At 62.8% G+C, this 69,418-nt stretch overlaps 2 protein-coding genes across 2 annotated transcripts in view; both read right to left on the reverse strand.

Moving 5' to 3' along the window:
• Nucleotides 1-1,772: 1,772 nt before the first annotated feature.
• Nucleotides 1,773-54,345, reverse strand: KCNQ2 (potassium voltage-gated channel subfamily Q member 2). The gene is given in 20 exon segments (XM_047744193.1): nt 1,773-7,538; nt 7,958-8,081; nt 10,636-10,743; nt 12,884-13,015; nt 13,323-13,431; nt 14,025-14,248; nt 17,610-17,663; nt 21,496-21,525; nt 24,431-24,499; nt 27,728-27,757; nt 29,027-29,102; nt 29,105-29,120; nt 32,284-32,379; nt 33,063-33,140; nt 33,143-33,178; nt 36,590-36,715; nt 37,419-37,594; nt 37,948-38,074; nt 38,861-38,951; nt 53,916-54,345. Coding segments are annotated over 20 exon segments (2,691 nt in total). The 5' UTR covers nt 54,212-54,345; the 3' UTR covers nt 1,773-6,845.
• An 11,987-nt stretch (nt 54,346-66,332) lies between these two features.
• The window catches only part of EEF1A2 (eukaryotic translation elongation factor 1 alpha 2), a 7,567-nt gene continuing 4,481 nt past the window's right edge, over nt 66,333-69,418 (reverse strand). Inside the window, exons 5-7 of the mRNA XM_047744185.1 lie at nt 68,146-68,402; nt 67,286-67,520; nt 66,333-66,732 (exon numbers count right to left, since the gene is read on the reverse strand). Coding sequence (XP_047600141.1) covers nt 66,605-66,732; nt 67,286-67,520; nt 68,146-68,402 — 620 coding nt within the window. The 3' untranslated portion in view covers nt 66,333-66,604. The remainder of the gene's footprint in view (nt 66,733-67,285; nt 67,521-68,145; nt 68,403-69,418) is intronic.

Below are 69,418 nucleotides of genomic sequence, written 5' to 3' on the forward strand. Positions count from 1 at the left end.
TCTGCTCATCCTGTGGTCTGGCAGCAGGGCCGGGAGCCCAGCTGGGAGCAGAACATGGGCTGGACGGGTTGCTGGGCACAGGCTGCTGGACGGCCCCTGTACAGATCCCTGGTGTGGCCAGGCACGTGGCATGAAGACTGCATTTTCCCATCTTCCATACAGACTGTGACTGGGTCTTATCCTATAGAAGGAGGCAGAAGCCTCACGCGCGCGTGGGTGTGTGACTTCAGAGACTGGTCCCTAAAAGGACAGGGTGCCCTGGAATGAAGATGTAACAGTTGGACTCTAGCAGTCACTTTGGTCCATGAGGTGACCCTGAGGAGGAAGTCCTATAGGACAGAGAAACAAATCGGGAGGGTCCTGGGTTCCTGGCCCCATAGGTCTGCCTCCCACACTCGTCCACACAGCCTCCCTCTGGACGTGGAGGCCATCAGAAACAAAGGTGAGTCTACTCTGGGGAACCCATGCTTATGTAGGGCCTCTCTGTTAATCGCAGCCAAGACTAACCCTAATCCTAGGTAACAATTCCGGAGAAACGGAGACCAATTTCTCAGCACAGAGAAATAAGGCAGCTGCTCCAAGATCATGGAATGCAAGCAATGACCTTCTCCTGCGGCCATGGAGGGGGGATAGAGGTGGCCTGCTGCCTCGCTCTATGGCCTCTTCTACACAGAGCAGAGGGACAGTGCCAGGCCCCCTTGAGCACTCCGAGGCCTAGGTTCCTCACCAGCACCCCACCAGCTACACAAAAATCTGGGCAGGGTGGACTGTGCTGGCCCAGGCACCCCAGGTTCATGAAGCACAGGTTCCAGGTTTCCCAGGACAGCTCTAGTACCCATGGCCACTTGGTACAGCAGAGCCTGGCAGGGGACACAGCAGAACAATCAGTGCTGAGGGGAGCAGAGATGAACCCGGCAGCTGACCCTAGGCCTGCAGAGAGGAAGTCAGCTATACCTGGAGCCTGGGCCAGCTCTCCCCAAAACCTGGACACCTCAGCCCAGAACTTTCTGGAAGTCTCACAGCACAAAGACCTCTGATGGGTGGCCAGGCCCTGACAGAGGGCCAAGGGGACCGCGAGCCTTGAGCCCCACTGAGGTCAGCAAATCTGGGCGCCCACCTGGGACAGGGTGCTGCGTCTCAGCCCCTGTTCACCAATCTGCCTGCTCCACTGACCCCCGGGAAGGGCCCAGGAGCTAGAAAATCCCAGAGGGCAGGGGGCAGCCATAGCAACCCAGACCTCACTGCGGCCGGCCCTCACCCAGGACACTGCAGGGCGGGAGACAGGACAGCTGTGCCCACCCTAACCTCCAGCCCCTCTTCCCACGGGGCCTGGGCAGTGGCTGGCAGGGAGAGGACAGCAAGAGTCAAGGGCACCGGAGCCCCATGCCGAGGGCCGGCAGCACAGTCTGCCTCTGCACCGGACCCACGTGCTTGAAGCTTGCATCCAGGAACCGGGTCTGTGTCCGGGACCAGAGGGCTCACCACCCCCAGCCAGCGGCTCCCTTCCCCGGATGCCCGCTGCTCCTAGAGACAGAGAGAAGGGCAGCCGGTGGGAGCCTTGGCAGACTCGGGCCCGGGCCCGGGGCGAGTGAACGTGAGTCCCCACGGTCTGAAGCCGCCAGCACGAGGCAGTGACGGACACGGACAGAGCCACACACCTTGACCCTGGACACTGTGTGTCCCGCTTGTCCCTGCCCTGGGAGCACCCCCACCCTGAGACCCCAGCAAGGCCCTAGAGACGGCGTGCAAGACGGAAAAGGCCACACACCGTGCAGGTTGAATCACTGTGTTTTACTAAGTGCACAGGTCCCCTGGGCTTCCGAACAGGTCCAATAGAACTTCCCGGAACTTTTCACATGCGTCCCTGCTGCTGGATTCCACCCCTGAAGCCGCCGGGCAAACCCAGGCCGGGCCCCATTCTCGGGGACGAGTGTGAAGCGGACAGTGAGTTGAGAAGTTAGTGTCTCGGCTGGTCCGTACAAAACTAGAGTTCATTCCCTGGGCGTCTATCCCTAGAAGACGGACAATGCGCGAGTCGAGGGTCGAGTGTGCAGTGGTGACACATTCACGAAACAGGCCCAGCGGCTGTGGGGCAGGGGTGCATACGTGGTCGGAAGGGCACGTCAGTACTGAAGGCAAATGAAGAATTCTTTGGAGCATGAACAAAGTGCAGATGGCCAAGGCAGCAGCACGGGCGGGGGCCGCGGGGCAGCGAGTGGCAGGGGCGGGCGCGGGACGGGGTGAGGAGGGTCCCGGCGGGCACAGGGCCAGTTCCTGGTCCGTTGCCCGCTCTGCGTCCGACCATAGCGCCCGTCCCATGGACGAGGGGGCAGGGTGTGGTGCCGGGCAGACTCCGGGGGCCTGGGGCGACCTCGGTGAATTTCCGTCCACGTGCATTAAGGCAACGACATTATGAAACCCAGCCAGAGTTGGGCATACGGCATTGGGGGGCCGGGACACAGCGCCACCCCCCTGAGGGCCCCCTCCCCTTGCACCTGATCTGGGCGATCCCCAGGCTCTCCCTGGCATCCTCTGCCCGCCAGGTGTCAAGACAAGAGGCCCCCCCCCCCAATTCCTCCAACCCTAAGGGTGCCTTTGAGAGGTGGACGGAGGGTCTCACCTTCCAGGGAGCGTGTCTTCCTCGCTCTCTCTACCCTGTTTGCTGAAGCCTCTCTCCCCCCAACGTCTCCTTCTGAGGTCTGCCGTCAGCCCCCTCCCCTCACAAGATGGCCTGTCCAGCGAACTGTGACCACCGCCCATGCATGCTCCAGAGGCCACTAGTGTCCTAGCCTAGGCAGCTGGCTTTCCTGGGTTCCTTGGAGAGAAGAGAGTCACAAGCCCCCAATCCCACCATACTGCCTCTTTCAGGAAGCCCTCCCCGGCTGTCTCTCCTACTTAGGGCTTGGCAGGGGCCCAGCAGAGGACAGCTGGCCTGGGACAACACACAGCCTCTCCTGGTGCTGGAAGCAGACAGCCCATTCCTTCCGGGCCCCACCCAGGCCTCCTGCCCCTCGCCCAGCTTCGGTCCATCCAAGCAGGTGGCCTGAAGATCCGCTCCGGGGTCACAGAAGGCAGCAGAGGATGACTCAGGACAGCGTTGGTCAGGGAAGGGAGCGTCTGATTCTGAGCCATGAGCACTGGGGGGCACCAGGGGCACGGAGCCCCACCGGCTGCTCGGGACCCAGCCACACTGCTGTGGTGCCCCCAAACCCTCCATGGGCTGTCAGGCTGTCCCTCTGCACACCACGTTTATTTCAAGGGCTTGTGACATCGGAGGGTGGGACGATGTGTCTTCACTCTGGTCTTGCAGCGTCACGTCAGGGACGCCCCTGAGCCCACCGCTGTGTACATTATTTACAATTTGGGGAGAATACGAAATAGATACAAACATCAGCATTTCTACAAAGGCCTCCCAGGGGCCATCCACACCTCTGGGCTTCAAAAAGTGTCTAGAAACGTCTCAGGGCCGATTCCATCCACACCCGGCACAGGCAAGGGGCACCTGCTCTACGGAGGGCCCCTGAACGTGGGGCCAGTGGAGGAGAGGATGCCGCCCCCTTGGCTTCTGTGTTACTGTGTCGAATCGGTGACCACCGGGGGACTCCAGCCTAGTACGAGGGGAGAAGGTCAGTTAAGCCAAATCACCACGTTAAAGACGTCGACCGTGCCTGGCTGGCTCGTGTGCTCTGGGCTCAGGGAGTAGGGCTGGCCGCGGGGCAGGTCCAGACCTGCCCTAAGCCCGTAGGCTTCCACACAGCAGTCCCGGCAGGGTGAGCTCCGGGAGCGTCCAAACGGGGCTTGAGAGCAGACCCCACAGGTGGGGATGACGGTGGCCTTCCAAGGGGAGGGGACAGGTGGACAGGCCAGGGGAAGCCTCTGCCACGTAGCCAGGGCCCCTCCATCCTCCAGGGAGGACTAGCAAGGTCACGGCTCCGAGCATGTGGACAAGGGGGAGATGCGGGGCCTCAATATGCCAGGGAGAGAGGGGACAACACCCACATGGCCAAGGAGGGCAGAGGGAGGTGGCCAGGGCCCCAGGGTCACAACTGGACGCCCAGAGCTTCCCGGCCCAGTCCACACCGTGAGGTGGCATCCAACCGACCAGAGGCTCTGGACAGCTGCTGGGCAGCGGATGTGAGGCGTGTGGGACCCTGGATGGGGCCAGGGGGCCCCTCTGCCCATGCTGCCCAGGAGCCTGGGCACGGGAGCACCTGTCACTCCATGTGTCCATTCCTTGGGGCTTGAAGTGGGCAGACCCAGACAGAAAGATCAGACGAAAGGCCACGGGAGTCAGGAGCGCAGTGAATGCACGCGCACGTGTGTGTGTGCCCAGATGCGAGCTGAGTGTGAGCAGACTCCAGCCTCCCCCGGACTTCAGGAAACCCTGCCGCACCTGCCAAGGGGTGACAGCTGCCCTGAGCCCCACTCCGGTCACATGCGCCCCGCAGACGCCCCGTGACAGCACGGGCCTCTTCCTGCTCTTACCCCTCTGGAGGCGGGACCCGGGGTGCGCACGCTGCTTGGGCCTGGCTCTGCGGGTCTCAAGGAGACACCTTTACAATACCATCTCTCCTGCCTGTACCCGAAACCAGCCTCCCTTCCAAGGGGGCAGAGACTCCATGCAGGAGGCATCATACCCTCCCTGGATGTGGGACCTGCCGGCAGGCCAGCCCATCCCTCCCGCTGCAGCCTAGGGCACCCCCTGCCCCTCCGAGGCCGGCTTCCTTGGCTACCAAGGGCGCATGGCACAGGGAGTTTGGGGAACAGGCCCTGGAGCCCCCTCCTCCCAGGTCCTGGAGCCCCCGACGACCAAGACCCGGCAGCGGAGGGGTCCCCGTTGCTGGCACGGGGCCAGAGCTGGGGACGGATGTGGCTGTGCCACCCCGTGGTTCCTGCCTTGCCCAGGGGCCTGCAGCCCGAGTCCCCCGTGGCAGGAGGGTAAAGGGCGCCGAGCCCAGAGGCAGGCAGCGATGGGAGGGCCAGCCTGCAGGGCCACGACACACAGGCCACGTCAGGGGCTCACGGTATCTGCACTGGCAGGGACTTCTCACCACCGCAAGGCCCAAGGCCAGAGAAACACTGCCCTCAGGAACACAGTTCATCAGCATGAGGGAAAACCAGCAGAGCTCCAGAACGCCTCCCCTCCAGGCCGTGGGGCCACTCACCTCCACGCCTGCCCCTCCCCAAGGCTGGGGACGGGGGTGTCCTCATGCCGGGTCCCTGACACGAGCAGAGGTTCCCAACTCTGAGCCTTCGTCCTCCCGCTCTGGGCGCCACCCTTGGGCGAACACAGGCTGGCCCAACCTCTGGCTGCCCGTCAGGCAAGGAGGTGCCCAGAGCAGGATCAGGGGAAGGGGCAGCGCCCGCAGCCATGGCCCCGCCTGCTCAACAGACACGAGTCCCCAAGGAGAGCTGCAGGACCCCAGGCCCAGAGCCCGGGACCCTCAGCACCGCTTCCTGGGCACTTCCCAGAGGACAGGAGCGACTCTGTTACTGGCCACTTCCAGTCCCAGTCGCAGTGGGGCTCTCCCGAGAGGTAGGTTTCAGGGGAAGTCGCTCCACAGCGGGCTTGGCTGCGCCCAGCCCTAGTGCACACGAGGTCACCACCTCAGAGAGCGCCAGGTGACCAGACCCGTGGTCCCAACTGCCAGATGCCTGCACACACTGAGCGCTGAGTGCCCAGAAGGGAAACCCCACAGCTGCTGTCCCTGGGGCCAAGGGGCCTGCCCCAGGAGAGATGGGGGTGCCTGCTCCTTGAGGCCCAGGGTGGAGATGGGCATCCTTGACTCTTAAGAAGTCCCAGCCAAGGGACAGGTCAGTGGAGAGCAGGTGAGTGGACGGTCAGCTCCAGTGGGGACAAAAGAGGCTTCCTACAGGAGAGAGCTGCTTGAACCCTGCAGAGGGAGGGGACCCCACAACCCTCAAGAGGCTTTGAAGGGTTTTCCCAGGCCTTAGAACATCATTGTCCTGCCCCGGTCCTGTCAAGGCCCCAGGGAGGGACCAGGGAGCCAAGACCCCCAGTGAAAGACACCATGTGAATCTGGTCACCAAACCCCTGGCCCTGGGACCTGGAAACAGGAGCCCAGCCTGGCTGTGCCCCAAGCCACCCAGCTGCACACAGGTCTCCTTTCAGAGCTGGTCGTGGCCTGGTGGCTGGTGCCCAGCCTGAGCAGAGCAGACAGAACACGGGCTGCCCATCCCCAGACCTCCTGTGGCTGTGGGAGCCTCTGAGGACCCTCTTCCAGAGGCCTAGGGAGCAGCCCCGGCCCCCAGGAGCCCACGCTGGGAGGTGCTGGGGCCTCACCTCACCCCTTCCTGTCCAGGCCAGCATTCTGGACTCGGGACTGGTGCGGACCCGGGGGTGGGGGGAGGTGGTGCTGACCAGCAGCTCTCTGGAAGACCGCCCATCACCATGCCTGCCGTGCGGGGACAGTGGGGGCAGGGACCGAGGGACAAGGATAAGCCACACTCAAGGGGCTAGCCGTACCTCCTGCAGCCGCAGGCACAGGCCGTGGCTCCCTCCCCTCTAAGCCTCAAGGCCACCGACCCTCCCGCAGCAGCCACCCTCACCGGCGCCCTGTGCCTCCTCCCCACCGCCGGGGGTCTGTCCTCAGCTGTCACCCCCACTCGCACCCGCGCCAACGGGCTCACAGTGGGCACGGCCGGCCTGGCTGCCCCTCGTTAGAAAAGAAACTCTTGTCAGCCTTCGCCACGTGAGACCTGGTGCCCCCCAGTCTGCCTTCACCCCCACAGGCCCCACCCGTGTCGCTCTGAGGAAAGGGCCTGGGAGAGTCCCATCCGCACACCTGGAAGGCCGAGAGTCAGGGAGAGGCCAGCGGGCGGCCTCATTTCCGGGGCCCGGCCCAGCCCACGTCGCCGAAAGGGCCCTCCCCGGTGGCGGAGCGTGGCGGGGGACCGCACGGGGTGCAGAGGTCCGAGTCCGTGTCAGACTCGCCCTCCGCGATGTAGGGCCTGACTTTGGCGCAGGGCGCGGCGGCCGCGCCGCAGGTGTTGAGGACGTCCAGGTTCTCCTTGGACTGGGAGATGCTGAAGCCGCTGAACGAGCGCTCCAGTTCCTCGTGGTCCACCGACGGGATGGAGATGGACGTGTCGCTGTCCCGCAGGGCCCCCTCGTGCCTCAGGAACTCCGTGCTGGCCCGGGGACCCCCGCTGTAGGCCGAGAGCGACCGCTCGTGGGCGGGTGGGGGCGGGATCCGCACCAGCGAGCCAGGATCACCCACGGGGGAGGTGCCGTGGCCCTGGCGCGGGGGGCACTGCTGCTGCCACGAGGTGGAGGGCGGGCACTGGGCCGGGGGCGCCGAGAAGTTCTTCTGGCCCGTGGAACTGGCTGAGCGGATAAGCTTGACGATGCAAGCACCCCTGTCCCCGTGCTCCCGGCTGTCCTCGGGGCTGTGGTACGGCGGCGCCGGCTCCGGCTCCTTGGCCCCAAAGTAGGCCTCCGTCTCCGTCGGGGGGATGCCCATACGCTGCATGTAGATGTTCACCAGGAAATCCAGCTTCTTCTCCATGGACAGGACCTACAAGGGGAGCTGCTGGACCAGGCCTGGCACTCTCCAGGCAGGGTGGCGGGGGACCCGGGCCGCTCCTGGGAAGTGGGGGCGGGGTGCTGGGCTCTCCCTGGAAGTGGGGGGCCCAGGCTGCTCCAGGAGGTAGGGGGACCCCGGGCTGCTCCTGGGAGGTGAGAAAGCCCTGGGCTGCCCCCACCCCCCAGAGGTCCAGAAGTAGCAGGAAGCAGACACAGCAGCTTAGCCTCTGAACCCTCCCTTCAGTGTGTGGTCCCTTTGAGCAAACCCCACAGTTCCTTTCCTTGGTTCCCAGAAGCACACCCCAAGTGCTTCTTACACATGGGCCCCAAGAACCCACACCCCAGAGAGAGCTTTGACCCACCCCTGGAGCCCAAGGCCCTGCCCACAGGGCCCGTCTCTGTGCCTCCTACCTGCTTCTCCACTTTTCCCAGCCGTCCCATCATGCTGGGGTCCTCGGGCAGCTCCGCCTCGGCCGGGCCCTTGGTGCGGTCCTTGTCGGTGATCGCTGGGCCCCGCCCCACGATCTGGTCCACTCTACCGGGAAGAGACCCCAGCCCCCAGCATGAGCTCGGGTGGGTGTGGCGGGGCCCGTGGCCCTCTCCTCCTGGGCCAGGCCACAGCCTCCCAGATCTAGGCTCCGGGCTGAGCCCAGAGCCGACTGGGGGGGGCACCAGGGTGCCAGGACAGGTGGACGCGGGGCACCTGGTCTCGCCCTGCTCGCTGAACCTGAGGGGCTCCCCTGCCGATCCAGTGGGCTGGCACATTAGCAAGGAGTAAAGTGCTGGGGATTGGCGCCTCAAGCCCCCCAGGTCCCCTCTCCCGTGCCCGCCCCACCCCTGAGCTTTACTCCTCCACAATGTGCCACAGCGTCCTCAGCCCAACGGGGGTCTGGGGCGGGCAGAGTTCCACGTGTGCGGCAAGAACATAAGCAGAAATGACAAGAGCCATGGCTCCATGCACACGGGACGGGGGTTGGGGCACAGACTGACAGGAAACCGTCAACGCACAACGGAGGGGCAGACAGAGCCACTGCCAAACGGGGAGTCCGTGAGTGCTTGCGTGGGGGCGACGTGTGTGTGTGAGCGTGTGTGTGCACGCACGAGCCTGTGCGAATGCATGTGCAGAACGCAGCTGCGCTCAGCTCCAAGGAGGCCATGGGGCACGAATGGCGACAAGACACACAGGTTTTCTAGAGGGAAAGGGGACCCAGCACAGTCCCTGCGGAGCAGAAAGGGCCACCGGAGGGCTCAGAAGGGGCCACCGCTGCGGCGTGGGCTCTAACACTCGCGCCGAGACCACAGGCACGTGGGAGCTTGGAAACAGAGACCCCGGCTGTCTGCGAGCCGCAGTGCTGAACCCTGGGCACTCTCTCCCAGCTCTCCCCCGGGCTAAGGCCAGGTAGCCCCGCCTCGTCCTCGTCCCTGGCCGGGAGCCCCAAACACATTCCTTGAGCTTTGGGGCGCGGGAGGGCACGGCTCCCACACCCGGGCAGGGGGCCTTGTCTCGGCGACCTTCCACACCAACAGGCTGCCCTGTCTGCCTCTGGGGGGGAGTGGGGCTTGCGGGGGGCTTTTCCTGCCGTTGCACGAAGCGGAAAGGGGTGGGGAGCTGCGTCAGCCATGGTGCAGCGTCATGCCCCGAAGAGCCGCGCATGCTCGCCTCATGCACCAAGGACAAGGAGCGACGGGGGACAGCGGGGGCCCTCGGGCTCCAAGCAGACGCTGGTGGGGAGCAGGAGGGAGAAGCGTTCTCTGGGGTTTCTGGGCGTCCACACAGGCACCGGTGCTCAGCGCCTTCACCCCTGCCACATGACGGGCCGCCTGCCTGGCCAGTCCCACGGGGAGCCTGGAGCTGCCACGGGTGGGGGGCTGGAGAGGGGCCTCCGAGGGGCCTGGGCCATCCCTTCCCCGGCCTCAGGCAGAGGAGTGAAGTTTAACCCCCATGTGCCCACGCCATCCTTCTGGCGCCTTCTCTGGGTGACCCTGTGTGTTCTCTGGCCACAGTGGTCCAGAGGCCTGGGGGGCCCTGAGAGCCGCAGGACCTTTCTAGCTCCTGGCCTAAGGAATCAGTCGCCGCCCCCAGAGCAGCACACGAGGGTGGTCCTGGGCATCAAGGCTGCAGAACACTGTCTGCAGCTGCCCTGGGTCAGGCCTGCTCCCCCTCCCCCAGGAACTCCCTTCTCACGGGAGAGCCGCCAGGTGGAGACGACTGGCGTGCCAACCCTCAGCCTCACGGGTAGAAGTCCTGGCGCACGGGGATCGCGGGGCAAACACACAGTCCCTCCATCAGCCGGCTTGGCCAGCATCCCTGCTGGTCTCCGGGATGCCCTTGGGCCCCTCTGCCCTCCTCCCTGCCCCAGGGGCTCTGCTCTCCCCCAGGTGACCAGACCTGCTCCGGGGGCATAGGTCACAGCCGTCATCTGAACCATCCCAGGGAGGCAGAAGGCCCTGGAGCTTGAACTCCTCACTACAGAAACGACTTCTGCTAACTCGCCACCTAACCGTGCCCTTGCCTTCCTCTCTGCCCGTGAGCCAGGGCCAGCTTCGATGATGCTAATTCTGATGGTCGGAAATAAAGCTCCAAGGTCTCGGGCTTTCCCTGGGAGCCTCACCCGGTGCTGGGTGCCTGGCAGGGATGTTCCCATTTATTCTTCACGGAGTTTCAAGGCAAGAGAAGCAACAGGACCTACTCAGATCTATGGAGCAGCCCAGGTCAGCCCCACTGAGGGGAGGGCATTGAGGGAGAGCCCCAGAGGGGCTGGGAAGGACGCCACCAGCCAAGGAGCCCTGCAGCTCTGAACACATCGGATCCTCGCAGGGGCACCCCTTTGCTTCTGGCCCGGAGCGTCCCCCAGGCAGACGCCACGCGGGATATCCCTGGAAAGGAGCTCCCGTGGCAAGCTTCTCCAGAGCCTGCCAAGAGGAACAGCTCCGGGGCCCCCTGCCCTGCCCCCTCCGGGGCCCCGGGGCGCCACCTTCCCCTCGTGCCGTTCCGCGGGGGGTGCAGGACAGGCGCTGCCGTCACGTGGCCTGGGGCGAAGGGGGCTGGCCGTTCCACAGGCACAGGCGGGGAGGGCGGGCGTCCTGACCTAGGTGAGTACTGGGGCGGCCGTCTCGGAGGGGCCGCGGGTCCTTTGCTGGGGTGTTGCTTGTGCCGAGGGGTCGGAGGGGGTGGGGGGCCCACAATCATGTCTATCCTGGCGGGCGGACAAGAAAAGAGACACCAGCAAACGCATCGTGAGGCGCACAGAAGGGGGGCCGGCGGGGGACGCCCCACACGCAGCGCAGGGACCACCGCGCTCGCCCGGCGGGGGCTGCCTGATCTCCCCGAGCCCGGCTGCGCGCAGGACTGGGAAGCCGCGGCCCCACGGCCGAGCCCGGCTGTGCACAGGACTGGGAAGCCGCGGCCCCACGGCTGAGCTCGGCCCGCCCGGGGTGTGCACAGAAGCCGCTGCCGCCAGTGACGGGCCCGAGGACACCGGCTGTGGACGGCCATGCAGCTCTGCCGGCGACGGGCAGGACATCCCGGTTCCCTGGGCCCATTTGGGTCGTTTTTCCAGACAGAAAGGGAGGTGAAGGGAAGTTGAGGGCAGAAGAGCCTGGTGGACCAAATCAGCCTCCCTGAGACGTGGGAACAGCCCAGCGGCCGAGACACTGCCCTGCTCTCACACATCTCCGTGTGCACGCTCACGCGTGAGCACACACGCACACACACAGGTCTGCACCGTCCTCGCACACTCGCACGCATACTCGCTCACACACATTCCCACAGATCACACACACGCAACCGCACACACGTCTGTCCACACACACAGCACAGGTCTAGCTGGTGCTCCGGGGCGGGGATGGTAAATGATGGGCTTCCTGGCCTTAGCCCATGGGAAAAAAGGGGTCACCACCCCCCGGCTTCCCGCCCCACAGGAGCAGCTGCGGGTCCAGAGGGACCCTTGCGGGGCATCCCGCTGCAGGACTGGAGACGCCCCCCACGGCAGGCGCTCACTGACCTCCCCAGAAGGAGGACTTCCATCCTGCCGGGGGCTGGGGAGCTGGGCGGACTTAGGACCGTCGCTTGACTGGCCAGACCTTCTCCCAGCCAGGGCCCAGGATCCTGGGGCAGACAACCTACAGCAGCCCAGTTTAAGGGACCTGGGCAGGGGAGGGAACGTTGGCAGAACCGTGGGACCCACTTCGGGAGGGACCCCAACAACAGTCCCGTGGGCTCCTCCCAGAACCTGCAAACACATGTGCTCACACAGGCTTGCTTAAACGTGGCGGGGGGTGCACACCTGTGCGCTCTGTGTCATGGAGGTAGCGAGTGCATGTATGTGGGCACAAGGCTGAGAGTGACTGTGTGTGCATGTGTGTCTGTGTATCCGTGCATATACATGTATGTCGGTCCACGTGCAAGGGTATCCATACGTGTGTGCCCATGGGGCTGCACCCATGTGCGTCTGTGCCCTGTGCACACATGCATGCGCCCTGCGTGTGTCCATGTGTGTCCACGTGCATATGCATATGCTATCTGTGTGCTGACGTGCGCTTGCACACAGGAGTGGACACGCGTCCTATGCATGTGTGTCCACGCCTGTGGCCAGTGTGCAAGCAAGCCCAGAGTGAGCCAGCGGCCTCACACGCGCACAGGTGCCTGTGAGCAGAACACCGAGCGCCCCGCCATTGTCATGCCCCAGCCCTGCTTCCTGCCAGGGGAGGGGGAGCCCCCTGTGAGGCCAGGGCGTGGGCGAGTCTTTCTGCTCCCATGAGTGTCCTTGCTTCCCAACAGGGCTTGTGAACCTGCAGCCTCATCCCCAACACACACGCACACACTAGTGCACACCACACACACATGCACACATGACATGACACACACAGAGGCACATGCGCGCACACACACATGCAGGACATGTGTACGCACGCGCGTGCGCCCGGCACACACATGCACACACGTGTGCACACATGCACCCGTGCGGGTGACCACAGACGCCTGGAGACGTGCGCTCACGTGTGAGCGGTCACACGACACCCGTGCGCACGGGCGGGCGTGTGAGTGCACACACACACACACACACGCTCACCCCCCACAGCAGGGGCAGGAGGGAGAGGAGGAAGAGACGACAGAAATAGTCAAACAGACCACACGAGGACACAGCAGGACGCCCGCACAGGGCCGGCGCGGGGCTGGAGGTGGCAGCAGGCAAGGCTGACCACCGTGTGCCCCCTCTGCACCCCCACACTACACCTCACCCCCATACTGGCCCCCGAGAGACACCACCCCACTGGGGCCACGCTGGCTTTGGCCCAGACGGACCCCCGGGGCCGGGCAGGCGGGTGCTGTCTTGCCTGGACTGCAGGTTTTTGATACGGGACAGCATGTCCAGGTGGCCGGCCGAGTACTGCTCAATCACGTCCATCACGTCGTACGGCCGCAGGCTCTCTTTGAACTTGCGCTTGGACACCAGGAACCGCATCACACTGGGGGAGCACGGCCGTGAGCCCTGGGCCAACCCCTGCCCTGGGCCCTCCCAGCATCTCCCAGAACATCCACCGGTCGCATTGCCACAGTGATCCAGCCCCATGCACCTGCCACATCCACAGGCCACGCCCAGGCCCGGGGTGCAGACAGACCCTCGCCCCCGGAGTGGGCAGGGGACAGCTCAGACAGGGGCGGGTGCGCGGGAGCCAACACCAGCTCCCAAAGGACCCAAAGCCCAGGGACAGAGACCGCACCCCTCCTGGACTCCGCAGGGAGGCCCCTTGCCCTGGACGCTGGGTGCCTCACCACACGGCCCGGATGCTGACTTTGAGGCCCGGGGTCAGATCTTCCGTCACAAACTCGCAGTTGCAGCTCTTAATGTCTTCTGCAATGTCTTCCCCGGGGAGGCTTGCTTCTGGGTGGAAGGAGACACGGCCCATGAGGGGCTGAGCTTCGCCGGGGGACCAACGTTGGGGACGGCGTCAGGGAAGCCCCGAGAGCAGCACCCTGCGCTCTGGAAACCCACCCTCTGTCCCACCGAGGCCCCAAGAGAGGCCCACGTGATGGCTGAAAAGTGGACGGACGGGCAGACCCATGGCTATGGCCGCAGGAAACAACAGAGCATCAGCCCGCCAGAAACCGGCGTGAAGCCTGATGGTGGCCCGGCGTGGAAACACCTGGAAACAGGTGCACACAGCATGTGATTCCACATGTGAGAAATGTCCAGAACAGACTGGCGGTGGCCAGGGGCTGGGAGGGATTGCTAGCAGGCACGGGTCTCCTTTGGAGCATGGAAACCCCTAGAACGAGAGAGGTGATCTGGGCTGCACCGTGAATGTGCTCACAGCTGCTGAGCTGTTCGCTTGAAAGCGGCTGGTTTCATGTTACGTGACTTCACCTCGAAAAGAAGAAAGGGAAAAGGGAAGCTGCTGCTCAAAGAGGCTACAGGGCCCAGGAGGTGCCCGGCGGGGGGCCGCTGGACCGCGGGAAGCCCGCGGCCTGACCCACCTTCCGAGTTCTGTCGGGACGCAGCGCCCTTAATCCGGAAGGCCTGCCTCGCCCGGCTGCGGTCCCCAAAGCTCCAGCTCTTCGGCACCTTGCTTGGGCTGTCCTCCAGACTCTGGTCGGCGCTGGGAGACCGCCGGACGGTCTGGGCCTGAGGGGACCCCTTGCCCTTGGCAGCCACACCTCGGGGGCTGGAGAAGACACGGTCTTTCAAACTGACCTTCTGACTGCTCCCACGAGGGCCGACAGGCGAGCGGACACACACAGAAAGACAGCAAGAGAAGTCACTCCGGAAGGAACGCGCACACCCCACTGTCCGTTCACCGCTGACGCCTACACATGGAGGGGGGTGGTGGCAGGGAGACAAGGAGCGCAGGGGGTGGGCACTCCGAGGGCCACTCAGGGGCTCGGCCTGGCTGGGGAGGGGTCAGCGGACACTTAAATCACTTTCAGTGCTACGGGAAGGTGCCAGGGTCCTCTCCACACAGTCCTGTCAGGTCTCCCTCTCCAAGGTGATGTGAGGGCCTCAAATGCCGTGCAGGTACGGCTTTTCCCTGCACACCTTCTGTGGGTCCCTCCAGTGGTTCGCCCGCCCCTCCGTGCCCCATCCCTGCCCCGAGGCAGCCTCTTCCCCCTGCCACCTGCCACCTGCCCCAGGGTCCGGAGGCCAAGCCCCAGGAATCACCTGGAGGAAGGGTCTGGGCCAGGAGTGGGAGCCTGGGAATCACGGAGAGGGCAACTGTCCCCTGTTGACTCTGCAGGGCAGACCTGTCCAGCCCTCTTGCCCCCAGGGCCAACACAGGCCCCACGCCCACACACAGGAGGTGTCTGGGGACCGCAGTCCCACACTGCCAGAGAGACAGAGTAGACAGGCTCCCTCTGCCAGCCGCCTCGCAGGAACAGACCTCTGGTCTGAGGCCACAGTGGGGGCAGGGAGCAACGCTGGCCGGCCAGCCACAGCCCTGCCGGGGTCCCCAGGCTCCCACCCCTGGGCCTGTATCTCTTGGAAACTGTTAAGTCTGGGCCATAGCCAGGAGGCAGGAGGGGGTCACGATGGTCCAGGTGCTGGCCAGGCCCAGGGACCCGGCGGCCACCGGCCAGTTTCCACTGTCCACAAGCAAGGCTCTTGTGACCTGAGGACCTGCTCTCACCCAGCCACCGGCAGGAGCCACAGAACTCCTGAAATAGTCTCTGAGGCAGGCCCTGCGCTGCCCCGAGGTATGTGACAAGCTGCCTGGGGTCTCTCCTCTCACTGGGAAGCTGCCATCACGTGCTGACCCCTCAGACCTCGCCAGACCCTGCTGTGGCTCCCCCGGGTCAGCCGCCTCCAGCAACCCCAACCAGGACCCACAGCCAAGACAGGTCCTTCGGACGGCGCAGACGTGACTGGGCCATGGAGAAGTGGCCAGCGGCCTGGTCTGTCCAGTCTGGACGCTGCAGTCCTAGCCAGTCCCCCCCGGGCAGCTGAGATCATCCGTCGGCTAGACTGAAGGCCTCGTGGGATAACGAGAAAAGGAAGAAAAGAGCCCCCAAGGGCTGGCAGTCGCCTCAGGTGTGCGTCGCACTCAGGAGTGGGGCAGGCTTCTGCTTGCCCGGGTCACTGGCCCCAAGCCTGGAACAGGTGTGCCCAGCATGAGGCCAAGAATGGGCAGACCGGAGCCGAGAGAAGCCCAAATCCAGGTGCCCCAGGGCCCTCGGCACAGATGACCTTCTCCTTCCCAATGGAGACCAACATTTGGTCCGGGGAGACCATAAGAAGCAATGGCCTCACCTAGCCCCCAGCAGCCGGACCCACACAGCTGCCCCGAGGACGGAGCCACAGGAAAGCCTTGCTGTCGCAGTCCCTGGAATGCCCGGGCTAGGGAGGGGCACTTGGCCAGAGGAGGCCACCGTGCGGATGGCCTTGCCCAGCTCAGCCGGCAGGCGTCCTGCCCACTAGACCTGCCCCACACCCAGCGGCGCACACGGCGCCTGCTCCTGAGGCCTCAAGGGAGGGTTGCCTTAACCTCACAGGCCAAGGACAGAAGCAAACGAACACGAAGGATGGGGTTCTGGCCGCCTGCTCGGGGGAAAGAGCACTCAGCGAGACCACCATGTGTGTGAAAGGGCACTTTCCTGGCATCTGCCCTTTGGCGTTCACACAGGACCAAGGAGAAAGTTCGGGAGGGTCTGGGGGGAAAGCCAAGCCCCAGCCTTTCCTCCCCTGCCTGCCACCCCGTAGCGAGACTCTAAGGCCCGGGGCCAGTTGAGCAGGGATGGGGCAAGGGGAGGCCCCGCCTGCCATCTGCCACACCTGGGTCTGCACAGCCAGGGCCTGGCTCAGCAGGGAAGGGGGAGCCAGCATCCACAGGAATGGCCCTGCCCTCACCGGACCACTGGACCACGGATGCCCAGGGAAAGTGCGACGGATGCAGTGACATTCGTGGGACGGGCACACAGCAAGGCTGAGCTTGGCCTGGGCTCCTGGACTGGCTGTGGGCCCCGCCGGCCCTTCTGGTCCCCAAGCAGCGTGACCACAGCCCCCGACCCGAGGGACCAGCCGGTGGCCCCACAAGCTCTGTACAAGCAGGACAGCTTCGGCCGGGGCCCCAGATCTCCACTCCCGGGGCTGCAAGTCTTCCCCAAGCGCCTACCTCCGGGAGCACACAAGCAAGGTGGACAGGCGGGGGAAGGCAGGCCTCTGAGCCCCTGTCCGGGGGAGACTCAGGAGCATGCAGATGCGGGTGGACAAGCATGCCGCCGCCTGGGCCCCCGGGCCTGCCGACAGCCCCACCCCCGCCCACCGCTCCACCACTGCTTCCGGGGCATGCACGGGCGGGGGGGGGGCACAGCTGCCCACACGCTGCACTGCTCAGGGAGGGAGGCAGGCAGGAGGGAGACGGGCTGGGGGGACCCAGAGCAAGCAAGAGGACAGACGCTTCCACACACCCGACAGCAGACAGTGGACAGAGAGTGGAGGTGCGGACAAGGGGCCCACGGTGCAGAGGGCTGGGGTGGGGGCGGATTTTCCACCGTCCCGTGTCCAGTCCACCCTAAACCAGGCCTGTCGGGGGAAGGGGGAGCCGAGGGTCTCCGGCTCTGTGGAGTGTCCGGGGAGCCCGGCACACACGGGACGGAGCTGCCTCCCGCAGGTGGGGCGGCCAGTTCGGAGTGGCCGTCCTTGGGTGCGTAGTAGAGGTGCTAGATCGGCGATCCCCAGGGAAGGGGCGCACCGGAGAGCGATGAGGGCCCCAGAGGCCACTGGCGCCCGATCTGGGCTTCCGAGCCCCTGCTGGCCCCCCGGCCTGCTCGGAGCAGGGCATGGTTTGGCTCGGGGAGAGAAGTATGTTGGTGTGGCCGCCGCCGTCGGCGGGAGGTGGTTTGGAATCACAGGGGCGGGGGAGGGGGCCTGGCGCTCCGTGGCGGCTAGGGGCCGCGGAGGCCGCGCTGCCAATCAGAATCGTGGCCGGGGGGAGGGGGGCCAGGGCAGGGGGGCGCCGGCCTCGCCCTCGCTCATCTAGAACCTCTAGTAAGCAGAGTGTCTGGCGCGGGAGGGGGGTGAGGAGCCGTGCAGCAGGCGGTCAGTGCGCGCGGCTCGCCCCGCGGTACCTAGAGTGTCCGGGGCAGCATCCACACAGGGACTCTCTGCACGGTCTGCCTTTACTGCAAACGAGGAGAGCACAGTTAGTCCTGGCGCACGGGCGGACAGGACGCACGGGCCCACCCTGCGGCCGCGGCTCTGGGCTTGGGGTCCGCCCACCGCGCCCGCGTCCAAGCAGCGGCCGTGAGGGGGCCGCACAGAAAGTCTCCCGCCGGCCTGGAAAAGAAAACAGTGCCCTATTTTTGGAGAAAAAGAAAAAAAATCCCGTTTTTTTCCTCCAAAAATACCTTTTCCTTCCAGAGTTAGATTTTGGGGCCATATCTTTTTAAAGATGTATTATTTTTTGCTATATTCATGCCAACAAAAAAATAATACATGGGCAAGACTTTGCAAAAGGCTGGTTCTGGATGGACAGGATTCCGGAAAGCACACATTTTAGAGAGGAAGAACGTGCAGTCTGGTGTCACAAACCAGTCACCAAGGCTTCGCCAGGCCCTGCCAGCCGGAAGTGGCCTCAGTTTACCCTGGAGGGAAGCTCAGGAAAGCAGCCTTGGGGACCCTGGATCTAAGTGGACTGCCGACATTGGTCCCCTGGGGCTCGGTGCTGAAGCCCTGAGCCAGGCCGGACCTGCTGGCCGCTCTTTGGGCAAAGCCCCACCCGGGTCCACACTCCCTGCTCCCCAGAAGCCAGCCCAGAAGGCCCTAGAGCCGTCTCTGCACGAGCTCAGGCACATTTCTAAGCAAAAATGAAAACCACACACCAGGACCTTCTGCTTTCCTGGGGTCTCCCTCCCCCCATCCTTCCACCTGTCTGTCCCTCAGTCCCCCCCCCACAGCTGCTGCTCAGACGGCCGTCTCATACTGTGGGGCCAAGGAACCAGATGCACCGACCACCACTCTCAGAAACCAGCCCCGGGCCTCTGTGCCCAGCGTCCACACAAGTAAATGCTGGTGGCGCCTGCCTGTGTCCAATAGGACCTCAGGGAAAGGACACACTCTGCTAGTCCCGCAGGGTGAGCAGGTCAGGCTCCTCAGAAAACTGTGTGTGGCCCAGGGGCTGTAAGGGCCACGGTTCCCCCATAAGCCACCCTCCCCTCCGGGGGGATTGCCTCTCTACAGGGTCCTCCCAGTGAGGGACCTAGGGTCCAGCCTTATCAGCAAATGGGCTCACCTGGGGACAAGCGTCCATGTGACTCAGTACCCAGGCCCATGCTCTCCACTGCCCAGCAGCTCTGGCTGCTCACAAAAACCCCTCAAATTTGGGGCAAATGCTCTCTCCAGAGGCACACCTCACGTCAGCCACAGTCTCACCACAGCCAAAGACGGGACCCTCGTGCTCTCCCCTCCCAGGGCTCCACAGGCCAGCACACAACCCCCACCCCCAGCACCTGGAGGCTCTGTCCAGGGGAAGAGGACAACAGGGGGATGGTCTCTACCTCCAACACCTTAGAAGGGCCCCAGCTTTGACCAACACCCCAGCCAGCTTTGCTGCCCTCAAAATCCCTGCACAGACACGGGGCCTAGATGCATGACCCAGGGCGTCCCAAGGCCCGACAGCCTGGGGCCTGGCTCACCGTACTTAGTGAAAACTGAAACAGCCCCATGTGGCCAGTGGCTCCTGGGCTGCCGGAGCCCACGGCCTCCCTGAGCACGGCCCCAGCCTGGCACTGGGATTTTCCTGCCCACAGAGCCGACAGCGAGTCCCGGGAGTGGCGGGCGGGCGAGGCCGGGGGCCTGGGGACCACGTGGGAGGAAGAGGCGCCCACAGACACTCACCAAGACCAGACTGAACAGACGGGCACTCAGACACGGCACGCGGCTGCCGCCGACGAGGGGACCCACACGGACAAGGGGGCAAAGCAGCTGGAGGACAGGGTCTCCTCCAGGCACGGGGTGGGGGGGCACAGTGAGAAACAGGGTGGGGCAGAGGGCAGAGGGCAGAGGGCAGGTCACAGACACGCCCAGAGCAGCGCAGCCCGAGACCCTGCAGCCTGCCCCCCACCCCCTACCTCGACCTGATCCAGGCGGCCTCGGCCTGACACCAGCACAGCCACAGCGAGTCCTGCCGAGCCGAGGACCCCGCACGGCCGGGGCGCATACCCGTCACGACCCCGGACTGGCAGGGCGCCTTGCGGCAGCTGGGCAAGGGTCTCCATGCCCGCCCCATCCACCTGCCCAGACCGGTCAGCGCCAGTGGGATCCTGGCATGCAGGCGGCAGGCAGTGGCCCGGCCACGACCGGCCAGCACCACACACCGGAGGCAGGGGCCACACCCCCATAAGCACTTCCCAGAGCAGGGTCTCCCTGCCCCGCAGCCCTGGGACAGGCCCAGCCTCTCACGGCCCGGCCCCGGTGGCAAACAATTTCCTGCCTCCCTGCTATGCACTAGCTGCTGGCAAGGGGGTCTGCGGCTGCCCCAGGGGAGGGGACAGAAATGCCACCCTCCCTCACCCGGCTGACAAGTGTGACTCACAGGGTCTTAGCCCAGCGTCCGCCAGGAGGAGGGCCGGGCCAGGCTGGCCCTTGGGGAAGCCACTGGGTCACGGGCAGGCAGGAACACACGGACACACGGGAAGGAGACAGAGGAGCGTGTGCGGAAAGCAGGGAGGGGGGAGCCACGGAACGTGCCGGAGAGCCCGGGGGGGCTCCCGCGTGTCCTCACCTTGAGTCCTGCTTTCAGGGTCAGCCACCTCCTCCCCAAAGACAGACGGACGTGAAAGGGGCCCAAGAAGGGCAGTGACAAGATTAAAGGCACTTGGGGGGGCAGGCAAGAGTGTCCAAATTGGGGGGAGGGCAGGAGAGAGAGAGAGAGAGAGAGGCTGAGACGAGGGTAGTGGGGAGGGCCACGAGAAGCCGCATCAGGCCGGGGGGCCTCGGGTGGACGGGGCAGAGCCACGGGCCCGCCTCCCCCGGGCTCAGGGTGTGGTGCGGAAGCACCGGGGGGCCCAAGGAAGGGGGAAGGGGCAGCCCCATGGTCCCCCACACGCCAGGCCGAGCTCGGCATGCGTTTCCCCCTCCACCCTGACGGCGAGCACGGCACTCTCCATGCCGGGTAGAGCAGCCTGGGCCTGGTAGCTTTCTGAGCCGCTGTGAGGGGTTGGTCCCCATTGTTCCTCTGGCCGGTTTGGGGCCACTCCTTGCAATTCCAGACACAGGCTGTCAGTCCCCCCCCGGGGCACTCGGGGGATGGGGGAGGGCAGGGCTCAGCCTAACTCCAGCTCCACAAACTGAAGGGACAGCTGAGTCACTGACGGTCCAGAAGGGCACTGATGGAAGGCAGCGGGACTCTGGCCCGGGGTCGGGGTACTAGACTCAGGCTGCGGCCTGGGGACAGGGTGCCGGGGGGACCCCAGGCTCAGAGGACTCAGCACAGTGACACACACGCAGGCTGGGCTCCATCAGGCTTGAAAGTCATGAACTAGCCGGGAGTTTCCCTTAAACACGGGGCAATGGCAGATAGCTGTCCACCCTTCTCCACCCGCGGAGATAGCCCGGGCAGTCCCTGCGCGGCCCGGTCCCTAATCAGCTCGACAGCTAACACACCTGCAGAGGCTAGACAAGCAGCACTCACAGAACAGGGGCGTCTGTCTCCACCGGAGAGGTGGGACACGGGGCCAGAGTGGGGGTGTTCGCCGACACCCTCCTGCCTTAGGGCGCCGGGGTGGGCGGGGCGGGGGGAGCGGTCCCTCGCTGTCCACCCTGGAGCTGCAGGACAAGGGTGCTGAGCACAGGCGAAGTGATTAAAGGGCCCAGGGCAGCCGGCAGTGTCCAGACACACAGTTCCACACATGGGCACGCACAGGGCCCCTGCTGACACGCAGTGAACAGACACGGAGGGACCGGCACCGGGCACAGCAGCGAGCCCGGGGCAGCAGGGGACAAGCAGGCACTGACCTGGGAGACGGCTCCGGCTGAGGCTCCTTCCTTTAAACAGAAGCGACAAGACGGTGAAAAGTTGGCCCGCCGCCAGACCCCACTGCACAGAGGGCCCAGTGGACCTCCCGTGGCACCCACCACGGTCCACAGCCCCACCTGGCCCCCACCTGAGGCCCACCCACCCCGAGAGCCCCCAGAGGGCCCGAGAAGGCAGTCCTGCAGGAGAGAGGGAGTTCTGGAAGTGGTGACAGCCCCGGGTTTTAATGAGAACCGCCAGCGTTAGGTTTCGGAGGAAGCGAGTGGAGATGGAAACACGAGTGACATCCAGCTTCCATGGTCCCCATTCAGGACAGGCAGCTGCTCTGGTCCTCCTTCCAGTCGGAGGGCCACGGCCCTGGGCCCATGCTCTGCCCACCCTGCCCGTGGCCTGATGGTGCCTGACATTCATCAAGGACAGCAGCAGGAGGGTGGCGGCTGCGACCGTGCTCGGCGGATCCCTGGGACACCAGACTCTTCGGGGCATGTTGGAAACCTTCGCAGAGCACGTGGTGTACTGATGCTGCTGGCAGAGCCCCGTGTGACCAAGGAGGCAGGAGGGCGCGCCCAGATTTCCTGCTTGGGGCTGGGGTCCCTGAGGACTGGCCCCAACCTCCTGGGCTCCCCTTCCCATGACGTCCAGGGACATGGTATGCAAAGGCCTCCATGGGAACCCCAGCCCTGCACTGCCCCATCCCGCAGCCGCCCTCAGCCCAGCCCAGGGCATCCCTGCACATCTTCTGGGACCACACATCCAGTGGCTTCAAGCAAGGCAATTCCCCTCTCAGTCCGGAGGCCGGAAGTCAGAAATCGGGTGTTGGTCGGCAGCAACACCCTCCCTGCCCCCAGGGCTGGAGGGTTCGGTCCCTCTGCCTCTCCCAGACCCTGGGGCCTAGGGGCTCCCGAGCGGTGAGCCCGCTCCTCGCTTTGGTCTCTGCCTCCTTGTCACATGGCTTCTCTCTTGTGTCTGTCTTTTCAGGACAGGGGCCACTGGACCTAGGGCCACCCTAATCCAGGAAGACCTCGTCTCAGCGTCCTGAACTCCACCTGCAAACCTTCCCTTTCCCCAGGTTAGGTCCCATTCACGGTTCCAGTGCATGGACATATCTTCTGGGCCACCATTCAACTCACTACAGTCTGTGCCCCCTTACATCCCAATCCCCCAAAGTCTTAACCCAGGACAGCATCAGCCCTATGTCCAAATGTCAGCGAGAACTCAGCGGCTCAGAGTCCGGAATCCCAGCGTCCCAGTCATCTGACCCCCGTGTGAGTGAGACTCTGGGTGGGACCCTTCTGGGGTAAAAGTCCTCCCCAGCTGGGGACCTGTCCTCTCTAGAAGGCCAGTGATCTGCTCCCCAAACACAACAGGGCAGACATATGGTCCAAACAGGGAGGAGGTGGGAGGAATAAAGGTCACCACTACCCAAAGTCTGAGACCCAGCAGGAAACCCCACTTGGGGACAAATGTCTTAGTCACCCCCAGGGGCCCCGGGACCCAGGCCCCAGCCTCAGCATGCATGTGGTCAGAGCTGTCCTCCCCTCGCCCAAAGGGCCCCACATATTTGTGGCCCGTCAGCCTTTTTCCAGCCTGCAGGCCCCCAGACTGCCCTGCCTTCCTGCCCATGGTCGGTCTCTGTCCCTGACGGCCGGGGAATTCTGCTGGAATAACATTTCTAAGACTCCGTGGGCCATGTACATGCCCCCACATACACCCCCAGACCGACGCCCCTGTGCAGGAGGGCCTCCCACATCTCCTCTGGGTGGCCCATTCTACTCCCCTGTGCCGAGAAGGGGACCCCCCGACCACCCATGGGAGCTCTCCCACCACGGCCATCCAGCCATGCCCGTGGCCCCCTTTCCAGAGCAAGCATTCCCCCACCCCACCCGCTGTGTCCCTAACTTAGAGTCCCTGTGGCCTGGACCGGCCAAGGCATCAAGTCTTCCCGTGCTGGCTTCTCTGCTCAGTTCTTTGGATTCCCCTCCTCCGCGCGTTTTCCATAACCAGAAGGGAAACCAGACGGCATTTTCCACACCAGCTTAGAAGCCGGGCACATCCTAGGTCTGCTTTCTGGCCCACGCTGGCCCAAGGTCCCCCTCGCTGTCTGCCCCTGTCTGACAGGAGTGGCCATGTCCCCAGGAGCACTCACTTCCGCACCGCAGGACTGTCGAAGCAGCCCCCTCGGTCCCAGGAGCAAGAGATGCACCCACTGGCCAGAGACACCAGAGCAAAGGAGCTTACACGGCAGGATGCCACGCTCTGGTTCCTGCCTCCCCCAGCTGCTGGTGGCCCCAGGCATCCTGGGCTTGTGGCCACAGCACCTGCATCTCTGCCTCCCTTCATGTGGCCGTCTTTGCTGCCTCCTCTATGGACACTCATAACTGGACTTAGGGCCGGTGCTAACCCAGAAGGATCTCGTGTTGACACCCTTTCCTTAGTAACGTCCGCAAAGACTATCCAAGGAAGGTTTTGTGTCCAGCTTGCAGGGTGGACGTACCTCGGGGGGGCAAGTGGGTCCCTGCTCACCCTCCACGGCACCTCTTCAGAGGCGGCAAGCCACTGGGGCCAGCCCTTGGCATGGGGCCCCCGGCAGCCATCTCTCTGTCCACTCTCCTGCTGGGCCCCCCTCCCCCACACAGCTGGCTCTGTGCCCCCCACGCTCGAGTCCCAGAGTTCACGATCACAAGGAACCCGCAGGAGTGGGTGCGACTGGCCACTGCTCTGGGGAGATGCGAGGCTGGTTCTCCACTGCCCGTGCCCACCCCCAAACCAGCAACCCTCTGGGGATGGAAACCTCCACCGTGTTGGCAGAACCAGAAAGATACTAGGATCTCCAGACCCCAGGGCGTCTGGTAGCTGCCGGCCCCTGACCGGGGTCCCCTCGCAGGACGGCGCCCAGCGCAGAGCCCCTCTGCTGACCTGAAGGTGAGCCCGGATTTGCTCTTAAGGTTCCGCAGAAGCTCCAGCTGGTTCAGAGGCGGGATGAGTCTGCGGCGATAAGAGACACAGTGAGCTCCTGCCTGCCAGAGCCTGGGGGACCCACACCCCAGCTCTCCCCAGAGTCCACGTCACACACAGGCACCTGCGGTGGTGATGCTGGGGCCATGGGTGCGGCCTGTCCCAGGCAGGGAGAGGGGAGAGCTCCCTGGCCACCAAGCCGCTGCGGGCCATCTGCACCCTCTGGGCTGCGCCCCTCAGGCGAGCCAAGGCCCTGAGGTGGGCACACCAGCATGCACAGCCCCCGGACTGCCCATGGGGAACGTGGAAGGGGGCCAGAGTTCCCAGAAGACAGGCTGGGGGGCCCTTCTATCCTCCCCTCTCCCTCTCCAATCCCTGAACACCTCCAAGGAGCAGTACAGCACCCCTCTCTGCAAAGGAACACCCTCTGCGGAAGTCAGGGCCGGGGCCAGGGTCTGGGCTTTGGCGGGTAGCGAGAAGCCCGCTCCGGGTGTGTGGGTGAGTTGCCTGGGTGGCTGGAGGAAAAGCCCCTGCATCCTTGGCAAGCCCCGCCCGGCTCCACGCCCCTTCCCAGACCAGGCCACACCCACCCAGGACGCACCTCATGTCCAGCCACCCCGGCCTGCAGCCCCACGGTGGCCCCAGGGCAGCTCCAGTCAGAAGTCCCATGGAAGCCGAGAAGGTAATTAATTCCTCACCTTGACACCACGGCCGGGGACATGCAAACCCTGGGAGGTTCCTGGGGGACCCCCAGCTGTCCCCACCTCCAGCCACAGGACTAGGGCCCCTCAGGGGGACTCCAGCCTGCTCCCAACATCCGGGGCTAGTTCTTTCCCTCACCCAGCCTCTGTCTGACTCAGGTCTCACTACTTTCTGCCCTCCAGACACTTCTCATCTCATTTTGAACAAACACCCCTTGTCCTACAAGACCCTGGCCCTGGTCTCTCCTTCCTGATGCAGCCTCCACCCGGCTGACGTCCCATCACACTCTGTGAGCTCCCCACCCCGCTGTGACCCCCACCCTCTGGGACACCCCCACTCTGCTCTGACAACCTCACTCGGCTGTGACCCCCACCCTGCTGTGATTCCCCCACCCCGCTGTGACCCCCCACTCGGCTGTGACCCCCCACCCTGCCATGACCCCCCCACTCTGCCCTCAGCTTTGGAATTCCAAGCACTCCTTTAAAACCACGCTCAAAGACCCCCACCCAGCCGCAGCCCCTAACCCTGTCCTATCTCTCCTTGACCCTGGGGACAGCTGACCCACCCCAGCCCATTGGGCCCCCGTCCAGCATCAGTGTGTTAAGCCTCTCTGGTGTGGGAGGGGACAGCATCTCTACCCTGGGGGCTCAGCTTCACCTGCCCGCGGTGTCTACCTCCTCCTCTCTCCTTCCACAGGTCTGGCCGGACCCCACCCTGACCTCATGGGACATCATTCAGTGGCTCCCCAGTGCCCCCAGAGTCAAAGGATTGCTGGCCCCCTGAATCCATGGCACTGATGCCAGCTTCCTAGAATCTGGCTTTGCTCCAGCCCCTCCACACCCCTCCTTGCCCGGCTTCCTGACGCCAGCGCCCCCCCACCCTGCCCTGTGGGTCCTGCCCTCAATCACTGCTGTCTGGTCTAGCTCAGCTCCCTCTGGAGGAAAGCCAGGTTCCTCCTAGGGGCACCCCGTGAGCTCTCCCTCTCCTCTCCCTCCTGCTTGCCCTTCCCCTTCCCTGCCCCTCCTCCTCCAGGCCCAGCCCAGTCCTAGCAGGTCAAGAATGAGCAGGAGGTGAGGGCATCAGTTGGCTCACGTCACCAGCACAGCAGAGGCCCCAGGGCTGGACACAGGGACAAAACCAGCCTCTCCACTCCCCCTCAACCACCCACCCATGGGCCTGCAGCAGAGACCACGGACAGCACCCCCTGTTCAGCACACACACACACACACACGTACGAGTGGAGGGGCACGCAGATAGGAGGTCATGCCTTGGACACACAGCAGCAGGGGACGGAACATGGACGGGCAGGGCTACTGCAGGGGCGTGCACGCACCACACACGTGAGGGCCACACACACAGCCCCCATCACCTGGAGGGCGGTCATGGAGGACGAGGGTGCAGTGTGCCAACGGGAGTAGGGGACGTGTCGGGGGGCATCCCACAGGAGTGAGCAGGGGCTCCTAGGGACAACTCTCGTCACCCAGCAAGGTGGGGAGGGGCTGGGACTGGCTGCAGAAGATGGCCAGGGAGGCTAGGAAGAGCCTCAGCAGGGTCCCCCCCAACTGCTGGGGCAGCCTGGAGCCCGAGGAGCCCAGGCCAGCACCCCCAGGGAGGACACTGCCCCCCGCCCCCCTCCTCCTCTGCACGAAGCCTCTGGGGCAAGCGGCCAGTAAACGGCAGGTGCTAGGGAGGAAATGCACCATGGGGCTGCGCAGCACCCACTCCCATTTGAAATAGGGTGAGCAGTCTAACACAGTTCCCACGTGGGGCACCATAGGCCAGAGCTTCTGCCTGGGGACCCCAGGCTTGGTCTACGCGGGGAGATTGTGGACCCTCCTCTGCTGGCCGGTGTGCGGATGCACTCATCCCACATTGTCCGCCCCGTCCCTCAGGAAGACCTACAGAGGGGCTGGCTGTGCGTGGGAGCGATGTTCCTGTAGGAGCTCAGCACCCTCACTCTGGGCAAGTGAGCCCCTTTCCTCCCTGCGGTAGGAGTGAGACCTCTGTGTCCCCCCCACCGCCGGTGTGGACAGAGTGACCGGGGACAGCACACAAGGACCCCAGGCTCTCGGTCCTCCCAGGTCTAGAGAGGGAGTCCAAGCAGCGTCAGAGGTGAGCTGCCTGCTGGGAACGCGGTGCCCTTCCCCGGCCGGAATGGAGGAAGCCCCCGTCTCCACCAGCTCAGTGCCCTGCATGAGAGGCCTGCGGGTGAAGCTGGAGGTGTGGGGAGGGACACGGCTACTGAGACAAGGCAGGAAGCAGGACAAGGAACAGAAGACAAGGTAGGACAGACGGATCCAGGCCGAGAAAGCAGCTAACGGGGGCGGGGGAGGTCAGAGAGGGCGCCGGGCTCCAGGCAGGGGCCACGGAGGAGCAGGGCAGCGCCTGTGCCCGGCATGGGGAACACAGGCTGGGGCACAGGTGAGGGGGTGCTGGCCGGCAGCCCTGCTCTGCAGACCGGGAGACCCGGGGAGGGGGGCACCGGGGCAGCCCTGTACCAGCCCCAGACACAGAACAACCACACCACACACGCTGTCCGGCCCATGCATCTCCTACCTGGAGGCCCCGTAGGTTTGAGTTTGCGAGCTTTCAAGTGTTTTCACACACACACAAAGGGAAAGAACGGAAATTTTAAAAGAACGGGATAAGAAAAAAGAAAATGAAACCAAATGGTCAAGGAAAGTGGGGGAAACAACAGAACAAGAAAATTAGCACAAGGGTCCACCCTGCTGAGGCCCGAGGGCTGGAATGCAGTGCTGAGAAAGCAGAGCCTCCGGCACTCCCAGGAAGGTGTGTGCCCAGGGGTGAATATTCCAGAAAGTTCCCAGGGGGAATGGTGGGGTCACATGCCCTGGCCTGGTGACGCGTCTCTGTAGGGGAGAGGCAGTGGCAGGAGGGGGACAGTCCCACCCTGCCTGGCCGTCACTAACCTGGGGTCTTCAAGGGGTTGCTGCCCAGCCTAGAGCCCTACCCCACTGGCCATCAGCCCACCCTCCAGTGAGGGCCCTGGGGAGGAACCTCTAGGACAGGCAAGGGGCCTGCCTCCCCTCAGGCTGGGGAGCCCCAGGGCTCAGCTTACCCCCCCAGGCGAGGGCAGGCCAGCAGGATGGGGTATATCCCAAGGGTCCCAGGTCATTTCACCTCAGACCTTGTTCTCCGCCAGAGCCTGGCACAGATACACCCTGGGGGGGTCACGCTCTCACTCTGGGCTGCCACGTGCCCTTGAGAAAAGGTGGAAAGCTGCATGCTGGAGACCCCGGGGCCTCGGGTGCCCCTGGCTCTGCCTCCACCAACGGCTCCCAGTGAGGGCTTCCCGGCCCTCCACTCCCACCAGAGGGCACTTGCCAGTGGTCTGCGTGCTCTGTTCTGTGGGGCGGGCGGGGGTCGGGGGGTGACGGGGTCATCCCTGCTGCCCTGGGCAGGGTCCTCTTGGCCCTGGAGCCTCGATGGGGCCCTTCCTCAACACAGGCAACCCTGGTCCTCGCTGACGGGCAGAGAGTCAAAGTTACCCTTCCGCTTCCCAGGCTCTGGGGCGGCCCTGCCGGGGCTCGTGCCAGGCTGCGGACCCCAAGAAGCTCTCGGGAGGGCCGGTCTCCACAACGCCCACAACACAGTGCGACCGACAGCAAGGAGCTAAGGAAAGGGGTGGATGGAGGTGAGAATGACGAGCTACAAAACAAGAACAAAATTAATGCTGCGAAATAAATCACACACGAACTCCTTGAAAGTATACACATTGTTTAAAAAAAAAAGAAAATCATGAAAATCATGAACAACCAAAAGATGGGGTTTCAGAACAAACAAATGAACCCTAGGCGAAGCAGTGCATGGGGCGGCGGCGGCGGCGGCGGGTACCTGTACATGGGCACAGTCACCGTGCGCTCGTAATACTGCCACGTGGAGTGGAGGTCCGTGCGGGACAGGTTGGTGCGTAGAACCTCCAGGCTGACTGCAGAGGGAAAGGGGCGAGGGTCAGACACCCTCCCTGGGTGCCCAGCCCCTGCCAGCCTCAGGGGACGCTCTGTACAGCGCACCACGACCTGCGCAGAGCCTTCCGGGACCCGCTTCACCTGCCGCTGGCGGTCACTTCTGCGCTCCCAGCCCACAGGCGGACCTCACGCTGGGTGTACACATGGGTGACCCCAGAAGCCCGGGCCAGGGGCAGAGCAGGGACACGTGCTTCAATCCTCTCACCTCGCTCCTCCCCCGACCCCTCGCTCCTCCCGGGAGCCACGACCTGGGCGCTCAGTGAGGCAGAGGGGCCCGAGGGCAGCCCTGGCTGGGCCCCCAGAGTGTCCTCATCTGGCAGAGCTTCTGCTCCCCGCTGGTTTTCAGTTTCTCACCGTGGTGAAACACACATAGATGCGCCATTTCAAAGTCTGCGACTCGGGGCAACGGGTGCGCCTACACGGCCACCGCCCAAGCACCGTCACAGCTGGGCCCGGGGAGCCCCGCGCCCGCCGGCCCGGGGCGTCCACCTGCGTCCGCCTCTGCTCCCGATGTCCCCTCAGCACGACCACACCACACCCGGCCTTTGGTGACCAGCTTTTATCATTTTATCATGACGTTGGCAAGGCCCGACCGTGCTTTCCAGGTTCGAATAACGACCCTCGTTCGCAAACGCTGCAATCGGTCCTTCGCAAGAGGCGCGGGTCGTCCTACTGCAAGGAGCGCCGTGGCAAATGTCCTGGGGAAGACTTCGGTTGAACCCCGGTTTTCAGGTCTTTGGGGTATGTATGTACATGGGGGCACTGCCAGGTCCTCGGGCAGTGCGGACCCCTGAGGACCCAGGTACCCAGCTCCAGTTTCTCCACATCCACCTCTCCCTGCTTTCCCACCTCAGCGCCAGGGGGCGGGAGGACAGCTCTCGTGGGTTCTGGTTCGCGTTTCCCTGATGACAAATGATGGGGAGCATTTCTCACGTGCTTATCAGCCTTCCCTGTGTCTCCTCGGGAGAAATGTCTGCTCAAATTCATTTCCAAATTACTTTGTCTTTTTGTTCCTGAGTTGTGGAAGTTCCTTATGTTCTAGATAGTAGACTCTTCTCAGAAATACACGCAAATATTTTCTCCCATTCTGTGGGTTAACTCTTCGCTTTCTTTATAGTGTCCCTTGAAGCACAAAACTTTTCAATTTTGATAAAATCCATGTGTTTTTTTTTTTCTCTTTTGCTTGTGCTTTAGGTATCCTAAGAAACCAAAGCCCTGGAAATTCACTCCTGTTTTCTTCTAAGAATTTCATAGTTTTAGCTCTTATAATTTGGTTCTTGACCCATTTTCAAGTTAATTCAGTATAAGAGTCAAACATTATTCTTTTAAAATTGGATGTTCGGAGGTCAGTCCCAACGTCATTTGTGAAGAGACCGTTCTTTGCTGTTGGATGTTTATAATGCCAGCATTTGAGACTTGCTTTGTGGCCCCAGATATGGTCCATCCTGGGGAATGTTCCCTGTGCTCCAAGCAGGAACGCGCTGGGCTGTCCCAGGGCATCTGCAGGTCCGGCCCGCTCCTGGGCCCAGGTCTTCTGTGTCCCAGGCTCTTCCATCCAGGATAAGCTGGGGCGCCCACGTCTCCAGCTCTTAACACACAAACGACTATTTTGCTCTATAATTCTGTCCCTTTCTGCTGCATGTACTTGGGGTTCTGCGTTAGTGTGTACATGTTTGTCCCTGCTCCTTGTGGCCTTGTGGACTGATTTCTGTCAACATGTCCCGACCTTCTTTGACTCCTATCACAGGATTGGACTCAGTGTACACCCTGGCCCTCGGGAGGTCAGGGATCCCAGGGAATATCTCTCTCCTTTCTTGTACGTTCAGCCTGTCACTGTCCCCGGGCCTGGGGTGAGTCTCCAGCAGACAGCAGACAGCTGGGTAGATGTTAAATCTTTTCTGCCCACCCCCCCCCCCCCCACCGCTCTTCAACCGGGAGAGCTCAATCCATGTCCATGTAACGTGGTTACAGACGGGCCTCCTGCTGCATGAGCTTCTGGGCCCCCCACCCTGCCGTCCTTTGGGTTAGGCTGTTTTACACCATTGGTGTTTTTGTTTGTTTTTTTTTACATTTTACATCATCTGGTGTTTTACTTGGACTCCCTTTCTTGCCCTCTCCTGAAGTTTTAATAAAGCTGTTTTCTGAATGGTCACCCTGTGGATGAGGCTGGTGTCTCATGCCCACAGTCGTCTAGTCTAAATGCAGGCCCACTTTTCCGCAACAATGCACAAACCCTGCTCCCCACGCCCCTGGCCACCCCCACCCCGTGCTGTCACCGTTAGAGATCACATCTGATGCCCTGTGAGCCAGAATGCGGCTCTGTGGCTGCTGTCTCACACATTCATCTTTTAAACCACATAAAGAAACAGAAGATGAGTTCTACGTCAAACGTATGCCACTACTCCTTTGAAATTTGTCCACTGGTGACCTACCGATGTCCATGTGTCCAGGGGCCATTCCAGCCCTGAGACAATGTCCAGGTAAAGTCCTGAGCTGACCTTTCTGGTGGCCATCAGAGCCCAAAGCAAACCACCACACTTCCAGAACGAGGCACCCCTGCCCCTCCCCGACGCCAGCAGCCATACCAGGAACGTCCTGGGGCCAGGGGCAGGGGTGCTAGACAAGGGCGTTTAGACCACATGCTCCCAGCAGCTGCTTTCAGGCACACTGCCCTGGCTGACGTAAGAGTCTGATCCAGTTCCTGAGAACTGAGAGGTAAGATACCCCCAGGGCAGTCCCCATCTTTAAAAAGGAAAGACCCGGGAGGGCAAGGCCATGTCCACCGGCTCCCCGGCTTTGGAGAGGGACCCCTTGGGCAACCTGCTGCTTGGGGGTCCCACTCAGGAAGCATGGCTGGACCCAAGGGGATCTGAGCCCCCAGGAGTGGGACAGGCTGCACGGCTCGCCGAGCGGGGTCTCCGTGCAGCGTGGACGAGCCAGCACACCTGCCCCCCAGAGGCCCGCGGCCCACGCAACGACAACAGCCACCAGCCAATGTGTCACAACACAGGACTTAGGTGTCTGCACGGTCCCAACACGTGGCCCTGACTTCCACGCTCGGTGTACTCCTGCAAAGTGCTGCGGCCTGTCCGTGTGGGGGAGGCCGGGGGCGCGGGGACTCACCTGGATCAGGCCCGCTGCAGGGTTCCGCCTCTTCTCAAAGTGCTTCTGCCGATGTTGCTCTTGAACTTTCAGAGCAAAGCCAGACCCCAGAATGCCCTGTGAACCGTCAGTGTCAGACCATGTGCCTGGGGCCGAAGCACCCACTCCCGCCCCAGCCCATACACGCTGGGGGCATGCACAGTCTCGGCCTCACCACCGCCTCCATCCCTAACCACCTGGGGACCAAGCTGGGGGAGAACACTTGAATTTAGGGTAAAGGGAAACCTCTGGCTTGCATGTGCATGACGATGTGCCCCTGAAACCCACCTGGGCCTAGAGATCGTCCTCCTTCCTGACGGTGGGCCCTGACGGGAGAGCAGGCCCAGGCTCCTGGGGGAGAGCAGGGTCCCCCGCCAGCTGCCCTCTGTCCTGCCCAGCCATGGCTGACGGTTAACAGAGCCCTCGTCCCCTCTGTGAGGTCGCCTAGAGACTTGACAAGGGATCTGTGCACCACAAAGCACTGCTCTTGGTCACAGGGGCCTACTGGCCAGTCCTGTAAGGCTGAGAGGCCAAAGAGTGACAGACAGAGGCCACAGCTCGAGGACAGAGTGCTCCCACCAGCCCCCGGCCAGGGCAGCCCTGAAAGGGCGAAGGGCACCTCTTTGCACCAGACCTGCTGCCCTTGAGCTCCCGCAGTGCTGGGGACCTTGCTGGGAAGCTGTGCCCCGTCCCATGGACCCCAAGTGGACAGGAGCTGGGCCTGCACGTGGCCCCACCAAAGGCAGGAGGGGCAGCAGGACTTACCGCGGGAAGAGCGAGAAGGAGACGCCAATGAGGGTGAAGGTCGCGGCCAGGAGCCTCCCGTTCCAGGTCTGGGGGGTAGCTTGTCTCCATAACCAATGGTCGTCAGGGTGATCTGTGGAAAGGAAGGACAGTCAGTCAGCCAGGCCTGGCCGTGACCACTGTGGAGGCCATAATCCTGACCTGGACGCTCTTCCTAGCCCCCGGGAGTCTTACACAAAGGCCCGCCCTCAGGACACGCTGGACAGACACACAGGCCACCCCTCCCACATCAACCACACGAGGCCCAGTGAGGCCGGGGCCCACACTGCCGCCCTTCATCCCTGCGATAGCTGCAAACTCTCCAGATCCCTCCTCTTTCTCCACATTCTAGGTGGGCTGTGGGGTCCCCAGGAGCCTCTCTTCCCACTCCACACCTGTCAGAGCTGGAGGAGCCACCAAGCAAGGAGGCCGAGCGGCTTCCCACAGGGGTGGGGGGTGGCAGGTGGCAGCTCTGGGCTAATGGCAGGGGCGGTGGTCAGAAAGCCCAGGAAGAACCAGCAGCTGGACAGGGGTGGTGCCAAGCAGGAGCCCCAGGGGGCAGAGGACAGAGACAGGATGGGACCTTCGTGCAACGGGGCCTTTGGAAGGTGACTTAGAAGCGGAGGCCAGAAGTTTGGGAAGGGCCCCCAGAGGTGTGGGGCACGTGAGCTGCCCCAGCAGGATGGGAGGCAGGACCGGCTCCCTGGTGTGCAGCGGGGAGGGCTATACCCACGCACAAGGCCCTCAGGTACACAGGAGGCCCGCTGCCCACAGGGTGAGATCCAGGTGGCCCCCACCAGTTCTGCCAATGGGGCATCTCTCAGCACCCACCAGCAGCCCCTGGGGCTGTCCCCTGGACTCCGGGGCACGGAGCCCACCTAAAGCCCACCGTGGAGTCTGGAAAACAGCACTGGATGAATCATGGTCCCCCGGGCAGGGACTTCTGGGCCTGCGTACATACAGTGAGAAGAGGGACATCATCCCCATTCAGGCCTGTGTAGAAAGTTCTGGAAAGTAGTGGACCGGTAGTGAGAAAGGGCAGCCAGGAGTGGGCAAGGGCCATAAGGGGACCCACTCCTCACCTTTAAAACCTCCCTGGTCAAAACTTCACTAAGTGCAGGATTACCAAGGTTTTCAGTATAAATACGCATATTTTAAAGACAAAAGGCACTTCAAACCACCATTTCCCCCCAAATTCTACTGGGCAACCGCTGAGGTTGTGGAGAGGAGACACAAGGGCGGGAGCAGGACCCAGAGGATGGGGCTCGGGGCCAGGAGACAGGACGGGAGTCTGGGTGAGAGACCCCAGCAGAAGGAGATGCCTCTGGACCCCAGCCACAGCGAGCCCCTCCTCCATTCCAGGGCAGGAGTGAGGGACAGACCAGCCCGTGGATGAGCCGGAGGGGGATGGCCGGGGGGGGATGGCCGGCGGGGGATGGGCAGACATGGGGACGGGCAAGCCGGGGGTAGGCTGAAAGGGGACGGCCGGCAGGGGGACAGGCCAGCAGAGGGACAGGACCAGAGGGGGACAGGCCGGAGGGGCAGGGGCAGGCAGGGGGACAGGCTCCATGAAAAGGGCAACAGTACGGGTGAACCCAAGCATTGCAGAAAAGCCCTCAGGGGACAGAAGACCTCAAAGACATCAAGATCCTCTCACAGAGACAAGAAATCTTATCCATAAAAACAAAGTAATTTGAAATGAAGTTCACAGGGAAGCCGGCTGAGACAAACGGCAGGGCTCGTCTCCTAGGAGCCAGACAAACACACGAGGAGACTGAGAAGAACCAGACAGACACATCCCAAGGTCCTGAGGTCCGTGCAGGTATCGTCAGGCCCAGACAGAGGTGGGCAGACTGGCTCGGGAGTCCAGGTGATGAAAGCAGGTGCATAGGAGGACCCCCCACTGAGGCCCCCGGTCCAGAAGCACATGGGAGACGGTCCCCAAAGTGCCCAGAGGGAAAGGCGCTGCCCTCAGTGGCTCCCAGCAGCCGGGTGTGTGGCAGTGGGACACCCATAGACACGAGGTCTCAGAGCCACCGGCCTGCTCCTCCAGAGTGAGGGGAGACTCGAGGGGAGCGTCGGGGTGGGCTTGGGAGGGACGCAGGTGCAGGGACGCTAGCCAGGGACCCCCAGCCCTGCAGGCCTGAAGAGCAGAAGGAAGGCGGCTCTCAGATAGAGATAGGACCTCTCCCTAGGATGATGAGGACAGCTAAGGTCCTCCAAGTGGGTCACTAAGGTATGAAGCTTCCATCGGGCAAGAGCAGTGTAAGCGTGTTACTTGGGATCTGGACGTAAACCCCCGAGAAAGGCCGCGGGAGTTGCCGCCCCTGCCCCCAGGTCGGGAGGGCGGGCACACTCACGGCCGCACCCGCACGCTATCCGTGCGTCGCGCGGGCACATATGCAGACACGGCTTCGGTAAAACCCTTAAATAAGAGTTCGGGTTCTCAGAGATGGGAAGACGGGTCCAAGAATGGGGCCTGGGGCAAGATGTCTGCGCCACCAGCCACTGGCCCAGGGCCCGCGCTTCCCACACGGCTGGGTCAGAGCACACAGACTCCAGGCCTCCTGGCGATCAATAAATAATTACAGATGAATTGCATCTCCTTAAATGTGAGGAAAAGCTGCACATTCCTCTCCCCATTCGATCTGAATTATCTAGAGGCTAGATATTGGCTAGATAAATGGCTAGAGGCCACACAACCAGCATCTGTGGAAGGGGGTCTGGAGTCCTGGAGACAGCGGACCCATGCGACCCTCTATGCGCCCCCAGGCCCAGCACTCCGCTCCCTCGGGAAGAGCCCCGCGAAGGAGGGGCCCCTCCTGTGCCCTGCCAGGGACCATCTGTGGACATGGGCCGGGGGTGGGGGCCAGGCCGGTTCCAGCCAGCTAATGGGGATGAAGCCCACAGGGCACGGCCTTATCCCCACAAGGCACAGACACGGGGCCGTCCCCACCCAGGATGACCAGGAAGAAGCAGATGACAGGAGAGGACCCTCCAGGGACCTGGGAGTCGGGCGGCCGCGCCAAGGGCTTCCGGACTCCCCTGGACGGGGCAGCCTGGAAGGTGGAGCCCAGGAGAGCCACGGGCCCCAGTGTCCCCTTTCAAAGTCTCCTGTCCCTACTGCCCCCTCCTCTCCTCCAGCTGAGAGTTCTCACACACCGAGGGCCGAGAAAAAAGGAAGGTCAGTGACTGGCCAGAGCTGGGCACAGGCTCCCCGGCGGCCTGTGGAGCGATGGAGGCGATGAACACCATGATGTCTTCGGGAGACGGCGGTGGCCTCCGTCCACCTACACGCCAGCCACGCACATGCCCAGCCGCCCAGTCTGGGCACCCTTCTTTTGACTGGCCAGCAGGTGGCCCCAGAGGAGCACCTCCTGCCGAGAGTCCTCCTGTCTCCTGGAGTGGGGGCAGGGTGCAGGGGGCACCTCCCGGGGAGGGCTGCAGCCAGCAGGCGGGGGAGCACCCCCAGGGAAGGATGAGGAACCCAGCAGCCAGGACTCACCAGGCCCCACCACAGGGCATCAGCGTAAGTGTCAAAGTGATCATTCTCCCCCTTCTCCGCCAAGTAAACCAGGAAGGAGGCCAGGATGAGGCACAGAAAACCGATGTACCAAGCTGTCACCAGCTCCTAGAAGAAGGGTCCACATCACGGCTGCCCAGCCCCAGCAGGCAGTGTGGCCTGGCCCAACCCTAGCAGCATTGAGGGTCCCCCACCCTGGGCAGGCATGCTATGGGCTCGGTGACCCGCAGAGCCCCCAGCATTTGCTGGGCCATGTGGCCCTGGCCCTGGGCACAGGGCTGGGGAGCAGGGCATCCAGTTTCACAGTCCCAGGGCTGGGTGGTCCCTGGACCTGGGTGCCTCCCATGCACAGGCCAGCATGCCCCGTCCTCCAGGCTTGGGGCACTCCCCCAGCAGTCTGAGGCATTCATTCAGGCTGCAGCCCTGGGATGACCACCCTGAGCGTGGAGGAGGCTCCTGGACCAGCCGGGGAGTCCTCAGCACCTCAGCATGTCCAGGGACCGACCCTGGCCCTGGCCTGCCCACCAACCCCCCAGCTCCGGGCTCAGACAGGAAGGGCTGCCGGGCTCCTCCTGCGGGGTGGGGCTGCAGGCTCCTGACACAGCCACCTTGACCCCCTGCCTCCGGGGTCCCGTGCCTGGGCGGTACCGGCCCCATGCCCCCCCCCACAGCGCGCCACGGACCAGCCGCCCCAGACAGAACCTCCCGGGACAGCACAGCCCATGGGAAGATGCCCGGGAAGGGGATGGGACGGGTCCTGCGTGCCGGGACCCCCAGGGCCTCTGCAGCAGGGTGTGGGGGCGTGGCTCACCTTGCTGTGGGCGTAGACCACGGAGCCCAGCAGCTTCCAGGTGCCGCCACGCCGGTCCATGCGGATCATGCGCAGGATCTGCAGGAAACGCAGGCTGCGGAGCGCCGACGTGGCGAACACGTTGCCCTGGGACCCAGCGGCCAGCACAGCGATGGAGGCGATGAGCACCATGATGTCTGCGGGAGACGGCGGGGCTCGAGGCAGGGCTGGCCCCCTGCACCGCCAGTTCCGGCTGCAGGCGAGGGGGCCCCCAGGATGATGGACAGATGGACAGGAGCCACATGCAAAGGGCCAGGAAGGGGGCTGCATGACGGTCCACCCTGCCTGGCCCTGCCCTGGGCAGCAGCTGTCCCCACGGCTCTGCCTTCCTCCTGCCTCTTCACCGCGTTCACCACGGCGTGGGCACCAAGAGGCAGGTGGGAGAAACTTCTGGAAGCAGCCAGTCAGCAGTCTCAGCCTGCCTCCGGGGCCAGCACATACCCCCATCTGTCTTGGGGCTGGCAGCCCGCCTGCACCCCTCCGGTCTCACCTATCACACAGAAGGGCTTCCGGGCGAACTTGAGCCGTCCCCTCCAGCCGCGGTACCGGCAGCAGCAGCCCGCCGCCCAGATCCGCACAAAGTACTCCACACCGAACACCACGATGGTCACGATTTCCTGCAGGAGAGGCCAGGCTGAGCCACGCCCAGGCCGGGGTCAGGGCTGGGACCGAGCCGGCCGGTGTTAGTGTGGGAGGTTCCCGTCCAGCGTGAGTCAGTGTTAGTGGGGGTGACGGTGGGGGGGAGCATGGAAAGCAAAGCTGAGGAAGGGTCCCAGGTAACTGCAAGGGGGCATGGCCTCCCTGAGGCCGGTGGCCCCCAGCAGAGCGAAGGGTTGGTGGGGGAGGGCAGGCTCCTCTGAAGTTCACTCTGGACCTTGATCAGCCTCCTTCCATCACCAGCAGCAACAAAGACATTACACTACTGTTGCCATAGTGCCCGCCCCTGCCTGTCAGGGGCTGTCAGCTCCTCAGCCCCCGGTGCCCCCGCCCTGTGCCCCCGCCCTGCGCCCCCATCGTGGGGAACTCCCCACCATCCCGGGAAGGGGGCACCTGGGCCCTCAGGCTCTAGCGAGCACGTGGGAACGGGGTGGGGTGGGCTGTCAGAGGCCGTGGGGACACAGGGAGGGGCAGCAGGGTGGACTGTCTGTTAGGGGAGAAGCAGGTGGGGGCACTATGACCCCGGGGGTGGTGGGCACTGCAAGGTCGCTCACTAATGCAGAGGGGAGGCTGGACGGGCCTACGTCCACCAGGCTGGAGACCAGAGATCAGGGAACATTGCAGGGGGGGGGTCTCTGTGAAGGGGCCAGGCTCATACAGAGCAGGTCTGGAGGGATCAGAGACAAGGGGCTGGGGGACAGAGCGCCGACCCCCCTCCGCAGCTGGACGTCCCACCAGAGGCTCACCAAGATGTAGAGTGCTCCCTCCGAGCTCTTCTCGTACTCCTTGATGGTGGAGAAGACTGACAGCACGAGGCAGGAGAAGACCAGCAGGAACCTGGGGCCGAGGCAAGGGCGGTCAGCGGTGGCACAGACAGGGCACGGGGGTCAGAGCCCCGCACCCACGCCTGCAATGCCCCCCAGGGACTGCATACCACCACACCTGCCACACTCCCGAGTCAACAGCCCTGGGCTGTGGGAAGGTCCCCAGAATGCTGAGAGGGACACTGGCTGCCCCGTGGACGTCCCTCAGTCAGTCTGGGTCCCCTGCCTTGCATACGCTTGTCCCTTTCTAGGCTCACAAACAGAACACGCCCGTCTTCCAGTTAGCACGGTCCTTCACGAACACCCGCTCAGGGCCTTGGCTGCCAGATCTGGGTCCTGGCTGTGCATGGCAGGGGCAGAGAGGGCCCGCAGTTCCCAGTAAGTGGTGCCGGGAGACACCGTGCGGCTAACGCAGAGGCCAAGGCCCCGTCCAACACAGCAGCCAGGGTGTCCAGCTGAAGGGGACAGTGTGAACCTGGGGTATGAGGGAGCAGAGTGCCTGAGGCCAGGGGCCAGGGCACAAAGCACATGGTGTGGGGAGCCAGACAGGAGTCCACACACCACGCCCCTCCCGGGTGTCATCGCCACCCTGGACGCCCCAGGAATCAAGACCACCAGGCTCCCAGGTGGCAGGAGGAGGCCCCTACGCAGTCCAACCCGAGCCCAGCCGCTTGGACGCTAACCCAGCCCGCCCCCGCTGGGTCCGCCCGTGTCCTGCTGGCGCACTAATTGGGCTGCCCCAGCAGCTCTGAGCCTCAGCCCCGTCCTGGGGCACCTCGGGCAGCCCTGCCTCATGCACCCCAAAGACCCTCCCTGGGAGCGTGGCTGGGGAGGGGGTCCCGGCGCACGCCCTGCAGATAGAGAAGGCAAGGCCAGCGCCCGCCAGCCAGATAAGACACAAGCGAATAAACAGTCACATTTCAAAACCACAATTAATTTCCTTTCATTAGACAATTTATTCAATTAACTGGGCCCTGGAGAAAACGTCCAGATAGCTCATGTGCTGTAGGTATGTATTTGTAACCCTCTGCCTGCTGGTGTCTTCTCCCAAGTCAGTCAGTGGGGGGGGTCGCACCCGTGCAGGGAGGACCTGCCCGGGACAGGGGACGTGGAGGTTCCCAAGTTCTGGGTCAGGACCCTGGAGGCCTGGCTGATGACAGGGGCTGAACATATCACCCACGGCAGGAAGGGCATCCAACTCAGCTTGGCTCAGTGCAGAGGTGCAGGGAGCCCAGGGAGATGTGCAATCTGGCAGGCCTCCCTGAGGAGGTGTCCACGAAGGTGAAGAGGAATGGGCGGGGCCAAGAGGGGAGAAGGGAAGAGCAGGTGGGGTGGCCCAGAGATGGGGAAGACGGCAGGTTCCGGGACCCGGAACGTCTGACCAGATGGGAAAATGGGGCAGGGGGAGCCTGATGCCACCGTCACCCATGTGTGGGCGGGCGGCCTCCACGCACAGACCCTCGCTGTTAGAAAACGTTCCCCTGAAGTGAAGGAGAGAAAGCCCCGGTCCCAAGGCGATCAGGGCTTGTGCGCCCAGCTTCCTGTGGGCAGCTCTGACTGGCACCCTGGAACATTCCGGAACGGCCTGGCCATGCTCCGTGGACAGGCCGCCTTCCCAGCAGGCCGTGATGGGGAGCTGCAGAGTCACCCTCAGGGAAGCGTGGACTCTGGGAAGGTCCCTCTCAGCCAGGGGAGCAGAGCCAACTCTGAGCAGCGGCCGCCCTGCACCGGAGGTTCTAGAACGGACGGCCCCTGCAGGCGCCGGGGTGCGCGCTTGGGAAGAAGTGGGCCCGGCCCACCCGTGAGGGGGCTGGGGGAGGCAGGCAGCGCGTAAGGCCTCAGCAAGGACAAGCAGAGCCCCAGGGAGAGTGACTACGCGCTGGCCGAGCCACCTCTCCAGGCCAAGGACGGGGTCCCTGTTCCAGAGAGGAGGCCTCCAACGGCGATCACCTCCCCCACCCCCAATGCATGTAAGCTGAACAACAGAGGATACATTTATTTCCAGACACCTTCCTGTCTGCAGGCGCCTTGGGGATCAGGGACCCCACCAGCCCCCTGCCGTCGTCCACACTCGCACCCACCCTTGCATGGGGGAACTGAGCTCAGGAAGCTGCTCCAGGACCCGAGCACAGTGTCCTCGGCGATGCAGACACCTGAGTGGGTCCAGCCCTGGGATCCTGGGGGAGGGGCTAGCGTGGACACAGGTGCCATCCTCCTGCAGGGCAGGTGGGGTCCCCTCGCAGACCTGGGCAGATCTGGAGCTGCCCGCCGACGCTCAGGGATCTGAAGGGGGCCTGTTCTTGGCTTCCCTCCCATGGCCTCTCCCTCAGTCTCTGCTCCTGATGGCTGTGGCAAGAAAGGACCCTTCTGCCCACTCCCGGTCCTCGAGCGACATGTGGGGAGAGGAGCCCAGGGACCACCACCAGCACCCCCGTGGGTCCCTTCAGAGCACACCGTGTCCTCCAGGCCCCGGAGGACCCACACGGCTCATGAGGAGAAGTTCAGACAGACATCTTTGCTCTGCCGGCCCAGGATGGCTGGTCCGCTTCCTCCTGGTGAGGACGGGGTACAGCTCTGCGGCCCCGCGGCTGGAGCCCCTCCCGTAGCCGCTCTCTGCAGCCCTTCTCAGCCCTCCAGCCTGGGAACTGTCCAGGCTGCCGCGGAAGACAGGAGGGAGGCGGGAGGCATCCCCGGTGCCAGGACCGGGTGGTTCTCCTGCAGCCACAGCCTGAGATCCGTCTCATGGTGAAATCCCCTGGTTGCCAAGGAGACAAGTATCTCAAGCAGCCGGTCTCCAGCCCCAGATTGGGGGGGGCAGGATGGGAGGCACGGGGGGGGGGAGTGAGAAGGACCTCCGACAGAGCTCACCCCAACACGAGGAAAGGGGCCACCTGGAGAAGCAGCAGCTGGGGACAACCCCTCGTCGTCTGCCGCCTGGGGCCGGCCACCCCGCCCAGGCCCGCAGCGAGCGGGCGGTGCTCACCCTGCGGCAGGAGAGACCTCAGCCCGAGTCAGAAGGGACTTGAGCCACAGCCTGAGCGGGGAGCGGAGAGGCCGGCAGGGGCCTGACTGCTGGGATTCTGACATACGGGGCGCTGGTGCGGGGCGGGCCCAGAGCAGGCAGGTGCTGACAGAAGGGACAGGGACAGAAAGCGGTGGAGGGGCTCAGGTCCACCAACGAGCCCCCCGTGGTGGTCAGCCTGTAGCCACGCCTGCCGGTTGTGGGGGGCACCGAGCAGGCGTGCGCACGTATGAACACGGGTAAGTTCTGCCTGCCCCCGCACGCGGGGGGGCAGCCCCCACCCCCAGGGAGACACTCCTCTGCTTCATCTCCCCTGCCCACACCTCACTCCATCTGAGAGCACGGAACACATCCTTTCTGGAAAAACAGGACAGAGCCCCTGCGACATCGTTCCTGGGGTCAACAGGGAGGGGGCCAGCGCAGAGGCCAGGCCCTCACCCTGGACGCCGTCGCTGCCCCGCAAGACTGAGGCAGGAGACCGCCGAGGCTTCCAGTCTGGTTTCCGTACGTAACGAAACAGACGTTGACGGTACCCGGCAAGGACGGGAGAAGGCTTGAGCGCAGCACCGCCCCCCAGCCCTGGCTGGCTGCTCTCCGAAGGTGGGGAAGGGTCTCTGACGTCAAGCCTCCCCCCTCAGGCTAGCATGCACAGCGAGGCGACCATGTGCCGGCCACGACTGAAGGCAGGACGTGCTCTCGCCCATGTTACAGGCGTGAAAACGGAGGCTCTGGAGCCGCTCACGGTGGTCACTCAGGGCCTGAGGACCCTCTCCCCCTCGCCACGGTGTGTCTGTGCCTCCCTGGGGGCTGGTGGCCCAGAAGCCCTGCAGGCCCAGGCGGAGCGAGCATCAGCCCGCACAAGGCCACAGCGGGACCTCCTATCCAGACTTGCCACCCGGCCCCCGGGAGACTCTTGCCCGCCTTGTCCATTAGGACCTAGAATCTAATTTCGCCCCTAATAAACTGCTCTGCCTCCCGGACCCACTGCCACTTCCAATCTCCAGGAGTGACGGAGAGCCCGGACTGCTGATGGCCGCTCCAGGCATGAACCAGACGTGAACAATCACTGGGATCCCGCTGGGGCTGGAGGGAGGAGAAGGCCACGGTCCCGAGACCCTCTTCTGGAGCCAAGGCTCCCCCGTGGGTGCGGCCTCCCCCCAGAGCCCCTAGGCCAGTCAGTCCAGCCCCCGACCTGAGCCGAAGCCCATGGGGAGGTGACAGGTGAGCTCTCGGACGGTGCCTCGCACTCAACGAGTGATCGATACGAGGCCCGTGCCTGATAAGCCACAACCCAGAAAGCCCCAGCCCCATGGAAGGTCCAGCCTCTGGCTCGGCACTCGAGGCCCCGTGAGCAGCCTTGGCCTGCCCCACCCCATTCTAGCCCCTCCCACGCCCGGCCCCCAGGGCCATCCCACAGCCAGGCCTGTAACACCAATGCCCCTTCCTCTCATAACACCCAGGGCAGGAAGGTCTCTCAGGAGACCCCCTGATGCCCCCCACCGGCCAGTGACCCCCCCCCCCAGGATGGTCAGTCCCTACAAGGCCTTGGCCATGGACTCTCTCAGGACTGAGAGCTATGCCGGTCAGGATCCCTGCATCTCTCCCTAGCCATTCATCTATCAGAAGCCCCATGTTCACAGGGACACCCAACCCCCCACCGAGACCATAGGAAGCACGCCTCACTCTCCTCCTGCAGATTTCTCAGCCTTCCCAAGCCAGCTTCCTGACCCCAGGGCCTTTGCATACACCGTTCTTATGGCCTGAATCTCTTTTCTGCTTGCACATCCATCATGGGGCCGCCTCCTCCTCATCTGTGGGTTTCTGACAGGCTGCCCAGCCCTGCTATGCTAGTACCCTCCAAGAGCACCTCCCCTGCTCAGCTCAGCTGGCCCCTGACTACACAGCCAGAACCCACACACGGGGGTGGGGCAGGCTTCCTGACCCATAATGGCCAACACAGCCTTCCTGAGGTCGGACCGGCTGGAGAGTGGCTCACAACCCCACCCAGACAAGGCTCATGGTGCAAACTGCAGTGTCCGAACACCGCTGGAAAGGACAGGAGCCAGGGCTCAAGCAGGGGCCCGTCGACAGCCGGCCTGTGTCCCAGAGTGACTCAGCCGGCTTCCAAAGGCAGAGCGTGGGGGTCCTGAGACCAGGAGGGGTGTGGCACTCTCTGAGGAGCCCGGCCGCATGTGAACCCACGACAGGGCCAACGGACCTCATGGAACAGGAGGCCCTGGCCCACAAGGAACAGCAGAGGACTGGGAAGGACAGTCCGTCCACACAATCCCAGGGAAGCCTGGTACAGGAGCGGAGGCGGGGGAGGGTCCCTGGAAGCAACACGGCTGTGCTGTGAGCTCTGGGGACCAGATAAAATTAGCAGGACCTGTCATCTGCTGAGGAGACATCAGCTTTGGGGGAAAGGTGCTCAACAGAGGGGTCGGGGGACCACATCCCAGGAAACGAGCCCAGGAACACTCAGGGGCTCAGGCCCCCCTACCTGGCTGCCCCCCCAGAAGTTGATGGGACAGCTAGGCTGCAGCCCCATCAGTCTCCCCCAGACCCTCCCTGAAGACCGTCCCCCTGGCAGCTGGGCTGGCCCACCCCCCATGCTCCCGGGCTCATAGCTCTGCCATATGGTCCCCTAAAAACATGCCTAGGGAGCGTTTTCTTGGACTCCACTCCCACGCCTCCAGGGACAGAGGGCTCACCCACAGGCAGGACCTATTTTTATCACAACCCCGGTCCTGGTCTCCCTCCACCCGGGTGGCCACAAGGCATGTGCTTGGGGTCCACTCTCCAGGTCAGAGCCCACAGCCACTGTCTCCTCCCAGGTCTCAAGCCACCAAGGGCACAAAGTGAGAGGAGTCAGGGACAGGTCCCTTGTCACAGCCCCCCACCCTGCTAACTCTTCTCAGAGACAAAGCCCCACACTCGCCAAACACAGGAAAATGCCACAGTACATCGTTAACACAGGAAAGGATGATAGAAGTCTGCACCCTATCTTGTTTAAAAAATGCCTAGATGGGCACAGATGCTTGAAAATAAATCAGGGAGACAAACGTCCTTCCTGCGTTTGTCAGCATCTTCCCAACGTCCTACAATGGGTGCGTCTCATTTTTGTCAGCAGAGAAGATAACACACCACACCCAAGAGCTGCTTTCAGAAGCTCGCCCTGGGCCGCCCACAAGGAAGACCCTGATTCCGGGCCATGCCATGCTAATTGGCTTTCAGCTCATTAAACCACACATGTCAGAGAGGACCGTCTTGGATGTGCCAGCGAGAACACTAAAGGGGGAAAGCACCGCGGACCACCAGCAGCTGGAGACGGAGGCCAGCGGTCCAGGGGAGGGGTCGCCCAGCCCCTTCCCCAGCGCCAGCCAGCTGCTCGGCCTTGGGGTCCTTGAGGAGCCCAGCCTGCGGGCTCACGTTCAGAACCATGGCCAACGCCCTCTCCCACCTCCCCTTCCTGGGACCTCCCAGAGCCCGAGCTCCCAAAGGCTCCCACTTCCCTGCTCTGCCCTTCTGCGCACAAGAAACGGCCAGGTCAGGCCCTGCCCTCCCCCCACCCCCGTAGGAGGCTCACTGAAGCTCTGCTTCTGTGGTGAACATACTTCGAAACCCCCAGGCCCGTAGCTCAGAGGCTGCTCCTTCCACTCCCGCACCTGCTTCTGCTGACCCAGCTTCTCTCTCTGTGCTTCCTGAAGCCCTTCACCACCTCCCCCAGCCTTGGGTCCCAGGAGAAACTGGTCTTTTCCTCCTGTGAACCCTTCAAATATTTTTTCCAAGCCTGAATGGAAAAGCAAACTCGGGCGTTCTAAGCTCTCGAGTTCCATGAAAGGAAAAAGAAAACCAGAAGAGACCTGGTGGGGGGAGCGGGCTAGGGTGGGGTGGGGGTGGGAAGCGGCGCTCTGCACATGCCCGGGAGCCATCGAGGAGGAGGCCTCGTGGCCAGCTTCACCACGAGCTGCCAGCCTGCCACCATCACAGGTGACTGACGGATATCCAGGGACACTGTGCCCAATGGCTGCCATTGGGACTTTCTGTACAGTGACAAAATTATTCCAAGAAATCCAAAGGATTAGAAACCTAATTTTATTCAAGCCGGGTGATGGGCAGAGCCTAATGACACAGCCCTCCCTGGAGCACGTCACGCAGGCACGGTCAGACTCTGGGCTGGCCTGGAACACACCCTCCCCCACCCCCACGTCCCCCAAAGCAGCTGCCGTGGCCCCAACCCTCATGGCCTCTGCACAGAGTGGCCGGAAAAGGCAGGGCCCTGTCCCCCCCAGCATTTCCTCCCCTCGGCCAAGCCCAGAGGCTAAGCAGTGGGATGTGGGGAGGAGCCGGAGCCCTCCAAGGGCAGGTTCCCCCCCAAGAGCAGGAGTCCCCGGACCACATGTGGGGGTTGCTAGAGAAGCCACAGGCCCCGTAGCCCAGTACCAGCTCGGCCTGAATCCCGGCTGCCCCACTTGTCACCGAGTGGCCTCGTGCCCAGGACTGCTCCCCAGGGATCCTGACCTCAGCATCAGGGGGCCAACGGACAGCAGGTGTGGGAAGAACCTGAGAACAATCCTGTCCCCATCCATGCTCATTGTCTGAGACTCAAGGAAGGGTTAGAAGACCTCCTCCCCAAGACATGACCACCCCCATGACCCACCCTAACCAGGGCCCAGGAGGAAGGAGAAAACATTGGCTTCAACTCCACATGGGGTCCTGCCTCCCCACCCCAAGTGCCACCTTCCCCTCCCTCCACCAGGACAGGGTGAGGCCAGGTGCACAGCAGGGCTGACAAGTGGTTCCTCAGTCAGCACTCAGACCCGCAGACAGCGCCTGCCGGTGACCGAGCCGGGCCCTTGGTCCCACCATGTGCTCCCAGCACGGAGCTCCCAACAAGGACCCAGCCCAGCACACTGCCATGCAAACATACTCAGAGCTAATCATGCTAGAAGCACCTTATTCAGGGCGCCTGGGTGGCTCAGTCGTTAAGCATCTGCCTTCAGCTCAGGTCATGATCCCAGGGTCCTGGGAAGCCTGCTTCTCCCTCTCCCACTCCCCCAGTTTGTGTTCCCTCTCTTGCTCTGTCTCTCTCTAATAAATAAATGAAATCTTAAAAAAAAAAAAAAAAAAAGGAAGCACCTTATTCTTCTGAAAACACTGACCGTCCAGTTGCCCCTGGGAGGCTTTGGGTCTGACAGAACCTTTGGAAGGCAGGTCCCAGCTCAGCCAGAGTGCTCCCCATCCAGGGGCCCTGCCGTCCCAGGCGCATCAGCCCCGGCCCAGATGAATTAAAAGCATCATCTAGACCAGCTTCAACCAACAGAAGCCCTAGCCCCCCTCCTCCCAACTCCAGACCAGTCCGTTTGCTGACCAGCCCTGCATCGCCTCCCCTCCGACTCCGGTCGTGACTTCTTTCTTCACATGCATGGAGTCCAACGTGCAGCCTGAACTCACGGCCGAGATCAAGGCCCGAGTTGAGACCAAGAGCCGACAGAGCTACCCAGGCGCCCCTCGCCACAGCGTTTTAAATTCGCATGAGGAAGAGGCAGGCTTTAGGGAAGGTCGAGTCTGCCCCTGGCCCTCTCCTACATGCTCACTCCTCCACAGGAAGTCATCGAGGACAGCATGTTCGTGTCGGGGCCACTGCTATACCACCCGCAGCGGGGGAAGGGCACTGAGGAATGGTCTGAGCACTGGCTCAGTGGGCACTGAGGGATGCATCACCCCTCCAGAGTGTGGGGCCCAGGGGGCAAGGCGCAAAACTGAGTCATTTCCAGAGCAAGGGCTTGGTTCCAAACCCTCCCCCCAGCCCAGAAGATGCCAATCTCTAGGGACGACCTCAGGTCTGCACGACTCTCTTCATCCCACCCCAAATTCCGCTGGGCTGCTCCAGCCTCTCTGGGTGGGCGGACAGGTGCCACGCAGCCATAGCAAACGATGCACTTCCTCCTCCCGTGATGGCTGGGGCACGGCCACCAAGGAGGCGCCGTTCTAAGAGGCAGCTGGAGCTGTGGGAGCTCCAGGCTTGCAGGGAGAGCAGCTGAGCCCGGCAGTGGCTCCCACACTCTGTGGACAGTGCAGCCAGGGGTGGGCTCCATCGAGGGATCTGCGTTGACTGTGGTCCCCACATGACTTGGCCGAGGACAGCAGGGGCTGGTCAGGACACCCAGGCAGAGGCCAGCGGCCTTGGGAACCCCATTAGTGCCCGCAAGCTGGGCACGTTCTTGCCTCCGTGTTTGGAGGCTCAGGGTGTAGGGAACGTGTGCCGTTCTGCTGCGAGCAGGAAGGTATGTCCGGAGACCCAGGCAGCCGCAGAGCAGCAAATTCCTTCAGGAGAATGGCCAATCCCCCAGGACAAACACACAAACCAGCGTCCAAAGTGCCAGAGGGACCTTGCGTCTTAAAGTGTGGCCTCATTATCAGCAGCCACAAACCTCTTGATCCAGGCCCAACCACCGGCCGATGGGACTGTGGGCTTCCACGGCTGGGCTGAGGGGTGGGAGGCCACGGGAGCCGTTCAGGACAGGCCAACCTCCGTCCGCCTGGTTGTCCAGCCTCCGTGCCAAACACAGATTTTCACTTGGCTGAGCCACGGCTACAGAGACAAGAGTATCAGCCAGGAGCTCTGGGAGCGTCACACACACCGAGCTTCTGGTCGACGACTCACGGAAAGTGAACACAGTTATCAGCCCACGCTACAGACAAGGAAACTTGGGGTCCAGGGTCTGGGGCCGTCAGTGGAGACAGGAGCCCAGTCAGGCTGGCCCAGAGCCAGGGGTCTCCACCACTCATGGTCCCTCACCCAACACACCCTCTGAACCATCTCCACTGGACAGCGTCGTGCCACGAATAGCAAGCCACGTAAGTGACACGCCTGACAGGAAGTGGAAATTGAGGCCAGGTGGCCTAACACATGTACCTAGCCATGTCCGTCGAGGAGTGATCCTAAATTTGTACCCGAGAATATTTAACGGAGACACGTGCAGGGCAGCCGGCAATCTCCAATAGCCAGAGGTCGGGCACCAATGTCCCTCAAAGCCTCGGCTTTCCAACGGCAGCAGCCTGCAGTCCAGGGCCCACGCAGCAGCCTGAGCCTTTGAACAGGACAGGGCCTGAACCCCAGGCCTCGGCCCCGGCCCCGCCCGCCCTATCCAAGGCCCCGTGGACACTTAGAGGCCACAGAACCATGCTGTGTGACCCCCAGTCCTGTACAGAAGTTCTCCCCTGAGGGACCTGCCCTCCCCACACCCAAGACCCTGCTAGTGTCTTCCATAAAATGTCCCAAGGAGCTCAGTCCCCCAGGTCCCATTCCTTCCACGGGACAGTTAGGGAGCCCACTCTTGAGGCTCGCCCCGTGGCTCTCACTAGCAGGGACCGAAGATGCCCGCTAAGTGACGGCCGCGCACAGAGGCACGGCCAAGACCTGCGAGTCATATAAACTGAACGACCTGTGAAACGCCCTCGTGAAACCCTCCACCACGTCTGGACGGAATCTGCTTCTTCAAAGACACGCTGGGGCTTATGTCTTGTCAGAACTGGAGCTGGACCTCCCACCACAGGTTGGGCACCTGGGGTCCGAGGGTCCCCGACACACAGCAGTGCCCACGTCACTAGTCCACTCCCCCCGAGTCTCCAGAGTTGGAATTTGTGGCTTGTATGGATGCCTGATAAATCCGAGATTCTTTCTGCTCTGCCCCGGGAAGACCGAGCTTCCTGTCCACCCCATCGGGCTGTGGACACAGGCGCATGGGGGACTCCACAGCCTAGCAGCTGACACAGAGGACGCCATGCTTAGACGCAACTGTGCTGTCACGGTCCGATCTCAGCTGAAACTACTTGGTGAGGGTGGGGAATCCTGCATGGAGCCTGAGGTCTCCAGGCCTCTGAGGATGGCCCCTCCGGAAAGCACGACCCTCCTGGCGTTCCCACCTTTAGGGAAATTTCTGTAAGATTCTCCAGCTCTCGGTGGACACTCCCTCCCCGAGGACGGAGCTCTGAGACTTGAAGGCAGAGAACAGAACCACGCAGACCTCCGTCTCCTTCTGGGAACAAAATGCTCCATCAGCAGAAGAGGGACCCCAGCCACCTCACCGAGCCGCACTCGACCCTCAAATGCGGTCAGACCAAGGAACAGAGAGGCCAACACTCGGGGCCAAGGCTGAGGGCAGAGGCTCCACCTCCCCTCCCCCGACCCCAGGTGGCCCACTGGCGACAGACAAGCGAGAGTGGGCAGCAGGCAGCCTGTGCAGGCCAAGAGTGTGACCCCACTTGGGTTAGCCAAGGCCATGCAGGGGATGGCAGCAGGCCCTGGGAGCCTGGACCACAGCTGGCTGACACTTAGCAGGAGATCACACCGGGCCCAGCAGCCCCAGCACAGAGAGCCCTGAGGCCGGGGCCACGTAAGGACTGGGAGGGCTTGGTGGCTCCGCCCGAGTGGAAGGAATCACAAAGAGTGAGCTGTCCGGTGACCCGGCCTCCTCGCTCAGCCCGGCCTCCGTGCTCAGCCCTCCTCCGCCTGTTTTAAACACAGTTTCATACCAACAACTGAAAGTGGCTTTCCGATGTCGGAAAGGTCATGTGATCTGCACGCTCCTCTCCAAGGCGGAGACCCCTTTCAGCTGGAGCAGGATAGTGCCGGAGCTCACTCAACCCTGCCTGGCCTCAGTTTCCCCATCAGCATCTGAGCAGCGGGCACGTTTCCACTCCCACATTTAGCCACAGAGAAACCCCGCGGAAGGGAGACCCTAGAAGCAGGAACGGCCCCCAGCTCCCCTCAAGCATGGAGTCACACCCGATCCAGGGATCCCCCATGGACCTGCCCGGACCACATCCCCAACAGGGAGGCCTAGGCCTCTCCTGTGGCTCACGTTTCCTCTGAGAAACTCATGAAAACTCCAGAGCTTAGACCCAGAAAATCCCCTACACACAGATGCCCCCACTCTCAGAGCGCACAGATCCTCAAGCCTGAGACTCTGGCCTGAAGTGTGAGGGGCAGGCAGGAGGGAGCAGGGTCTGCCGAGTCGGACCCTTCCCCACCCAACACAGCCCAGCTCCTCAGGGCAGGGCCCCATCCAGTGCTGACAACGTGTGCGAGTCCTCCCACCTGGGGCCCCAGCGATCGCCCCCAGGGCCCATGTGCGGCTTGGGCTGCCCACCCAAATCGGGGTGAACCGTCCCACGGGGCAGGGTCTTCCCACCCAGGCAGAGGAAGGGACCCTTCAGGGAACTCAGAGCTGGGAGGGGCAGGTCCAAGCTGTCTCCCACCCAGGCAGGTCCACACCTCCCGGCGTGGGATCCCTCCTTCCTCAGGGAAGGCTGCTCTCTCCAGAAGCTCACACCAGGAAGGAGTGACGGGCGACGTGGCTCTGCGGCTCCGCTCCCAGAGGCAGGTCCTCATAGAAAGTGCTTCCCACAGAGGGTCGGCGGGGAAGTCGACGGGGAACGCGGAACCACCGGGCAGCCTTGGGCACCCAGAGGGGCTGGCCCACCTCAGCTTCCAGAAGCCAGGCTTTGGTGGCAAAAGCTGTAGAACGGTGGCCCAGGAGGGCTCAGAGTTGCCCCAGCCCTGGGGACCCCCTTCAGCCAGGACAGATGGTGAGGGCTGGGTCCCTGCCCTCCACGGGCTTCCTCAGGCCCAGCTCAGCACCAGACAGGGAAGGGGGCCTTGAACTTTATCTAATTAATGAGTCCAACGAATGATGCCCACACACGGGCCAGTCCATGCTGGGCAAGGGGATCCCAGGGTGGCCGCAGCCTCGGGCAGGAGACCACCAACGGGGCGGTGAGGGCGTCCTGATTTGGGGTGGGGCTGGGCCTGGGGACAGTGGAGAATTCCACGCCTGGGGCCCGGGGGGATGGGCGATGAACAACAGTGGCAGCCATTCAGGGACAGTCCACAGCCAGCCCTGGGACAGCAGCTGCCCCGTGCAGCCCATCTCCACAACCCCTGGGGACAAGAAGCAGACACCCACTGTCCTGAGCGAAGACTGAGGCCTGCAGATTCCGGACTGGACTTCAGTGCCTGACCCGGCCGCTTCCACCATGTCTGCCCCCCCTCCGGCCCCCCCACTCCCCGGAAAAGGTCCCCCTGCCAGTGAGCTGGGGGCAAAGGGAGCTCAAGGCATCCTGTGACCTCGGTGGGGAAGCCAGGGAAGGGCCGAGCAGGGAGGAGGGCCCCCACATGCTACAGGCCTGCCTGTCCTGGCTCACGGACACACGGATGGACACACACGCACATGCACACACGCACGGGAGCAGCAGCCTGACCCGGCTTCTCTCCCACGGCGTCCCGGGCTGGAGGCTGCAGCTCCAAGGGGGCACAGAGGGGATGGCCACTTCAGGCCCAGGCAGGAGAAGCCACTCGGGGCTGAAGACAGGACCACACACAGGGGACCCTAGGTTGTCCTGTCGGCCAGGGACTTGTGGGGCCAAGGCAAGCAAACCTTCCAGCAGCCACACCACAGGTCAGAGAGGGGTGTCTGGTTGCTGGGCTGTGGGGTGGGCTCTGACCTCATACCGGAGGTGAGGGTGGGGGGGACCTGGCTGCCCAGACCCCATCCCAGCAGGCAGGAAGGGAGGTGGTGACAGGAGGGCCACTGGTGAGGCGATGCAGGGCTCTTCCAAGGATGAACAGCACGCCTGAGCATGCCTACATGGGAAGAGCACAAGTCGCCCTACTGGGGAGGGGGTGGGGAGGATGCTCACAGCGCCAGGGAAGCCCCTGCCTCCCACGGTGACTCAGCGCTGGCACCTGCCAGGGCTGGGGTGTCCCCCCAGGATAGCATCCCACCAGCAGCCAAGCATTTTCCCCCCAGGTCTTCTCCCCTAGCCCATGGACCCATGGAGGGTCAGTCCAGAGCACACACACACAGGTCCGTGGGCACACACCCTGTCGTCCCAGGGGAGCACATGGTTGGAGATGGTTTCCCAGAATCCGTTCCTCACTCCCATCCCAAAATGCCTCTTTCATACAAAATGGCCGAGTTCCGGCCCCAGTCTAGCTGGGGTGGGAGGGACAGTGCCTGCCCGCTCAGAGACTGCACGCCAATGGCACAGGCCACACACAGCAACTCCTGCCCAAACATGCCACCCACCAACGCTCATGTGCACACAGTGTGGGCCTGAGGCCTCTGCCCCTGCCCAGGAAGCCAGGAGTTCCCTGCATAGGGCCAGGCCTGGAGGGCTCAGGACAGAACCCCCCCTTGGGCGTCCAACCAGAGCCCAGAATGGGCATCTCCCTGCTCCTCCAGCTCGCAGCAGCACAGAGGGGTCCGGGCTGAGCTGGGTGGAGGGGAGAGTGAGGGATGCACTATGGGCCAAAGATGAATGCAGGCACCGCGGTCAAGACAGTCAATAACCCCCAGCCCTGGGCTGGGGGTGTGGGGGTGTAATATTAGGACAGCCCCTACCCCCATTCCTGCAACCCAGAAGCTCACCCTTGGTGGAGAGTGAGCGGCTTGGGGGTTGAGGCCTGGTAAGCCAGGCCCTGCCCCCACCCCTTGCTCCCTTCCTGGGGCGGAGGTGGAGGGGGGGGTGCCCAGACCAGAGGGGGCCTCGAGGAGTCCAGAGACAGTGGCAGGACTGGCAGCGCCACCCTCCCTCCCGGCTGGCCCTTTGTTCGGCGCAGCGGCCGTGGGGAGGGGCCTCGGGGCCGAGGAGGAGAGGCTGGGGCGCCGCACATCCCCCAAGCTGCGGGGGAGGGGCTGATGCAACCCAAGCAGGCCGCTGCTGGTGGGGGGACGGCGCCCCCACCCCGGCCGGGACTCCCGGACCCCAGAACTCCTTCCGATCCGCACTAGCATCTCCGCCCTTCGCTGTGGCCAAGGAACGCGGTTCCCCGGACTCAGACCCGGGCGCGGGCGTGAGCGACGCGGGCGCTCGGACGCACAGCACCCCCCAGCCCGCCGCGCGCCCCGCGCCCCCGCGCCCCGCGCCCCCGCCGGCCGCCGCACTCACACGTAGGCGTGGTAGATGAACGCCCAGCCGCGCGGCCGCTCCAGCACGTTGTACAGGAAATTCTGCAGCTTGCGGTAGAAGGCGTTGCGCTTCGGGGGCTTCCCGGCGCCCGCGCCTCCGGCGCGCGGCTTGCTCAGGATGCTGCCGCGCTTGGGAGCCTCGGAGCCGGCGATGAGCAGCGCGCCGTCCCGGGTGGAGTCGGGCGCGCCGGGGTCCAAGCCCACGAAGCCCACCTTGAGCTTCTTCTCCCCGCTCGGGCCGGGGTACACGCCGCCGTTGCGCGACTTCTGCACCATGGTGCCGGGCGGCGCCCCGGCCGGGCGCTGGCTCAGCGAGGGAGACGCGCAAGGGGCGGCGCGGGCCCGAGCCCAGGCCCCCGGCCCGGGAGCCGCATGGCCGAGGCGGCAGCGGCGGCGGCTCCGCGCTCCTGCCGGCCCGGGCCGCGCGCGGGGACGCTGCGGCCACCTGGCTCCGCCCGCCGCCTCGCCCCGCCCCCATTAACCCCTGCGACGCCGCGCCGGCGTCGGGGAGGAGAGGGAACGCGGGAGAGAGCAGATGAAGAGGACGGGCTGCTCCGGGCCTCTTGCCACCCGGGCCCGCCGGGCCCCCCTTCCCGCAGCCCCGCGTGCCCTGACCAGGGAATCCGGCCCCCTGGCCATCCCCTGCTAAGACAAGGGCAGCGCCTGAGCGGCCCCCAGCTCTCCCTTGGATCCCCAAGCTCTGCCTGCGCCTGGCCCCAGCTGGATTCCTACCAGCTGGACCTCTGGACTGGACACCTAGGAGCAGGACGTAGGAATGGGCACCGGCCCTTAGTAGAACCTCTGCTAAGGCCCAGCCCACTGGGACCTTATGTGCTTGGCCTCTAAGTGGGCCAGTAATGAGGACCCCTTAGACCCAGGTCCCTGCGTGTAGAAGGAGGCATCTGGGGAGACTTCCTAAGAGAGGGCCTGAACTGGACCTTGGAGGAGTCCCAGAAGGGAGGAACAGAGGCCCCTGAAGCAGGGGGAGGGGCAGAGGTGGTCAGAGAGGTGAGACCTGAGAGACTCACCCCAAGGGGCCTGGACTTCCTTCTGCAGACCCCAGAAAGGACCTAGGAGGATGACCCCCAGGGCAAGACAGAGACCTGAGCCCAGAGTGGACACTGGTCCAATAGTCCAGAACAAAGGAGGGCAGGTTCTGGACACAGATGGCAGAATGTCCTCTTGAGGGGGAATAGGCAGAGGTCGCCTCCCCTAGCCAGGGAACCATGGTTGTGTGTGTGTGGTGGGGGGTGTCATTCTGGAACCTTCTTCTGGGAAGCCAAAGGACTCTTTCCTCAGTCACGGAGAGGCCCCTGCGCACTCCGCATGGACGCTCCTCACCCTGCCCCCACTCGCTGAAGCCTCCTCTGCAGCCTCCCTTGGACGGTGCTGGCTGCAGGTGCCTCTCCTGACCACATCCAGCCTCTTCCCACATTTGCCTAGGACTGTGGGGTCCACTAAGATCGGCCCAGTTTGCAGCCGACACCGTTCTCCCCAGTAACTTGGCACATAGAGCAGCCCTGTCCATGGTGCTGGATCAGCTGTGCTGTTTGCCCTTTTTTAGTTCCAAAGTTAGAGGCCATGTGGCCTTTTCCAGACAGAATGGTCTAATTTGTAAGTCATCATCGAGAATGTTGAGGATGGAGTGCCGCTTATGCCCCACATACACCTGTGCACACAGGTACGGCCCAGGGGCCACACTCCTGACTTCCACCACCCTGCCTCTGTGCCTGGTCATTAGCTACAAGAACCAGCATTCAGCCAGTGTGCCCTAAGGTGGCTGCAGTTCCCTCGAGTGTGCTCACTCCCGCTGAGCCCAGGCTGATGAAGGGGGAGCCCACCTCCTCAGTTCACAGCGGGGGGCATGACCACTTCCATCACAAAAAGAGAGAGGCTGCCCATGCTGGCTCTCTCCACTAGCCTCTGAGCAACCCTTGTGTGCTCTCATCCTGTTAAAAGCCCCAGACTATGGGGTGCCACCTAAGCGGGGCATGTCCCCTCCTGGGGGAGCCCTTCTCAGGGCTTGATGTGACAGTGAAGTGGGCCCATGGGTGAGGTTGGTTCACAGAGGAGGAAGGAGCAATTCCCAGGTATCATTTTTGCAAACACATGAGTGCTGAAATGGGACCACCATCCAGGCTCTCTGGCATTCTGAGACCTTAAGGAAAGACTAGTTGCCTTCAGAGCCTTCCGGGGGAGGCCCCTTCAGCGGGAGCACTGCTGGCCAAGCTGGAGGGATCCTGCTAGGGATGCAGGCACACCTTTGCCTCCCCCAAGCCCTCTGTTCTCTTGTCTCAAGCAGAGACCCCAGGAAGGTCTGACACATTTCCCAGAGGTTCTGGCAGATGAATCCCATATCAAGGCTTGAAAATCCTTGGTTTAGGATGTCCTTTTAATGAGATGGCTCACTGAACATGCATGTTTTCAGTTTTGTGCCATGCACACCATTGTCCAGTTGTCAGCAACCTGGTCAACAACGCCCTTTACCCCCGCAACCCAGGGAACCAGGGTTGTGGCGGTAAATGCTTAGTTGGTGTGAATTCCATGCAAGAGACAGGAAGTTCATTTATTTAAAAATAGATGGGAGAGCTTTCAGGCTCAAGCCATCTTTGCCAAGACTGCAGAATCCAGAAAAGAGGAGTGGAAAAGTCCAGATGGACACAGCACCCAGCTCCAGTCTGGGGAGACCCTTTCCCCTGGACAGGAGGCTGGCCCACCAGGCTGGGCACTGTCCTTTCAGCACCTCCAGCACCGGCCACTCTCCCCAGAGCCTCCGGAGCAGGCCGCTCCTGGCCTCCCCTTCTGGTTTCTCCTCCCGCCCCCACATCATCGGCTGCACTAAGCAGCCGAGATTGAACTATTGAGCTGAGAAAACAGCGTGGCCACTGTTGTTGTCTCATGCGAGGCCAACTGCAAGGTCTCACAGACCCCTCTTGCCCCCAAAATGCTCTTCCGTGTTCCCTTCCCATCAGGGAACCCACCACACAGGGCGGGGACCCCACCGCCCTGCCTTTGCATGTGTCCTGCCTGCTGTTGTGTTCCCCAGAACCCAGCACACGACATCACAGCTGCTGGCTGTGGAAACCAAATTTGCAACACATCGGGACTATTTCCTCTTCCCCAGAGGTACCAGGCTGTGAATGGGCTTGGCCTTTCCTGGGAGGCAGCCCTGGGGAGGTCATGACTCTAGTCTCACAGACAACATAGGACGGTGTGTCCCACAGAGAAGACATGGGCACAGGGGAAGTGAGTCCAGAAGAAACAGGCTTCCGAAGGTTGCTCGTCCTGGCCAAGGGACACCAGTAGTGATGCTGCACGGGCCATTCCGGGGTAGGGTAGGGGCTGCTCTGACACCTGCTCGTGGAGCCCATCTCGTGGTCACATAGAAGATATTTACATCCAGGTTTTCAGCCACACTCGAGTTCTCTGGGCCAGTGACCATGGGGACCCCGGGGGCAGACGCTGAAAAGAAAGCTTCCTGTCTCACCAGCACCCACCTCCTCCAGCAGAAAAGGAGCGAGCTCCTTCTCCATTCGTGCTGGCCTCAGGAAAACAGAGGACCCCGAGAGGCCAGAGGGGACACTCCACCAGCCCATGAAACAAGACTTCATTTGGGGAAATGAGGAGACAGGCTCTCAATCCCCTAACCTGGGTCAGGGCTGTCGTCGTCTTGATTTTGTAATTTGGACAACAGGAAGTGCCTACCCAGACAGAAAGTCCCAGCCCTCCCTCCAGGGAATTTTCTGATATTAGGAGGAGGAAGGGCTGAATTTATCCAGCTCCCGGGGAGGGGGGGCAGGGCAGCAAGGAAGAGATTGAATATGAAAGCGTTGATTTTTTTAAAAAACGTCTTATACTAAAGTCAATAAAAATTTAATTTATAGGTTTTTTTCTTTTTTTTTTTTTTTTAAAGATTTTATTTATTTATTTGACAGAGAGAAATCACAAGTAGGCAGAGAGGCAGGCAGAGAGAGAGGAGGAAGCAGGCTCCCCGCTGAGCAGAAAGCCCGATGTGGGGCTCGAACCCAGGACCTGGGATCATGACCTGAGCTGAAGGCAGCGGCCCAACCCACTGAGCCACCCAGGCGCCCCATATATAGGTTTTTTTCAAGGATCGGAGTTCGCAGCAAGCTTCCCCAGCCCCTGGCAAAGCGACTAATCACATGAGGGAGCTGGTTGGTGTTTTGCAGCCGTGATAATTCTTTGGCACTAGGAGTCCGAGGTTGTCCATGATGTGGAGGTGGGCTGCGGAGCGACGGCGGTCCTGGACACATCCAGAAGGGCGGAAACCAACGGGTAGATTCTGGGCCTTCGAGGGAGCCCCTGCTCAGCCTCTGCCACCATGGCCCCACCCCCACTGCACCACTCCCCCTGCCCCCACCCCAGCCCGGCCTCCAGGGACACACAGGGATGGTGTTTGGGAGGTTGTGCATTTTGTCAGTTCTGGTCCACAGAGAAAGCACCCCCGACACCCCTTTCCACACCTCTGGGCAAATGAAAAAACTATGACCAATGGTCCCTGTTCTGCGGCAGATAAAATCTGAGGGACAGATGGGCCCTCACTCACGCATTGTGATGGCGGGTCTGAACCAGGTCCCCCCAAGGGTCTGGACCCATCAATGCTCCTGTGGGGCCCTTCGACCATAACCCAGTGCTCTCTTCACCTCTGTAATCCACCCCTGCAGCTCTCAGACCACCCCACCTGCACATACCACTGCCCTGCCCCCATCCCCCCACCGCTCCCCTCCTCTCCCTTTCCCACCCCACCCCAGGCACACCACAGCCTCAGTGACCCTCAAGCCAGGAAAGGATTGTCCGTATGTACTGCTTCCTATGCCAGGAGCTCTGTTTCCTCTGCACACGGAGGCCTCTGTACATCTTCTCAGGGAGGCCCTGCTTATGGGTCTTCCCTGAAGGGGACACCTGAGTCCTTCTCAGTCCTCATCGAGTCTGAAACTGTTGCTTATTTGCTTGCCTCTTGCTCACCCCTCCACTGGACAGGCAGTGCACACACCCTCAGTCCGGTGCACACACTCACACCCTCGTGCCTCACACCCCCAGCCCTGTACACACACACCCTCGTGCACTCACACCCCCCACCCAGCCCAGAGAGTTGCTCTTCAACATTCCAACATTCCAACAGTCACTTGGTTCTAGGGCTCGACATCACTAGGAGCCTCCAGCCAGGATGTGCCCTCAACGACTGGCCTGGGGCCTGGGCAGCTCAGGGACTGCAGTGCTAGTCCATGGGAGGACATGGGCAGCTGGAGCTCAGTGCCATGGTGACTGGCTCATGGCCAGCACAGCGGTCAGCTGCCTGCCCATATATAGGCTGTCAGCATCTGGGTCCTGGCTGCCCGCCCATGGCTCATTGGAAGGCCATGCTTGCTCGGCCAGATGTCCAGTAGGTTTTGGACAGAGGTGCCCAACCTGGGGCAGGGCTCGTGGGCTGTCTGTGCCCCCACCCACCCCCTCTTCCAGGACAAGGTCACCACATGCTGAGCTAAGGGGACACAACAGGAAGCCTGGATGCTCTGGTCGGCAGACCCAAGCTATCGTCAGCCCAGACAGAGCCGGAGGCTTCGCCAGCCCGACGGCCCTGCCAGGATGGCTCCTGAGGAACCACGCCGCCAGCGAACACCAGGCTCCTGCCCATCGCATCACTGAAGGCAGGGTGTGGCTGCTGCAGGACGCAGCCCTGAGGTGACCCACGATCTCGTCTGAGCTCTGAGACCTTGAGCAGAGCCCTGGGCTTCTCACGGGTCAAGCGGAGGGTAGAGGCCCCCACCTCGTGGGGCTGCTGGGACACTGACCTGAGTGGACCTGCAAAACGTCCCCAGCAACATCCAGCTTGGAGTAGTGTCCAGGGGAGGTCAGGAAGGAGCCGTGGGAATCCCAGGCTGCCACTGAGCCCTCCTCCTTCGCGTCCTGCAGAGCCCCCGCACAGGTTGCTGTAGAAAAGAAGACTCTGTCCACCCCCCCAGCTTGGACATGCTGACCACCTCCCTTTCTGTTGTCCCCCCAACAGAGAGGGCTCCATGTGGGCCAGGTGCTCCCACCTAGGGGCGACAACAGGTAATGCCTGGAGCTGTCTGGTTGCCATGACAGGAGCAGCTGTTAGATTTAGTGGGTGGAGAGCCGCTGCAGTGTACAGGAAAGCCCTCCCACCCCCCCAGCAGAGGGTTCTCTATCCCCATGTGGCAGTGGTGCTGAGGTTGGCACACCAAGATTTAGGCTGACAAAGTCTTCTTGTAAAATGCAAATATTTCTGGCAAGTTAGCCATCCACACCTTAGTGTGAAATAGCGCACATACGTGGATTTTTCTCCCCGAAGCTCCTAATAACACCCAAGCCAAAGGATGAGAATTGTCGTGAGAAAGGAGACGGGAACCTGGGATATCGGGAAGGAGGGCGACTTTCCCCCACGCTGAAGGGCTTTGCGCAGGCAAGTATCTGGGTGAAGGTCCGCGATCGCCAAAGGGCAGCTGGTCAGGCCTGTCACCAGCTCCTCATCAGAGCTCAGCACAGCAGCCCAGCACCTTCCACGTTGTCATGTTCTAGCCGACAAAACGCTACGTTTACCCCATCACAGAACTGGTGTCTTTGCTACGTCTCACGGTTTACAGGCTTAACACACACACGTGGCTTTGGGCGGTTGCTGAACCTCTCTGTACCACGGTTTCTTAGTCTGTAAATGGGGGATAATAATAGTACATACATCACAGGGTTGTCACGACAGCGCAGCGAGTTAAGGTTTGTAAAGCGGTTAGACAATGCCCAGCATTATATAAGCATTAAAGTAAAAATAAATGAATCCATTCCAGGGCCGGCTCTGAGTTGTGTTCCATTTCCAATATGCACTGCTTCCTCACCCAAAATGAAGGCCTGGGTGTTGGGACACACATAGAGTAAAGGCAGCCGGCATCCCAGGAGCACCCCTCCCCGAGAGCCATTCAACCAGATCTCAGCCCTGAAGGTGCACAGAGCTGAGGTCTAAGCCCCGCTCACTTGGGAGGGCACCAGCTTTGCTCACAGACCAGGAGGTGAAAGGGGAAATTTTACCACTCCCCACCGTGGGATTCAGGGGCACAGCCCTCTTCTCCATCTCTTCCCTCCCCTGTGTGCCCTCTGGCTCCCCGTTCGGTTCAGCGTTGCCCTCCGCTTTCCAAACCGATGACGCCAGGAGCCCAGTGACCCCAGCCTGCTTGACTGCTGTAACTTCAAACAGCAGCTGGCGGTGACCAGCCCCCAGGGTGCTGGGCCAGGCGTCCCAGCAGGCCCATCAGGCACACGGGACTAGCACAAGCCCGGACCCTGGGTGACGAGGCTGACAGTCCCCTCAGCCGACCCCATCCCGAGCCCGCGTCGGAGCTGTTCTTGACTCAAGCCCCCCACCCCCTTCTACCTCCTCCCCAGATGACCCCCACAGTGAGACACAGGGAGTGAAGCCAGGGAAGGAGCCGGCACCCGTATCTCTTACCGACACCATGCTCCATCCTGCACTGACTCACCCCCGCGGAGCTGGGAGCGACCTAGGGAGCGCACCCCCAACAGCCCAGCTGCCCAGCGAGCTTCTGCCTGCGAGGCCACGGGACCAGGCAAGGGCCCAGCGTGGCCTGAGTCCGGCCTCTCACAGATGCTTCTCAGGGGCTCAGCTCTGGCACTAGACAGCCAGCCGGCAGGGCACACAAGGCTAAGACGCGGGATGGTGTATGTGTGCACACACTTGAGCACACATAATCGTGTGCTCTCTCTCTCTCTTTTTTTTTTTAAAGATTTTATTTATTTATTTGACAGAGTGAGATCACAAGTAGGCAGAGAGGCAGGCAGAGAGAGAGAGGAAGGGAAGCAGGCTCCCCACCAAGCAGAGAGCCCGATGCGGGACTCCATCCCAGGACCCTGAGATCATGACCTGAGCCGAAGGCAGAGGCTCAACCCACTGAGCCACCCAGGTGCCCCTCGTGTGCTCTCTCTTGCGCACGCAAAAACACGCATCCAAATGGACGCACACACTTGGGCACATACACGCACACCTACAGCCACTTGTGTACACATACACCCATGCCTGCAGTCATGGCAGAGCTCAGAGCTCAGTTCTCAGAGCTCAGGGATGCCCCTCCCGAGTTCTCCCCACACCCCAGGAGCCCCACACAGGCGTGCACTGGGTGCACACCAGAGATGTACAGATCTGATCTGGCATACCCATGGTCCCACTCAGAAACATACCCACAGTTACCCACAAGGACAGTCACTCCCTCGTGAAAAATCCCAAAACCTCATTGCTGGGGTCCGAAACTACTGTTCAGACACAGAATTGTCCTTGGCAGGGCCACGCTGGACCCTGGGGGAGGGAGAGAAGATGATGTCTGCTTTGAGGGGAGGGCGCAAGGAGCCCCGGGCAGACAAGGACAAGAGACAGACCTGATCTGGCCTGTTCAGCAGGACCCCGCAGGCTCAACAACTCGTGAATTTTTCAGAGGCACCCAAAGAGTGAAGCTGCCAGTTGGGTCCTGGTGGCTCCTGCTTTAAATTGTGCACAGCCCAGGGCCACCTGTGGGGCTCCCGTAGATGAAGTGTCTGCCTTTGGCTCAGATCTGGAATCGAGTCCTGCATCAGGCTCCCTGCTCAGGGGGAGTCTCCCTCTCCTTCTCCTTCTGCCCCTGACCCCGCTTGTGTTTTCTCTCTCTCTCTGACAAATCAATAAATAAAATCTTGAAAAATAATTATCCAGGGGCGCCTGGGTGGCTCAGTGGGTTAGAGCCTCTGCCTTCGGCTCAGGTCATGATCCCAGGGCTCTGGGATCGAGCCCCGCATTGGGCTCTCTGCTCAGCGGGGAGCCTGCTTCCTCCTCTCTCTCTGCCTGCCTCTCTGCCTACTTGTGATCTCTGTCTGTCAAATAAATAAAATCTTTAAAAAAAATAATACTAATAATAATTATCCAGAGCCCAGCAGAGTGGTGGCACACGGCCCACAGCCTAGCCTCAGGTGCCACCACACTGAGCCCAGGACCCAGACAGCCCCGGGGCAGCCAGGGCACCTCTCTGGGCCTCCACGTCCCCCTCCATAGCCCAGACATGTGAACCCTTCGTGAGTGCCAATCTGTGTCCCAGTTTGAGCCCCCAGCCCTAAGGTTGTCGAGTATGGTCAAGCTGTGGTACCCCCCACCGTGTCCCCCTCCACGGGCCCATCCAGCTGCCCACGGGGCTCCCCAAGCTGCCACTCTGGTGTCCCCTACTCAGCTCAGCCTGCCGTGGGAAAGGGCCCACCAGACCAAAGGAATGCCCCCCTTCCCCTGCGCTCCAAGCTTGCACCTCCGTCTCACCCCTGCAGGCCATAAGCCCAGCCCCAGTGAGCACTGGATAGTGCAGGGGGAGGAGGGGAGGCGGCGGCCGCACCTGTGCGCCCACCCGTACTTGCTGTGACTCAGTGAACCACCAGCTCCGTCCTTGTGCTTTGCTGCCTGCAGGGCTGCTGAGATCAGCAGCTCTCAAAGTTCAGTCCAAGCACCACAGGTCCCAAGAACCTTCTAGCAGGCTCTAGAAGCCAAAACTGTTTGCACAATAACACCAAGGCGTTGTCTCTGTCATGACTGCTCTCTCGGGTCCGCAGGGTTTTCCAAAGGCCCCGCGACGTGTGATGACATTGTACAAACCCAAGGCCAGGGGTGTCATAGAGGAGGCTGTGCCGGTCCCCAACCCCCCACACACCTCCCCTGCCGGAGATGTGGCCCGGGCTCATTGGCCCCCAGAAGCCCCGCCCTCTGAGTGCAGGCCTCCCCACCCTGCCACTGGAGAGTGCTGGAGGCAGCGGGGGAGCCCCCCAGCTGCTGGAGGCAGGTGCGAATGCCTGGGGAAGTGTGCTGCCCCCCGCGCGGGTGCCCAGAGTTGCTGTACCCCCACCAGGCTGAGGCCCAGGTCCCCTGGCCTTCCGTGGGCCCCTCTCTGAGCCTGACACCGGGAGTGCCACGAGGCCCCGAACGTGCCAGTGCCAGGCTCCAGATCCGGGCGTGTGGAACTTTCTGGGCCTGCCTTCATCACCTGGCCCCAGAACGGGCCCAAAGTGCTGAGACCCTCCCCAGAAACCCCACACTGGGCCACAGCCAGCACCCTCACCTGCCTCAGACCCTGGTGGGAAGGAGGAAGTGCTCCCACCTCTGTCTCCACACCCTCCCAAGAGTCTGCGAACCTGGAAGCATCCGTGACCCAGTCCCAGATATGCACCCCCTCTGGGGGGGACCAGCACGGGGTGGGGGAGCAGGAGGCAAACACAGACCTCTGCTGGGCAGGACACTCGGCTCTAGCCCTGCCTGAGGTGTCTGAGTGACCGGGACTCCCAGACGGACCCAGAGTTACCACAGCAGACGGGAGGGGAAGGGAAGCGAGAGGAGGGGAGGGGCCCCAGAAAGACCATACAGTCCTTCCACCCCAGTGAGCCTGCTTTTCACTCCCATGCTGTCCCAGGCTGACAGTTTAATTTGATTTGACCCCAACCCTAACTGGGCCAAGCCGTGAGGACAGCTTCCTGGGGCAGACAGATTTCAGGTCACCAGGTCCCCCCAGCCACAGAAGTCTGGGGGTGGGGGGGGGCGCCCAGGAGAGCAGCAGGAAGCACTTGGTTTCCTAAGGTAGGGTCGTAGACAAAATACACAGTCAGGTTCTAATCTCCAATAAAGAACAAATACTTTTGCTGTGTAAATACTGTATATGACATATTCATATTAAGAAATTATTGGGGGATGCCTAGGTGGCTTAGTCATTAAGCGTCTGCCTTCGGTTCAGGTCATGATCCCAGGGTCCTGGGACTGAGCCCCATATCGGGCTCCCCGTTCAGCCAGGAGCCTGCTTCTCCCTCTCCCTCTGCCTCTCCCCTGCTTGTGTTCTCTCTGTCTCTGCCTCTCCCTCTCAAATGAATAAATAAAATATCTAAAAATAAATAAAATAAATAAAAATAAATTAAATATTCACCGTTTGTCTGAAACAAATCTGCCTGGGCTTCCTCTGTCTGTATTTTCCTACTCGGGCCCCCCTCCTTGGAGGCCTCTGTGGGTCAGTTGGGACCCTTCCCACGTGGGTCTGCACCAGTGCCGGGGAGCAGGCCACACGTCACTCTGTCTGGCTGCTAGGCTCTTCCTTCTTGTCCCACTCTGTTCATGCAACTTCCTGGGACCCAGGCCCCCTTGGGGACAGGCAGGAAGACACCTCTGAGCCACAAGCACCCATCTCTGTGGCTGGCAGCCTCTCCCAGTATAGTGGCCTGGATGTGCCCCCACAGATTTCATGCCCCAACCCCCAGAACTGTGATGTGGCCTGTGTGGCGGGAAGGGCTCTGCAGAAGCAGCTCTGCTGTGGGTCCCAAGATGAGATGCTGGGCTCTCACGTAGGCCAGTCACCTGCGTCCTTACAAGAGAATGCCAAAGGCCATCGGACACACAGAGGAGAAGCCACAGGACTATGGGGCAGGGCCTGGAGTGGGCCAGCTGCAAGCCAAGGAACTTTGGCAGCCACCAGAACCTGCCAGAGGCAAGGAATGGGAGCCTCTGGGGGGTGGGGGTACAGCCCCACCAATGCCCAGTCGCGGTGTCCCAGTCGCGGTGACTTTGGCGGGGGAAGAGGACACCTCTGCCATTGTAAGCCAATTTGAGGTCATTTGTTGCAGCAGCCCCAGAGACTCACACGGTTGGCCTACTGCTCCCCTGGAGGGGAGCCCCCAGCCCCGTCCCCTACTGTGAGCATGGTTGGGGAATCCGAGGGTCCATCCTTGCCCCCACGCGGGCAGGGATCCTGCAGCACCAACTCCTGGTACAGCAGGAGCTGCTTTCCTCGAGCAAGGATGGCCAGGCAGGAAGCAAGGACAGCATCCCCTGTCCTTGCTGACCACAGCCTGGGTTTTCTCCAGGGCTTGGGGGACTGGAGGTCCTGGGTGCGCCCAGGCTCTCGCTGAAGGGCAGGACGCATGAGGTGACTCTCTCCAGCCGCAGTGACTGGCTGGGGTGGGGGGAGTGAGACGGGAGCGGCCAGGAGCCCAGTGAAGAACAGTGCGTGGGACAGTCACTGGGGGGGAGGGGCCCTCAGCTCCCCTCCGTGCTCAGAGAGACCTCCAAACATTCAGCCCCCTTCTGCGGAGTCTTTCTGTTGGACGCCCCCAGGAGGGCACTTCCAAAGCCCCTGTCCCCCCCCACTGCAAACTGGACCCGCTGGACTTAGGATCAGGCCTTCAGTGCGGGGGGCGACAGCGTGGGGGCCCCCCACCCTGGGTAGCGCGGCAGGACACCGGCCAAGCCACCGGCATTGGTGACGGGTGCAGGTGGGACACCGGGGCGGGAAGGGGCTTGGGGAGAGCGCGGGGCGGACGGCCCCCACCCCACCGCACCCGACCCAGAAGCAGGCGCACACGGGTCTGGGGTCGCTCAGTTTATTGGTAAAACGGACACTGAGCACGGCGAAGGCTGGGCGCGGAAGCGGGGGCGGCAGGGGCGCTTTTCCTCTTAAAGAACTTCCACTGGACCTTGATGGCGAGCATCCAGTCGCTGACCGAGAGCCTCTTACAAGCGGAGGTGCAGACGTGCGCCCGGCAGCGGGGCGGGGCGCCGGGCCGGGGGCGGGGCCGGGGGCGGGGCCGGGGGCGGGGCGCGGCGCCACCGGGGAGGGTCGCGCCGCGGACGCCCGCGCTTCACTTGCCCGCCTTCTGCGCCTTCTGCGCGGACTTGGTGACCTTGCCGGCGCCGCCGCTCTTCTTCTCCACGTTCTTGATGACGCCCACGGCCACCGTCTGCCGCATGTCGCGCACCGCGAAGCGGCCTGCGGGGAGGTGGCGTGAGGGGCGAGCGGGGCACCGCCCCCCCCCCCCCCCGGGCCGGGATGCCATGCGCAGGCGCACTGGAGCTCACAGCATCCTCCCTCCCCGGCCCGTTTCCGGGGCGGGCGGTGCGGTCCACAGCCCGCGGAGTGTGAGACACTAGAGCGAGAATGTCTCTCAGCTCTGGTCTCCTTAGGCGACAGGAACGACCCCAGGACCGGCCCCAGGCCTTGGGGGGCTTCCGGGACACGCCTGGCCGGGAGTGAACCCTTTCAGCCGGGACCACGCGGGCCAGCAACCCGCGCAAAGTGGCTCTCTGACATAGGCCTGCGGGGCATCCTAGCAGGCAGTCCTCATTCTGCCGCCAGACTGGCTGTGGGCCTGGGGTCTTCCTCCCAGAGCTGCCCAGCAGGGCCACCAACGCTCCATGAGATGGAGGCTGGAGGGCACAGCAAAGTGAAGGACACCCCCGCCCACCACCCCATGCCGCCCTCTGCCGCAGCCCGGACCAGCCCCATCCAGGCTGCCCCTCCCTCGGCCCCGGGCCCAGCTCACCAAGAGGTGGATATTGCGAGAAGCTCTCCACACACATGGGCTTCCCAGGGACCATCTCCACGATGGCTGCATCGCCCGACTTCAGGGCTTTGGGGTTGTCCTCCAGCTTCTTGCCTGAACGCCGGTCAATCTTTTCCTTCAGCTCCGCAAACTTGCAGGCGATGTGGGCCGTGTGGCAGTCAATGACTGGTGAGTAGCCAGCGCTGATCTGCCCTGGGTGGTTCAGGATGATGACCTGGGCAAAGACGTACGCAGGGCTGTCAGACACGCCCTGAGTGGGAAAGAGGACATCAGCCCCGAGGGAGGCTGGAATCCCCTGGGGCTAGGAGCCGGCCGTGAGGGAAGGTCAGGCCACGGGGGACCCACGCCCCTGGCATGGACCCCAGGGTCCTCAGGAAGCACTTGGGGAACCACAAGAGATAAGCCACCAACAGGTGCCCTGTGGGAAGGGCCAGTGGGCAGGGCTTATGCCATGTGCCCGGGCCAGAGCTGAGGCAGGATGAGAAGCCGCACCACAAGTCCTGCCCTTCCGTTACACCTCGTGGGAGCCTGTCATGTGAAGAGGTGATCAGAGAGGGTACAGTGAGAATGTAGAGAATAAAATACTACAGAGATGTCCAGCAAAACAAAAACATTTTCAGGACCCACATGGGACCTCAGGGAGGCTTAGAGCAACAAGGCAGGGCCCGCCCCAACGTGTGTTCTCCCAGTGAGGGCCCTCAGCCCTGACCCAAGCCCTGGATGGCCTCATTTGTAAAGCAAGGGTCTGGTTCTCTCAAGGGCCAGGCTTGACAGGGATCGAGCACTCTGCTAATGCCAAGGACCTCCCTGTTCCTGTCCTTGGGGGACTGGCAGCCCACCTGGGAGGTGAACTGGGCAGCCTCCTGGGGAGGGTCGGACTTGCTGTCCCCACACACGTTGCCTCGACGGATGTCCTTGACCGACACGTTCTTCACGTTGAAGCCAACGTTGTCTCCGGGCAGGGCCTCACTCAGGGCCTCGTGGTGCATCTCCACAGACTTCACCTCCGTGGTGATGTTCACAGGGGCGAAGGTCACCACCATGCCCGGCCGGAGGATGCCCGTCTCCACTCGGCCCACGGGCACAGTGCCAATGCCTGGGTGCAGAGGAGGGGGCCGTGAGGGGCAGGTGGGACGGAGCAAGTGGCGCAGGGAGACCCCAGACAAGGCAGACACTGAGGTTCAGATAGAAGCAGGGGCTACCCTGACCCTGTCAGGAAAAGAAGGGACTGAACACAAGAGAATTCCCAGGAACGCCTGAGCAGGAGAAGGTGAGGGCAACATGCGCAGAAAGAGGCCCATCTGGACCTGGAGGCCTGTCCCTGCCCCCAGGTGGCAGCTCTCCCCTGGGGGGAGCACTGTGTAAGGCCCCTCCGGGTGTGATGAGAGCAGGGCGGTCGAGGACCAGCCCACCTGGGCCCGCTGATGTCAGGGGCCACCCCAAAGAGGCACAGGTGCCCCCACACGTCTCACGGATCTGCTCAGGCCGTGTGGTTGCTTGGTGGGCGTCTGGCCCCCCTCCGCGAGAGAGGAGAAGCTCCACCCTCAACCCTGGCTGTGGGATGACAGAGCCTGGGGCTGGTGGCCGGTCTCTGTGCTGGGTGAGTGCGACACCCCCGCACATAGCCCCCGCACTGGGATTGTGCCTGTCAGCCTCGTGCTTGTTTGTGGTCTCCCTGTCATCTCGGGTCTGGAGCAAATCTTGTCTCCCACAAGACTGGGACTGTCATGGGGGGAAGGGGACATGGGAGTCACCCATGTGCCACCAGCTCCTGGCATAGGGCTGAGTGCTTAGCTGAGGGGAAGACGACCCTGGACAGATGGATGAATGGGTAGGAGTGGGTAGGTGGGCAGATGAATGGACAGATGGATGGGTGGGGGTGGACGAGTGTGTGGACAGAGAGATGGGCATGTGGGTGAGTGGGTGGGTGGCTGGCTGGCTGGACAGATGGATGTGTGAGGTAGACAGTTGTATGAACGGACAGATGGATGGCTGTTTGGATGGACGGATGGACGGGTAGATGATTGGATGGATGAATGGACAGATGAATGTGTGGGGGAAAACAGTTGTCTGGATGGATGGATGGACGGGGGATGGACAGACAGATGGATG

This window comes from Lutra lutra, chromosome 9 (assembly GCF_902655055.1).
Source record: "Lutra lutra chromosome 9, mLutLut1.2, whole genome shotgun sequence".
NCBI classification, from domain to species: domain Eukaryota; kingdom Metazoa; phylum Chordata; class Mammalia; order Carnivora; family Mustelidae; genus Lutra; species Lutra lutra.